General features: G+C 37.7%; 1 protein-coding gene and 2 long non-coding RNA genes across 5 annotated transcripts; 1 reads left to right on the top strand and 2 right to left on the bottom strand.

Annotated features, from left to right (window-relative positions):
• Window positions 1-37,562: 37,562 nt before the first annotated feature.
• On the bottom strand, window positions 37,563-51,495 carry TDRD15 (tudor domain containing 15). 3 transcript variants are annotated; one of them, XM_068678715.1, is made up of 4 exons: window positions 51,391-51,495; window positions 48,297-48,355; window positions 46,877-46,957; window positions 37,563-45,007 (listed from the first exon to the last, which is right to left on the bottom strand). In XM_068678715.1, the coding sequence occupies exon 4, from the start codon at window positions 45,000-45,002 to the stop codon at window positions 39,027-39,029; it is 5,976 nt and encodes a 1,991-aa protein (XP_068534816.1). In that variant the 5' UTR covers window positions 45,003-45,007; window positions 46,877-46,957; window positions 48,297-48,355; window positions 51,391-51,495; the 3' UTR covers window positions 37,563-39,026. The 3 variants fall into 3 exon arrangements, with proteins under 3 accessions (XP_068534816.1, XP_068534814.1, XP_068534815.1); XM_068678713.1 differs by lacking the exons at window positions 48,297-48,355; window positions 51,391-51,495 and adding an exon at window positions 47,585-47,699; XM_068678714.1 differs by lacking the exons at window positions 48,297-48,355; window positions 51,391-51,495 and adding an exon at window positions 47,527-47,633.
• Window positions 51,496-52,344: 849 nt separating this feature from the next.
• On the top strand, window positions 52,345-63,660 carry LOC137854823 (uncharacterized). The gene is made up of 4 exons (XR_011095412.1): window positions 52,345-54,473; window positions 59,810-59,867; window positions 60,726-60,811; window positions 63,529-63,660. It is a non-coding gene; the product is annotated as an uncharacterized lncRNA (long non-coding RNA).
• Window positions 63,661-64,278: 618 nt separating this feature from the next.
• Window positions 64,279-71,864, bottom strand: LOC137854822 (uncharacterized). Its single transcript, XR_011095411.1, has 3 exons — window positions 70,928-71,864; window positions 67,833-68,310; window positions 64,279-65,569 (listed from the first exon to the last, which is right to left on the bottom strand). It is a non-coding gene; the product is annotated as an uncharacterized lncRNA (long non-coding RNA).
• Between the last annotated feature and the right edge of the window lie 225 nt (window positions 71,865-72,089).

Raw genomic sequence — 72,089 nt, 5'->3', positions numbered from 1 at the left:
TGTTGGTTTACCAAGACCTTGCTGAAACAGAAATGATTTATTTGTGGCATGACCTTGACAAAAATACTCCCTTCTGCAAGGAGAAAATTGAAAAGTAATAGCTGCCAATGACACATTAGTATTGAAACTCAAATCTGTGTATGCAGATTCCTGTCGTTGCTTTTTTTTTTTTTTTTTTCTTCTCTGAAGTGGTAAGAGAATGTCTCTTGAATTTCATTCATTTAAGATTCAAACCTCTCAGGTACCGAGCAGTGCTGGAAGATGCTGAGTACTATGAATTTTTCCCACCATCACCACAATCATCCCCTTTGGGAGATAACGAAGCTTTGGCCCAGCTTCCTGCAAAATCACATCTTTAGTAATTAGTTACTTGATCCAGCTCACTATGAAGTCGATGCAAACCTTACTCTTGATTTCATTAGAATTGTACTGAGCTCTCAATAAGCTATGTGAGTTTCACCTGCATAAAGACTGTGGGGTTTGACTTTAGATTAATTCGCATCTTTTGAGGGGCCAGATTTTGCAAATTAAAAAAAATCTCTCAGTTTTGCTGAAATCAATGCAATTCAAAGGAGGTGCTAAGCTGTAAGTTCAACATCCCATCTGTACCCTGCCTTTTGCAGTAGCCATAAAATTATTCTAGGAGAATGGATTATGGCAGTCTTGTGCAAGCAGATATGCTTAATGACTCTTTTAGCTAATCTGCACAATTGCCTCAGTACGTAGGACATGGTTCTTAAAAATACTTGCCAGTGTGCACAGCAAATGCTTTAAAAGTTAAAAATCTCTAATTAAATACATGAAATAGGGCTTTGGGGGAAACAAAAAGCCCAGCATACAATTAGCATCCTGTAAAGTCTGAGGTAGAGCAAGATCATCATATTGTGCCCCCAGGTAGCTCACATATCTCTACCATTTTACACATCTCATATTAATAGGCCAACTGAGTGAGAAATGGAGTAACAGTAGCCAAATCACAGATAAAACTCCAGGAGAATTTCTGACAGATTGCAACATAATTCCACTCTTTTTGTTTATTTGTTTGTTTGTATTTTAGTTGCCAGACTCTTTCACAGATCCATTTTTTAATGCAGCAATTTATTATTTGTTCCTTTAATGGTTTCATAAAATATTTACAATGGTCTGTTTAAATAAAGGAATGACATCATGCATAAAAAATGAAAAATAATGCATCTGTAATAAGCCAGAGGTTACATTTAATGAAACAATGCCCATAAATGAAATCTCATTGTGAGTGCTGATGATGCTCATTTCAGATGAATGCACTTTGTATTTATTAGTTTTAAGCGTGTTCATCCTCAGCTTCTGTAATCAGAATTACAATATCCACTCAGATGAGAAAAGTAATTAAATCATTAAGACATTCTTTCTTAGGGCTGGGTGATTCTATGGATACGCAACAGTTGGTTGGCTCCAGCCCTAAGCCCCTAGTGCAATAGATTAATTGTTTTCTCATTATTTTCCAGGGGGTAACTATCCTCATAACAATATGCAAGTACAGTCTAAGTAAAGGCTATGAGCCTTGTGTGCACAGCAGCAACATGTGTATATATCCTTGGGCTATTGGCACAAAAGGCAGCAGATGTCATGTATGAAAAGCAATGGAAAATTACTTGCCACATCATGACTCACGAATGGCTAAGAGATGGCTATAGGACACCGTTAAGGTTTGGCAGATATTTGACCTTCACTCCATTTGTTTAACCTATATTCAGTAGATTAGATGCAATGTTGTACATATAGAATTCACTTGCATATATAAACTTTAATAGAACCCCTTCCACAGAAGAATAAAGTATGAAATCTCTTTTCAAATATTCAATTGTTGTGTCCTTATGTGTTGAAAGTTTCCCAGCAATGGTCATGGAAAAGCTAAGACTTACAGTCCATTTTGGTTAGTACAAATATTATAAATGCATCTAAGGTCACAACGGGCCTTCTGTGGAATGACCATGACTATTGAGAATATTCTGATGTGGCCCCCCCATGGCATCAGCCCAGTGCCACAATATAGGAAAGTTTCAAACTCCCCATTCTTCCCTGTCTCCTACATTTCAGTCCCATGTATTTTGCATTCCCAGTGTAGAAACTATAAAAATCACATTGCCAAGGTAGGAAGCGGATGATACTACCAGCATGGTGAGGTTATGGGAGCTGATGGAGGAGTTAAAAACTTTCTAGCATTATTTATAAGTCTACTCTTATTTTGGTGCTTCAATAAGTCTTGTAGAGAATGAATTTCCAGAAAACACACTCCCATAGTTAAGATCGTAAGTATTATTTCCAGATGTCCCTGATTCACTTACGGACTTGTAAAGCCCCTACCACTGGTGCCTATAGTCATGTCATTTTAGATGTATACAGTGAAGATATCTACATCTCAACCCCATGTTCTCTTTAGAGTTAATGAAAAGAAGTAACTCTTAGAGTAAGTCTTAGAGTTACACACTCCTAAAATAGGTCAATGCTCTATAGATGCCCATCTTGACAGATTAATCCTATTCTCAAGTATTATCATTTTCTCCTAAATGTATACTTACTCTCTATCGCAAAATAATAAATTTTCCAGTTGTGACTTCCACTGAAAATTAATTAGATTTATAACTCTAAGGTGCTTTAAACACTGCTGTTATACATAACCACAGAGACTAAAAAAAAAAAAATAAAAAGATAGTGTTAATATAATGGTAAGGTGCCAAAAATAACATTAATTCAGACATCATGAATATTCTGCAATTTTTCTTGTAAGGGCTCTGGTGCAAATCATTGTTTCCCACGGAATACTTTCATATTTTAAAATATTCCACCTTCATATGAGGACAATGTAAAATTACATGAGGAAGAGAGAAGAGAGAACAGGACTGGCATTCAAGCAAGACCAAGGATTAGGCCTTTACCTTAGATGAACACATTCCTATCCAAGCCAGTAGCCTGAATCAAGCACAGCGAAGACTTGAAAGTGCATCTTCTACAGGTGTCTGGGCTATCGACTATTCTGTGCACTCAGTCTCTCTTTTTGATGAGAGATTCCATTTTGAGCCCAAGAAACCATTTCCTAGTAAAAGATTAATCAAAGCCAACGTATTTCTGCCAAAACTTTCTGTTTCAACAAATTGACATATTTTACCAAGAAGCATTTTATCAGAAGATTCCCAAACAGCTTTACTTCTTACTTTTTGCAACTTAAAACAGTAATAATCTTCGTATTTCACTAGGAAAAAAAAAAAAAGAAAAAAAAAAAAGAAAAAAAAATAAGTTGGAACAGCTATTAGAAACTTCCTTTTGTGTCATATTTTGACATTTAAGTGGTAAGGAACTTAAAAGTTAATAGTAGCAGATTACTGAGTTTCTTGTTCCTCTGCTCAGAAAAAGAAAGGGGAAAGAGCCCTTGCATAATAAGTTGATTTTTAAATGTTCCATTTAGACTTTGAAGTTCCTCATTCACTGAGTTGAATGTTAGTGAGTACATTTACATTTTCTGTGAGCTTTGTGTTAAACTGGGTAAGTAAGAAAATGTTTTTTCAATCATGTATGATTCTTTATTTTTATTTTCCCTCAAACCAAGAAAAGCACTGAAAGAATCTATGTGTGAAGATATGAGTTTCAAGCTTCAAACATTTTGCTGCAGTTCTGTTCAAAATAATAATAAAAAAGTAGTTATATATATTTTTAAACAATAGAAAAAAGTGTTCTTTTGACATAAACCTATAACTCAGAAATAGCTAAAGGAATTGTATCTCCAATTGTATCAGCTCTTCAAATATACTATTTTCCCAGATACAGAGAAACATGAAAAATGTCAAGTTCCTAAATGAGTGTTTCAGAAAGATATCCAATTTTTAGGCCCTTAATTACTACATATATGACCGGTTGCTGCTATTAAAGAGCAAGTGTAAGCCACTGGTCAAAATAATTGCATTATAGGATACACCATATTTTTAGTCATCATTTTGACACCTGACAAAGCATTGAATTGACAGTGAAACTATAAATTCAGACTATTAGAACTTCATTTCTGACATTAAAACAGGAAAATCACATTGTTACAAGGACAGAACAAGTCCTCTGATCAATATGCACCCAGAAGATGTTATTCCACACATGAAAAATAATTTAAAAGCCATTTTGCTCAGATGTCTGTATGCTCCTTTGTCTTTATTAACTCACAAGTTTAGAGGATACTAAAATACTTGGAAGCATCCAGAGGAGGTCAACCAAGCTGATAAAAGGTCTGGAAGGCACATCTTGTGAAGAGAGACGAAGGACACTTGGGTTGTCTGGTTTGGAGAAAAGAAGATTGAGAGGTGACCTCAGAGCTCCCTGCAGCTTCCTGAGGAGGGGAAGTGGAGAGTGAGGTGCTGGTCTCTGCTCCCTGGTCACTGATGGCAGGGTCACACAGGAACGGCACAAAGTTGCACCAGCGGAGGTTCAGGCTGGACATTAGGAAAAAACTCTTCACCATGAGGGCAGTCAAACACTGGAACAGGTTCCCTAGGGAGGGGAGTCAGTGTTCAAGAGGCATTTGGATAATGCCCTCGATAACATGTTTTAACTTTTGTTTAGCCCTGATGTTATGAGGCAGTTGGACTCGATGATCTTTGTAGGTCCCTTCCAACTGAACTATTCCCTTCCCTTCCCTTCCCTTCCCTTCCCTTCCCTTCCCTTCCCTTCCCTTCCCTTCCCTTCCCTTCCCTTCCCTTCCCTTCCCTTCCCTTCCCTTCCCTTCCCTTCCCTTCCCTTCCCTTCCCTTCCCTTCCCTTCCCTTCCCTTCCCTTCCCTTCCCTTCCCTTCCCTTCCCTTCCCTTCCATCTTAATACGGAGATAATGTTAAGCTTTCTGTAACCTGCAAGCAGTTTGTCTCCCTGAGTTTTTAAAATCTACTAACCAAACAATACTATCTTCCATCAGGCATAGATCTAATTGACTCTTTCAATAATATATAAATTCTGATAAGGATATTTTTACATTCTTGGGGAGAGCTAATAACTTACAGTGCACAGACAAACAGTTTAAGATTGACCACTACTTTAAATGTTAGGTTATAGTGAAAATCCTTAATGATTTTTTGCAGTATATTTGAGCTGCTGTGGTGAAGCTGTTACCTTTGCAGGTAAAAAAAGCTGTAACAGGAACAAAAAAAAAAAATCTAGAGGGGATTAACTACAGAAATGTGCTGATCAAAAGCAATAACATAATCATGGATGGGTAAAGGGTTCAAAAGGAGAAACAACGGAGAAAAAAAAAAAAAAAAAACAAGGAGAAAAAAAAAAAAAGCATGTTGTTGAAGGCTTGCACAACAAAGAGGTTAACACAGCTAGAAAATCAAATAGGTATTAGGAAAATGGACCTGCATTCATCCTTCAGCCTGACTAAGGAGTTTTTATAGTGGACAGCTGTGACTGCAACAATAACAAAACAAGCAGGTTTGGAACTTGCCATTGGAAAAATTTTTGAACACTTTTCCTTTAGGAAAACCAAACTGATGGCTTCCCAGATGCTGTACTGGAAGGCTCTTGTCCGTTTCCCTTTCTCCCAGTTGACAAAATGCTTCTATGGCCATAGCTGGAAAGCTGAAAAATTCCACTGCAGTTTTCTCAAATGGAATTTTCCACCAAATCTTTGCCACAAAAATGCTGGGGGCTTGCCTTCTCATCTTGCTTATTTTTTTAAACATTTTTTTCAAGGGCTATAATTTCCATTTTCTCATCAGTCATCAGTTAATAATAAACATTCTGTCATTTAAAAATGGTTTCTGTTTCTTACAAATCTCTACAACATGAAAGTGAGCATTTTCAACAATCTTCGGATCTTTCTACTATGTAAGTACAAACAGAAACAGGGTAAAACTGAAAACACTCTCAGACCTTAACTGACAATGTTAAAGGCAACTACTCTGTTTGGTGTGAAAAAAAAATATGTTTTATATAATAGAGCTAGAACTTTCTCCTGTGTTTATGGGAACTATTCAGAGTTTCCTTTATAAGGCAGTACTTATATACGGTGTCAAGACTCCCCTTAAGTGCCATCTGAACTGCATCCAGATATACATGACAAGGTAACACAGTACTTTTATATTTTTCTTTAAATTTTAAAGAGAAACATTAAATTCATGTTTAAGTAGCAATAACTGAAATATTTGCTCTACAAATTCAAGGCTGAATTTATTAATTCAATAAATTTTGTCCTTTCTTCTACCTATGAAGTCACCAGAAAAATCAGATTACTTTATACGTACTTACTCAGCATACTGCTGAATGAGACCAAGCCCTAATGATTCTATATTAAGTATATATGTTTTTTTATAATTTTATAAAATATTGGTATTTGCAAAACAAACAAACAAAAAAGCAACACATTCTCCAGAATTGGGAAAATAATTTATTTGAAAATTTAAAGAAATTACTTCTAAAAGGTGTTCGAGCTATATATATTTGCAAATGTTGGCTATATCAGCCTTACAGCTACAAATTCCCTACTGCAGCTTCATGAACAGCTATCCAAATCATGCAATAAATAGCATTAGTTTCTTGACCATGTGACCTAACTGTGCTAAACCACTTTCCACATTGGCACAAATACAGCTTTGATTAAATAAACTTTCTGTATGAGTTTATAATTCACCAGCTCTAAACAAAGTTTTACTTGTACAAATGTTCACAGACAATAATGGGAGAACATGCTGAACTGAAATCTATTTGGACAACTTTTCAGCAGCAGATTTCCATACTACCCAGTCATCTCTGTTAGTTTGTGGCGCACAGTGTCTGACAACTGAAAAATATGTAAATTGCTCTATACTTGTTATGAACACTCCTCCAGATTTTGTTCAAAAGCTGTAACAGACTGGGCTGCTCAGCATAATTTTTTGAAGCATTTGCAAAGCTTGTACCAGATCCTGCCCTCTTTCCATATGTATACCCCTCATTTGATTTCCATGGCAGAAACGCCCATTTAGCTACATAAGGAAAGTCATTTAACCTCAACTCCATTTCCCTCAACTCTATTTTCCTCCCATTATACACACACACTACACAGAAATTTTCAGTCCTGGTTATTATTTATGGAGAGCTTTCAGGATTACCTTTTACAGCTGATTTATAAAAGTAATCACCTGCCTCAGACCAAAATGTAGCACTTGAACTTAAAATGCTTCTTCTGGTTTGAAAGATGTCATCTGCTTCAATAAAGTCCCTTGTAGGAAGTACGGATAACTTTTTCAGATAGAAAAAAAATCCAAAATTAATTTAAAAATTGAAATAATCCTTTTACTGAAACTACTTAAGTATGTATGCAGCTTGCATTGAACAAATATCTTATTTGCAATTAATTGTATAATGAGATATGTGTATTGTGAAAATATATACACATATTTCATTGACAGCCATTGAGCCTGTAATAGTTAGAGTTCGAAGTGAATTCTCTTCTTTACATATGTCTTTAAAAAAAGGCTTGATTCCACCTTAAAAGGACACATTATGCTAAATAAGACTGATTTGTGCAGTATCAAAACCACATTCAAAATCAGTCTCCCAGATATACAGACCATTTTTTGGATCCTGCACAGAGTCCTGCTCTAATGGTCTCCACTCCACAAAGGACCCTCTACAGCGTCTGTCAGCAAAAGGGACTGGCTGGTAGAAGGCAGAGGAAATTCCTGGGGGAATGAAAAAAACTTAGAAATGGGCAACTTTTAATACTCATTCCCAGCTTTTTACTTGGTACCTTGACCTGCTAAACCTCTGTGAACACTGTAGCAACCACACCGTAACTTCTACTTGACTTTGGCATCTGACAAACAGTATGTTTTGGCATCCAAACAGTAGAACAGACCCTTTTATCTTAAATAGCCGGTTCAATGGTACGGATATTACATTTGGTTTATTTTTCTTCTATATAATAAAGGAGGCTGCGTTTATTATATAACAGAAGGTGGCATTCCAGATTGTTTGCATGATGTAGACACAAGGGTTTCATTTTTAGCACACTTCGTAAGTATTTTGCATAGACAGATGAAGATGCACAACACACTGTAAGCAAAAGCAACATTTCATGCCTTCATTTCATAATTAGGCTTAGCTCTTAACAAGTCACATTCTAATTCCCACCAAGCAAGTATGAAGAGGGCATCTGATCTCAAATACCTTATTCATGCAAAGAATAGGTTCAGCTAAAGTGCAACAATGAATAAAATATGGGAAACGTATTTCTGAAAGGTTATTTTACTGTGTCACCAAGTTAATTCTGGCACAAGATGACTCAAACCATCTGCAGCTTGAACAAGAAGAATTAAACATTTTGACAGGTCTGAAACCTCATACTTTGATTTTCCATTTTTTAAAATCCCAGTTTAATTCCACCTCACTCCTCCCTTTTTTCTAATGCGCTCTTTGCCATTATCTCTCCATTAAATCCAAGTACTGAAAGCCCCCCACTGTTTGACACTCCTAACCATAGGTTGCAAAGGTTGAAATGAAGTGCATGTTAGTTCGAGAACAGTCACCTTGCTCAGAATGCAGACTCCAGAACTTTTTGCAAGGCTGACTTGAGCAACCTAAACATATTACCCACAGTTTGTGTGGGTTTGAAATGCAAATGTTTACTTTCTACTGTAACATAAACATGATTTGTTATGCAGGGCACTGACACTTCTTATCATACCTCTAAGAAATGGTATAACTGCCACCCTTAAACACATTTCTTAACTCCAGGATGCTTGAAATTTATACTTTGGATAACAACAATGTGTAACAGTGAATGCATAAACCAATATATACTGACCCTCATTTGAAAACTTAGGATCTAATTCAGGAAAAAATCTGTGGCATATTCTTCTGTTTAAGTAAGCATTTAAATATTGCTATGAGGATGGAATTCCTAATGTACTTATGATGTTATAGAGTTTCACTGTATCCCAGTCTTAAATATTTTTTCTTCCCTTGTCCCTTTTCCTTGCCATCTGCCTTTCAGTGTTAATTACATCTATCTGTCTAAAATTTTGCCACATGCTGCATTTTTTATTGAGCCAAATGATACAGTGCACATGCACTTTACTGGCGAATTTATGGCTAGAGGGCCCTCTTTTTTCTATCCTTTATGGGGAAGAACAGTTCTAGTTTTAATGCTTTGGCACATAAGCTTTAATAGCATCCATGCATCTGCTTCTGAGCTCCTCACTTAAGCTCCCTGTGCATCATCCAAGATGGAAGCTATAATGCAGAGAGAACATTTCCCATCACTTCATTTTTACACTTTTTTTTCAGTACTTTTTCATTACTGCTGAGTACATAATCTTAAAACCTGGAAGATAAGTGAAGAACATAAACCAAAGAAGGTGCCTCCCTCAAAAGGAAGCCTCCAGCTTTCCAGGAATGAAATTCAAGAATTTCAAGCTAGGAACACAGAGACCCAAACTTCATGTCTGTTCTAGGAGTCTGGGTCTTCCCTACTTCTGAGTTTCTGGACTCTGAATGGGTGACAGGATTTCTTTCTGCTACTGTATTTCCCATCTTTAAGTGCTGTAAAAACAAATATTAAAACAAAACAAAACAAACAAACAAACAAACAAAAATAATTTTAGCCAAGCAATTACGGGCAAATAATTTTGCTTTTCCATTAAAATCTGAATTACATATGTCTAGATTTTTTTTGTTGTTTTTAATGATTGTTGCTTAATTTGTAGCTGATAGCCCCAAAAAGTTTTTTTTCTTTTTTTAAATCCAAATTAGATGCAATTTCTACATGAAAGAAAAAGGCAGTACACAGTTTTAAGAACATTCCTTAAATGTATGGGCCAATCCAATAATCAGTTTTAAGGAATAAAGCTATTAACATTTTGTAATGTCAACCAATTCCTTTTTTGTAAACACATTATATACTTCTGTTTGAATTTAATCACTTCCTAAGCAGCTAAATAATTATTTCAAGCTAATGAGAATTAGTTTTGAAGTTGTTAGTAGAAATGAGAAATCACCATATCCATATTAGTGCTTCATAGTCCTAAATAATTGATACCTCAGTTCACATTACCGCTTGGAGGATACTAGCAGCAAACAAAATTATTAGTTTCATTTTGTCAGATAACTTGCAAAGAACAATTTCTTATGGTTTTTAAGAGCATGTATTTTGAAATGAAAATAAAACTACACTTCATTATGGAAAAAAAAAAAAAAAAAAAAAAAAAAACAGCCTCCAGATTTAGAAGCACAATGTTCTACATTTTGTTGTGAAGATGTAATAAAGAAGCAAGAACAGAATCATAAGAATTCAGTGGCAACATGGAGTACTGAGTACTCCAGACGTTTTTAGTTCCTTTTAGGAATAAGCCCTAGAGAACTTTTTTCTTTCTTGCATTCAAAATCTGCCTTATTTGCTTCCAAAGAGAGCTATGGCTGGTTTGCACCTCTCAAGACTGGGCTCATTGTTCCCAGTTTGCCGACACTTCAAGTGAGTTTCTCTTTTGTTGTCGTTGTGGAGTATGCTTTGTGGTCAAACAGCTTTCCCATTATGCTAACGGCAGTGATAGATGGCACTTCTTAGGCTGCCAAATATTTCACAATCCATAGTATCTTAAAATTCAGGAAAACATGAGCATGAATGTTTCCAGTCCAAAGTGTTACAAGGACAGCATGGGAACACAAGCAGCCAGCCAAGTTCTCCTCTGTTTATAAACCAACAGAATTCCCACTTCAAAAGAAATCTGTTGATTTACAACAGGTGAGAACTTCTGTAGAAGCAATATAATTAGCTTTTGATAACATACTATTTTTCTTTAATATTCCATGACTCAATGATGAATACACTCTTCTCTCTTCGTCTTCCTATGAAATCTGCAGTAGTTTATCCTTCATACTAATTGTCTCTCTCCGTACATACTAATATTAATAATCTTCTTGTGATCCAGATACCATGCTTGGGAGTAATAATCCCCTAGGTTTTATAACTTTCTGAGGTTCCGCTTATTCACCACTCTTCCTTTCTCACTTCTTCTTCAGAATGTACCATACTGACTGGCAGTTCCAGGCAAGTTTCTCAGGGCAGCCTTTCCCAGGCAGTAAGTCTTTAGTCCTTATTCAGTTTAGTTATACAAGTTGCCGGTGGCATGGCTTTCTCTGCTTTCCCTGAGAAATTATTCTGTGGTCTATTCAAACTCAATGTAAGATAGCTTTTTTTCTTTATTTTTTTTTCCATAAGGTCGATGTTTTTCTCAACTAACTCTATTGCCTTTGAAAAAAAAAAAATCTATTCTTTAAAATTCTTGATGCCTTTCCATGCATCATTCTACAACCCCCACTCCCACATAATCACAACTTCATGTAATTAGCACTTTCATCCACAATCACACTTCCTGTAGCCCCACAGCTATTATGTGCTTGTGATAAAAACACTTTCTACTGTGACATTCTTTGCCAGCATAAGTTCACTGTTCTACCTGAGCTGGTCTTGTTTCCCACATCACCGTCTGCTACCCAGCCATCTTACACCTACTTCTTTCTCTGGGTAGGCTCATAAAGAAAGATTTGTCTGAAACAGACAAAATCCCTACTTTTTAGCTTTCTAGTGCAGGATGCCATGGCCCTTTCTCCACTCATAAACTAACACATGACAATCCTCTTCATGCCCACGCTTGAACTCTTCAGCACATCGGCCACATCTACACTGCCAATAGGGAATGCTCCCTGGCACAAGCTTATTTCTGGAGCATGCACAGAACAGCTTGGGAGACTATGTTACCTCAGGCCAGAGGGATACCAAGAATCCTCAGGACCATACAACAGCCAAGTTACAATATCTGTGCCACTGACCTTGATTTCTTCAAGTATTTGGATAGACTTACTAGAAACCAAATAGGCCAAAATTATTTCATCAGAGTGAAAAGGTCTATCTTCTCTTCTGTTCGCAGGGGTCTCAAGAATTATAGACTTTCATTAAGAGAAATGTATAATAGGAAATGTCTATTCACATAAAATGTACCTGAACAAGGAATATAGATTACGGGAATTAGAGTCAGTGGGTAGTGGTTTATTTCACGCAAAGTCAGGGAGGGCCACATTCAGCATGATATCCTTGGTCTGGAGCCCATAAACAAATGTTGTTTTAGAAAATTTTTGAAACACAGCATGACTGTAAATTCCAAAAATCTAAACAAATTCTAAAAAGAAATAATTTAAATTACCTGCATTCCTCAGATCATGGTGAACTTAGTATTTCTATGCTTTAAAATCTCTTTTAAAAACACTCTGTTATGATCATGAGACATGCCGAATTAGATGAAGGGAATGATGTCTGTGGCTCAAATAGATGCCAAAACAGAATAAGAAAAAATGGAAGAAAGCTATTTTGATAGACTTTGTCCTTTTATATACTGTAACCTTGAGCTATGCTTCAAAATGCATCTTTCAGATCACTTTTATCAGTGGTGTACTGAGTGCTCTCATTGCCTATTTCTATGTCCAGTCTGTGTCTGAATCAAACACAATTCTGGTTTTGTTAATACTAAATAAAGATAATTATGGGTTGTCAAAAACACTCCCAATGAAAAGTATGTTTCCTTAGAAACATTTTTCAATAGAAAATTTTCAGTTCTTTCAAAATATTGGTTTTCAAGCAAAACTAAATGTTTCCTTTTATTTTGAGCAGTAATATTTAATTATTTCTGTGATTCTATGATTTCTATTTTTTTTCTTTCTCATTTAATCTTTCTGAGGCAAAACACATATTAACAAAATAAATTTTGGTGGAGATCTTGAACAAAAGAAATTATTTATCAATTTATTTTGATAATTTCATTTTTTTTTTCAATTCCTATCTCTTAATGTCTTCCTTTATCATTATAGTCCTTTACCATTATTTTAGATGACTCTTGCTGGGAAAATTCTTAGAGACTGTAGAGTCTTTGCACACTGTGATGTTTTTATTGGAAATGGATTATTATTTAGGAAAAAAAAAATGATTGAGAGGGCAGAGAACCTACATAGAAGAAATATTACAAGGAACTTCTATTCAAGTAGTTCTAAGAAAAGTTTTGCCTGATTATTGACTTCACATTTCAGCCAATTTTTAACAGGAATGTGGGACTAGAAGGGATCACCTGTGCTACTGAATGTTGTTTCTGCAATGGGACACCAGATGAAAGATCCATTGCACATTGATTTCACTTGTCCTTCCTTTGTGTGGTGCTTCACATAAAGCATCAGCAGTTCCTCTCGTACAACCTCAAAGAACCTTATGACCTACAGTAGAAAACTCAAAGCCTACAGTGAGCCTCTGAAGGGAATGTGAAGGGACTGAGCATGTTCCCAATGTCCTGCACCGTTTTTGTTTTTTGGTATTCAATAAACAAAGATTTACTGTGACGCAAGCTCAGTCTCTGCTATTTACCTACTCTCATCTAATTCATCATGCATAAGAACAGATGAATCTTATGAATCCAGAAAGCAGATCATACCCTACAGTGTAGAAAGAGTGGATGAAAACTAGTACCTGTCAATCTAAGCTGAAAACTCATACCATTGTGTCTTGAACATGCAATGGCTCCAGGGAAACCAGGACAGCCTATTTCTCCTCTTGCACAAAGGTCAAAGGAAAGCAACTCTCCTTGCACAGTCCCCAGAAGTTATCTGTGGATCATCAGGGAAAAATCCACCCTCCTTTAAGCAACCTCAACCCAAAAAGATATTAATATACAGTGTGGCCATGTGACTTGGTCTTGTTTTCAAAGACATCAAATCTCCAAGGACTTGTATCAAAAACTTCATTTCCAGGCTCCTTAAATTTTACTATTTTGATCTACAATTCCTTTCATTAGTTTACCAAGCATCATCTTAAAACAACGCTGATTCCTTCTCCAGTCTTCAATGTAGAAAACCATTCCAGCAACTCAATTTCTTTTTCATAGACTTACTGAAGATCGATTTTGATCTTGTATACATCTTATCTTTTAACTTCAAAACTTTTGTCCTATGTGATATTTGTTCTCTGAAAGTATTTGCAGAAAGTTACCTTATTCCTTTTGATACTTTTGTTTAGGTTAAAAAGGCTTTTTTTTTTTTTCAATCTGCCAAATAAGGTTTAACCAATGAATGCTATCTTAAAATGGAAAACACATGAAACCGAGTAAAGTCCTTCACAGTTCATAGCCATCTTCCAGCTAAGGAATGATCTTTTCTGTCTTCCAATTTAGAAATCCTCTATTTATAGCAGAAGTTTTTATTACTGGTTTCTGAGTGCCCAGTCATTTGAACCTCTAGAGTTTTATACTTCTTATTTCAGTTGCTTAAGTCATCTGATACTCCACTCACCTTTTTTTTTTTTTTTTTTTAATGGATGATTCCCACCCCACACCCTGTTTCAGCATTACCTCCCAGCTTTATACCCATTTATGAATTTCAGAAGCGCATATTTAGTTCCCTACATTTAGGTCATTAATGAATACATTAAACAGGATCTGTCATAGACTGATCCCTTGAGGATACTAGCAGTAGCCTTTCTCCATCCCAGTATCCCCTTTCTGCATATCCTCTTCTTTTAACAGCTCTTTAATCCACCCTACTTTCTCTACTAATTGTCGTCATCCCACCTACTGTACAAATTTCCTATGCAAGGTTGTAGCAAGTGCTTTTCTGAAATCTAAATAGATAAAGCCTTTGCATTACCCTGCACAGGAAGAAAAGAAATAGAAAAAATAAAGATAATAGGCTAATCTGACAAAAATTACCTTTGATAAAACTCTGCAGTAATTTATCTAGTTTTCCATTTGCCTTTATTCCCTAATTATCTTTTCTTTCAAACACTTTTCTAATTCTCTGCCTGGTAATAGGGCTGATTTTAGGTATAGACTGGGGTGGCAGCTGCCAAGGGGAGCCACTGTTTTGATGTCTGTTTACCTTGCCCCCCACGTCCTCTGTGTCTTGTCTCTGCTTCCCTGACAGCACTGGGAGCAGGAGGCAAGAACGGGTCATGTCTAGCTCCTGCTCTCAGTGATAGTGGAGAGATGGAGGTAGAGGAAGAAAGCAGAACGGGACCAGACTGAGCAAAGAATTAGAAAAAAATAATAAATGAAAAGAGCTCCTGGTCATAAGGGAAAGAATACGAGGGTGGTTTCAGAGGAAGTGGGAGACTGTGTCCTGTGCTGTTATAGACTGGAGAAGCAGAAACTCAGCCAGAAGAAGGAAATCCTAAAAAAATAAATCTTATCCTGGAGAAAGTGAAGGGAGAGGAAGGAATATATAAAGGGATGGTGACACAGGAGTAAATTTTGTATGAATGGGATAAATGAAAAAAAGAGATGAGTCTCTGGGGAGGTGAAAAGCCTAGTTCTGACTATTCATAGACTTGGTAAAGGAGGCAATGTCCTCAGCACATAGTCCATGCTGAGCCTGCACCAGTATCTTTTCTGTGGGGTGAAGGGAAAAAACAGAGATTTGATTGGAAGGGTAGTGAAAGAGGAAAACCACCTCAGTCAGACCTACGGCACTCAAAATCTCCCTTATCTCTTTCAGTTGTCTCTATTTCAAATGAAAATTGAAAAAACTCTTCCACCCCATTATTGTCTACTCTGACCTCCCAAAACCCTCCTTCGCGTGATCACAAAACTGAAATATCCCTACAAGCAAAGAGGACATAATAAATTTCCCTGATCCTCACCCATTGCAGTGGCAAACCTCAGTTTTGCTCACAATTAAGAAGCCCTGAGATGGCTCTGGACAGAAGTACGAAAACAGTATATGGTGGGGGATGATAGAGACTAATTTTGAAAAGACTGGTATTCTCTAATCATAGGATCATACTGCACCCAAAACATTAATTAAAATCCTTGCTGCTGGACTTGTTATTTCCTGCACCAATTCCTTCAGTAATCTAGAATGGAGATTATCTGGATTTTGTCACGCTGAGCAACCTAAGCTTTGCTTTTTAGAGCTAAGTTTTGTTTCTTCTGCTTCGCTTAGAGCTACTGCATGTAGTGCAGTTACAATGACTGACTTATAATTGTGTGTCAGAGATAGTATACAATATACAAAACAAAGGGTTAACACACTAATCTTCTTGCATTCAAACAGAAACACCCCAGTGGAGCCAGTCACTGAGATAATGAAATTATAGCTCAACAGGAAGATCCTGAGAAAGCAGTGTAATGGTTTTAATAAACAACGATTGCTGATGTTGGGGAGGGAGCCTTTCTAGAGGCTTAATTAATCAAAACAGCTAGGGAACACCTAAGCAACTGCTATAAATATTCCAAGTAATTGTTCTTTATGCAAGTACTTTACCGAGCCAGGATATAACTTCCTAATTTAGCTGAGGCACGAGACAGTATACACTGTCCATACATTCATAAAGCCATAGATATGTTTTAAATTGTTTAATAAAATTATTACTCTGTTGATTGGCTAGGAAATATGGTTAGGAAAGTAAAGTCTATCATCTAAAATGAGATGTTATTTGTATTATTTCCCTGCAAGAGAATTTACAATAAGAAATTGTATCTGGAGGTTGCATGCCAAGGCACTTGTAATAGCTCGGACAATGTTTTCAATGGCGTCTTTTCTTTAATAACAAGTGATTATTCTATCCTATAGGAGGAAGGAGTCATTCAGGCAAATACCTGGTTCACAGCAGTATTTCTTCCATGTACCCATGCACTCTCCATGAGAAATGTATCACTCTAACAACACTTTTTATGACATCCAGGCGTCAGCAGAACCAGCTGTCGAGGCTAATGGAAGTACACAATCTTCCTGATGAATTCTGGAATAATCCAAAGGAGAAGATGATGACAATTACCTTTGAGACACCTGCCTCTAAAATGGCACATGCTCATTTTAAACAGCCTGTAATCTCACCTTGAGTGACTGCCAGGCTTCATTTGGATCCTTCATGTTTAATATATTATTTAGATTGCATGGTTTTAGGCCTGAAAGGAAGCAATTTAGATTGAAATTAGCAATAGAGTGTGGAATTATACTGACAGGCGGTGGAAGTTTATATAGTTATTTCAAAAATATCACTCTCTGCTCTATACGTGCCTCTATGGTACTAAAAATGTTTAGAGTGTTAAGACATCACAATTAAATGCTCAGAAGTAACAATTCTTAAGTTAAGATGTCAGGCACTGTTTTAGTTCCTTTAGTTCCCTTCCTTGTTTTTAGGTGCACTGGAATATCTCAAGCACCTCTGGCCCATGATCAAACAGAGAAATGCAGGGAGGGCCTGTAAGGCTGGCCAACAGAGAGAAGGAGATAGATTATGAGAGGTTAAGCAATTGCCCACCTCTAGGTACACCTCTAGAAGGTGGCTCAGTTAGTCTAGGAAATGAAACTTAAGTGGAAAGATAAAGCTAATTAGAAATTAGAAATTAAAGGGGAAAATGGTGAAAGCCAAAGATTAATGTTGGTAAGAGAAAAAAAAGTGCAAATCCGCCATGAATACCTTGATGCTAGAGACTGGAAGGAATGTCCTCACTCAGAACAGCCTCTTGATGAAAGTCACAACAGCAGAAACCTGCCAAAATTTTAACTCTCTTATTGCAGCAATTATAACTGTAACACTGCAACAGTGGCACGTTTCTCACTTTAGATAACGTGGAATGCCGCCCTAAGTCCTTTAAGTTTTGATTTTGGAAGAGTTTTGATAATTATTGTCTAACTTTTCCAGCAGACAAATGGGTCTGGACACTTTTAGACAAACTGGTGAAAGTTTCTCAGTAGAAGGTAGTATCAGGAGCACTTTGACATCCAGAAACATACCTGTTAATGGTGTTCACTATGTGTCATGATATATGGAATTGCCATTCATCTTAAATAGCAGGCAGTTACTCAAGGAAACTACAATTTGCAGACACTGACAAGCTCTCATGCATGAGTTCCAGCTTCATTCCTTTTGCTTGCTGGAGACCACATAGCAAAAGCAGACCCCGATAAATCAGTTACATTAGTATAATCTGGAGGTGACACAGGCATGGGCACGCGTGATGAGGTATCTACAGAAAAGAAGCAGGCAGACTTTCTAGTCAACATCAGTTTTAATTACTTCTCTTAGTCTAGCCACACTAAGTCTGTTTTATTAAAATGCAGCTAGATGGCATTTATCGTTTAACCATCCATCCATTCTTTTTTAAATGGTGCTCACATTACTATCTATGCACTAATCTTAGTTATAACTCCCATCTGCGACTTTATACTATATATTTAAGTTCTATAGAGAGTAGAGATTTTTTTCACTTAAAACGTCTTCTGATTTACTATTTTTTAACATGCAGCAGCTTCTACAGTTTTTTTTATTTGAGACATTTCTTTTCAATCCAGCCAACCTTCAGTGGCAGTGTGTATTTTAGGAAGCTGTACAGCCATCTGGAAAAGCTTCTTTTTTTTTTTTTTTGGTTATGTTTATCCTTTGCACTTTTCAGATTTCTGTCAACGTCCATGGTAACAGCTGCTATAATACTCTCCACCCTTGTGTGGTTTGAGAGCTGCACAATCCAATGTGGTTTGCAGTCTAGACTTCAAGCAACCACCAATTTGTAAAACCAGTAGTTATTTTTTTGCCTTTGGAGACTATTATATAGGTGTCATTTCTGTCTCTTTTGCTTGTGGTTTATTTCAAGGTTGGTTGATCAGAAGACTTTATGCATTGTTTTTTCATGCACATATGCATATATATATATATTACATATATATAAAAAATCCTCAAGATGTTTTGCATTACTTTTTTTTTCTTTCTAGCTGCTATCGCCTAGCTCATAAATGAAATTATTTTCCTTGTTTGGAGAGCAGAAACTCTGAAGGGTGTTGCAATTCATGTATACCTGTATTTTATTTTTCATGAATTGTTATAATGTGCATAGGAATAGCATGATTCACCCCCCACAGAATTTAGAATAAAATGAAAAATTGTATCACCTCCAGGTAGAAGCATAAAAACTTTTTTAACAGATAAGATCAGTAAATGAAGCGATTTTTTTTAAAAAAGCAGCTGAATATGAGACATTTGTGATGGTGAATTGTATTAATCAAAGCTGAAATTTGGGAATGCACTGTCTATTGAAAGTGCAAAAAAAATACCTAATGGCTACAAAATATTTTGAATCAAGCTTCATAAAGAGTTCACGTAATTACTGGAAGGAAAAAGGTTCCAATAATTTGCTAACCTGGGAGTCTAGCATGTGATCTATATTCACAGATGAACTTGCCTGACTTTTAAGGACCTTTGCTCCAGAAAACATCAATAGCTTGGAGAAGGGTGTCAGAGTATTCATAGCTGAGCAAAGAGCTACCTGCATAACCAACAGCAAATACCAAGGTGGGATTTGTGCCTGAAATCATGTCTCTTGGAGGCTTAGTTGTTTTATACCTGGGTTTACCTCATGGATCTTTTGAGGCATGCAAGGCAGGTGCCTAGTCTAATCTGAAAGCTGACGTTCCCTTCATAGTCACTGGAGAACATGCAGAGTGATTCATCCCACCCTAAGGCCTAAGCAAGCATTTAAGGAAACTTCACTGGCAAAACTCTGTACAGCTGGAGGATTATACAGAGATTTTAATGACTGTATACTTGGAATTCAATGTTTAATTTCAATCTGCTAAAAAACAACTTCTGCAACTACGTCTGTGAGCTAGGACACAGAGTCTCAGAACCCTATCTGTCCAACAAGGATACCATTGTCCCTTTCTACAGCAAAGTTTATGTGGATAAATATATTTCTGTGAGTTATTCAGATTTTGCAGAAATGTACATGAACCACAGAGAGATTTTATATCAAAGGAAAAATTGAGATTCTTACTTGGAATTTGCCTTCCAGCTAGCTAGGCATTTTAATTCACCAGTGAGGACCTGCCTCTTCCTTTCCACTTGCTAAACAGAAAAGCCAAATTGTGGCCAGTAAATATTTATGACCTTATTCTACCTCTGTATCAAACTATCATGTCAGCGGCTCTAAAAAATATTAGCATGGATGTATTAGGCAAAAGCCTCCTCAAAATATTTAATTTCTCCAAAATTTGACCAGCTGTAAGAAATATCACAGGAAGAAAAAAAAAAAACAAAACTTCACGAATTGCTACCCAGTATAGCACGTTGAACTGTAGGCCCAAAAACGTCAGCATATCAAGGAAAATAGCTCTAGGGAACTCCAAACATCATCCAACAGACAGAAATTTTGTATACAATGTAAATATTGGACTGCCTGTCTTTTTATATTGTTATTGCTAAGCTCTTTACTGTTTAACCTATGTGGTACTGTACCTGTCAGTCTCTGTTGTACCTGAAAGTTTCTGTAAACAAACAGCATTATGATAAATCTCTTGAGTCTCCCTGAGGCATTTTTTCTGCTGCTGGAAGCCTGAGGTCACTGTGCAGTCAGTCCTGCAAATGTCCCCCTTGACTATCAACTAAGAGGGCACGAGTCTGGATGCTGTGACTCTGGAATGCTTTAATAAAAAACTCACAATACAGAGCTTTGGGAATCAGCATCTTTAGCAAGTTTGTAAAATCCTTTCATTTCTTCTAAGTATCAAGGAAAAAAAAATCATGTGTCAAGCTGTCAGTGTGTAAAAGAAATTGTCCCTGAGCACACACTGCTGAAGAACGGGTATGTAGCAGGAGTCACACTGCTTTATCTGCTGACAATTCATGTGAAGGTGCATGCCTCCTCCAAGACTGAAGCTAGAGGGAAACAAATTACCAGTTTGAAACAGATAAATAAAATCGGGCATTGTTTTTTCACTGATAGACTGGAGGTCAGATCCAAACAACCAAATGAGCAGTAGAACCTAAACATAAGATGTTGAGATCTTTCATAGTGATTCAGAGAGTATGAGTTAGTCATCTTAGTCTCTTAATGTACTACTAGCACTACACCTAAAGAACAACCCTTATAGAGCTATGCTACACACTGATGTGGAGCCCTCCAGAGCCAGACTCCTTGTGCTAGAGGTAGGATACATCTCCCTAACTTCTGGCATCTTAAAGTCAGTTGTCTGTCTACAGGTTACCTTTACAATCCACATAGAAAAGCAGGATGTTTTTTTACCTTTTGTTACCTGAAGTGTTTTCCTAGATGTGCCTATTTGTATTTGTCTCCACTGACTTAGGCTTGCATGGGTAACTTTCAGATGTGCACATTTCAGGGAGATGAAAGGGAGCTTAACCCATTTTCCATCAAGTTACATAGCTGCATATATACACATAGTACTAAGATGTCACTTTTTTTTTTTTTTTTTTTGTGTATGTGTGTATGTGTCTGGTATTTATTTATTTTTAACATGGACCAAAAAAGGCAACTTCTGCTTTTCTCATTTGTCAATGAAGTTCTTCTGTATTCCTCAATGTATGTCACTCTAAGAGAATTCCTGGTATTCCTGACATTGTAACTCGTGAGAACTATCTGATTTGAGCAGGCAATAATAAGTTTTGCATATTTCGAGCAGATGACTTTATCGCAGAGGAAAGTTTAAGTCAACAACTGCAGTGGTTTCACCTGATGGGCAACTAACCACCATGCCGCTCTCACTCCCCCTCAAAAGAAGAGAATATGATGGAAAAAGAGTCTCACAGGTTGTGATAAGGACAGTTTAATTAAAGGCAAAGAGACTAAACCAAGCAAAAGACACATGGAAGCAAAGGGAGAAAACATTTATTCTCTACTTCCCCTCAGCAAGCAATGTCTGGCCACGTCTTGGGAAGCAGGCCTCAGTATGTGTAGCTGTTGCTCATGAAGACCGTTTTCCTAATGAGAGCCCCCCCTCTCCTTCCCATCAGCTTTTATTGCCAAACATGCTGTATGGAAGATCCCTTTTGGCTGTTTTAGGTTGGTGGTCCTAGTGATGTGACTGCTGGCCTTTCGGTGAAGGCGCACAAAGGGGCAGCCTCCATGCATGGCCCAGCAACAGCCAAAGCACTGGTGTGATACTGACACTGTTCTAGCTACAAGCACAGAACACAGCACTATAGGGGCAGATGAGGGAACACTAGTGTCATCCCAAACAAACCAGCACAACATTTGAATGGCTACGCCACAGATCTGCCCCCTTCCTCCCCTCCGTCCCCACCCAGACTGAGATGTTAATGGGAGGTCAGAACCCCGTCCTGCAGCTTAGTTTTCAGAACTACCTCGTGTCACAAAATGACTTGACCTTCCTATTTTACAATTTGTGTGCGGGACAAGTTATATTATAGCCTACATCATGACACGTACAGGAACATGAATAAGTTCTACTTAACAATCTTAACCACGAGACACGAAAATGCCAGTATCCCAGGTTCTGTTTTGAGACAAAGAATAGAGAAACCATTACCCCATTACCCTATTTAGACAGGTGTGCAAAGGAAATAATATTGTTAGACTTGCAGAAAATCCCTGAAAAGTTTCCACGGACCTAAAAAAAGGTCTTGCTGTGTAACTGAAGTTACATCAGAGCTTATGGGAACTAGAAGAGAAGACATTGCTTGTAACACTAGGAGGACATCAGCAAGATCAGTATAAAACCATTGCCATTTTTTTGGATGACTTGAAACAGCCAAAAAACAAATTTGATGATCAAGGAAGGCTCATTCAGCCCATGTTTCCAAGCTAGCCAGGCATACACTGAAATATGGGATCTGTTCTGACACTCTGAAATCTCCCCAAGTCAATCTGGGAGGATTTGCAACATTCCATCACCCCTCTATCTCTGTGTCCTTGCCCCACGCACAAGGCCTCCACAGGCAACTACCTGAGAAGCAATGTAGAGACCTATATAAAAAACGGGTATATAGCCAACATTTTTATTACCTCTCCTAACAAAAATTGACATAGTGCAATCTCTTCTCCTATCCTTGTATTTTCCATGACTGCTCACTGCAGACCCCGTAGGATACATTTACTCTGAACAAGCTAGTACATTATCACAAGCTGTATGAAATCTGAAACCCCCTAAGATCTGTTCCAAAATGGCCATAGTGTCCTTATAAACAGTACATATTCACAGTCACTCAGGAAGCCCAAACAGGCAACAGAAGATCTGAGTGCTTGCAGGAACCCCTGTACATCTTTGCTGCTACAAGATGGAGCAATCAAAAACATTTTTAATATGCTCTAAGTATCCCTGACACAGATATGTGCACAATGCAAGCACCTACCATTCTTACCATTCTCCTTCTCCCTGCTACTGCTTTACCCTAAGGCACTTCCACCCAATGTAGATGCACAACTCTTACAAACCAAATGCTTCCCTCTCAGCCAAGTGGGCTGCAATCCTCTCCAGCCAAACCCAAGAAATGCCTTGCACCCATTCAGGAAGAACAAACTCATTTACAAAACACCCTTTGTCTGCATAGATGGTGCTGTTTGCAACATCTCATGCCTAATAACAAGGTTTATCCTGCTCTTTACAATCCAAGGAGACAAAAAAAGTATATATATTCATGCAGATAAATGAAGCATATACATGTGTCTTTATAGATCTGAATATCCCTCTTGTGCAAGTCATTTTGTCCTTTAATATAGGAAATAAGAGCCTTCACAGAAAATGGTGTCATGCAGATTTCTGATATTTATTATTCCAAGTGAGATTATGAAGTTACTTTTCTTTTCCATACAAAAGTGGGTGCAGTGAAAATTGTGTGCGAGTTGCCAGCACATTTGTGTTTTGAAGGGTTATTGATGTGAATAGCAGGTGAAGTGTAAAGAAAAGGCTCCAGCTGTTTCTTGTTTTGAATTCTTCTTTGGTGCAAGCACCGAGAGTAAATACTGAATAGGAAAAGTTAAACTCGTAAGTGTCCCAGTTACGCTCAGAGAGAAAAGAATTAAAACCCTTTTTTGCTGGTGTGCTATGCAGTTCTGCAACATTGATTTTATTCACACATAGTGCACAGCTGTTTATTGAGTCTGACCCTTGAGGGGACGCCAAAGAAACACTGGAAATGAAACCACTCAGAAAAGACAGTTTTCCTTTCCTGTTTACTTGATAGATGTTTCATATTAAAAAACAACAACAAAATCAGAAAATGAAGGAAACATTTCTTATATAACAGTGACTTGCAAATCATTGTTTCAAGCAGTAGCATAATTATTTCAATACTTCTGATGTTCTTCCCATCTTATTCTCCAGTTGCTTTGACTAAAAATGAAAATAGTGGAGAAGCTACTGTTGTTACTGTTCAGGAGACTGTAAAATAGAACTAAGCAACGCTGTCCTTTATTAGAATGATTTAGTAACCGGACCATCTCACTTTTTTCTACTGCCTTAAACATTACTATAACCAGCCTTAAATATGTCATTGCCATTCTGTTCGATTGTTTTGTCAGAATAAGAAATATAAAATACATAATGGATTCAAATAAAGACAGATTGAAATGCGGTGAGCACATTCAAATCCCTGCAGATCCAATTTTGTGGGTAGGGAAGATGACTGTGAAGTGTTGCCTGAGTATTTTTAACTACAGACTCCTGTGGACCCACCTTACTTAATACAGTCCTTCTTGAAACAAATAGTCCCATTATTGGGATATAAAAATTTAAATAAAAATGGGACCCATCATTTTGCAATTGAAATTTTTAATTAATAAGAGTGAAGATAATAAATGTCCTGAAAATTATGCCTTTGACACCTCACCCCTTTCTGCTTTGGTGGCCTCTAGCCACCAATGACAATGTCTGCACAGGTGAAAGCAATTTCCACAGCCACCAATTCTTCATTTGGTATCAGACAATTCATTAAAACAAGAGAGATGTTATCTATTTTAAGTGGTAGGCTGCTATACTTCAAGACTTTTGAGGTAATTCAGATTTAAGATTTCCTTTTCCTATAGCTTATATTACTATTGACTAAGATCTAGTATATGTGTCAAAAAATCAAATTTTAAGTCTTTGAATAAAGAGAGAGGAGTGGTCAAGTGAATGGAGGAAAGAGAAATGTTCTTCTCCTAAAGGACAGCAGGATAAAATCATCAACTACTGTGAGGAAGCTGCAGCAGAAACAGTGTTTGAACCTCCAAAAGGTTTAAAGAGCCAGGTCAAGGGGACTTGCTGGAACACAAAATCCAAGTTACAACCAGAGACAGAGCTGTCAAGAGCTGTGATGACAGTTCAAACTCAAAGTTGCTTAAAGAGCAAGCTAGTGCAAGGACTGAATGATGAAACAACTTGGAAAAGCAATTTGTAGATCTTTGAATTAAGAAAGATGAATACATGCAAAATATTATTATTTTCCAATAGGATGGTCAGTTGGCCATTACAGCACTGGTATGAGAAATGCAGATTTTAATTAAAAAATAATTGGCATATCCAGTTCAGAGTTAGTGAGAAATGTTTCTCAATGTGTTAACTTTCAGATTACTGCAAGAAGACAAATGGGTACAGGTTTTTCTTCTTCCTTTTTAAGCCATCTAAGCTGGAGGTCAAATGTTTGGATAAAAGTAAGTCTATGCAAATTTGTCTTTTGTTGTACATTGACTATCTTTTCCTATTATAATATTTCTGAATTTTATGTTAAAAGTTATAATGCTCTTAATCTTCTCCTCTGTGATATCTACAGCAACAAGGACAATGGTGGAAACCTTCAGCCTGAATAGTTCAGCAGCTTAGGCCAGCATATGCATTCATCAAATGCAAATAATGTCAATGACAGTCTGTGTTATTCTGATTTATTTCAACAAATCTCAAAAGCTATATTTAAAAAAAAAATAATCTCAATAAGTAGTTTAATATTTTGCTGCAATTAATGCTCTTCTTTGGCTTAAGCACACTGTCCAATCATTAAATAAGCTCTTCCAATCTCACTGCCCTTTACGGAATCCGTTGAAAGTCTTTTCCTCTGAAATACAGAGAAGCAAATAGTGAGAATTTAAAAAGAGGGGGAAACAGTAAGACAGCCAATTCAACCTGCAGATTATGTAACTGTCTCCTTTTATAAATGAAATCTCAGTTTTTAAGAGAATCTTTGAATCATAGAATATCCTGAGTTGGAAGGGGCCCACAAGGATCATGGTGCCCAACTCCTGTTTCTGCACAGGACCACCCAAAATCAGACCATATGTCTGAGAGCATTATCCAAACACTTGAACTCCAGCAGGCTCGGTGCTATGTCCACTGCCCTGGGGAGCCAGTCCCAGTACCCGACCACCCTCTTGCTAAAGAACATTTTTGTAACATCCAAACCTGAATTTACCTAAGAGTAAAAATCTCACCTTGATGAACTGTGAATTGCACCACCACTGAAAGTTTCTTAAAGCTAAAATTGGTTAAGAGAATGAACCCTATAGTCGTGAGCACTGGCTTTCCCTCACTTAAAATTTCACACCAACACTGGCACCAAAGGAATTGCTTTTCAGACACAACATTATGAGGGAAACCAGGCCATTTTCAGACCTTTATTTTTAAGGACTAGATTCTCCTCCTGCTAACCATGTTGAATTGTCTTACTGCGCAAGTGACCCACTCTAAGATACTGATAAAGAATAATAAAACCAGGAGAACCTCCCCTTAGAGTGTTATGTATCATTCATGTACAAACAGTACATTGTTTTATCATTAACTACACAGCTCTGCATTTATTTTAAGTCTTTGGTTATTTTTCTAAGCATTCACAATTCACAATTAAGTGCTTAGAAAGCCAAACTGCAAAGCACCAAGTGGTTGGAAGCTTAAAAAAATAAAAAATAATTCATAATAAAAATAAAAGCATACCTTTCTAATGGCAGATGGCCAACTAACTACACTGAATGATGTCATCCGACAACTGCATGGAATACCTTTCAAAAGTTGTTCTGAATTTTCTCAAGAGAAGATTATGAGATTGATGTGGATAACAAGAAAAAAAAAGTCCTTAGTGTTGTACAGCACAAAATGCTGAAAACTGGAAGCCCATCCAGACCCACCTGCCTAAAGGCACTCCAATTCTTGTCAACAGCACACAAGGGACAACTGCGACGTAGCATCACGTTTAAATCTAGTAGCAACCCTACAGCAGAACCTACCAGGTACATGTTCACAATTTTAAAATAATTGCAGTTTTCATACCCCATTAAGAGATGCTTAAAATCTGCAGCAAATTCCTTAACTTCCCAGCAACCACATACCAGAAATCAAACCAGTTGATCATAAAAGTCCTCTGGGATCTTCAAAACCGGATTTCTAATATTTGTGGACTTCACTTTCATTTTTCCTTCTTTTGAAACAGTGAGGTAAATCCATGCTTGTTGTCTTTATATGTAGCTGCAAATAATACTTTAACCAAGGACGGAGTTAGATGTAGTGTAGCAGCATTCCTGAGAAGATGGTTAGGGAAGAATGGAAGACATTTTCCCTACAACCAACAACAGGCAGCAAGAACCTCCTTTGCATCATCTTTTTATTTCCAGAGCGCATCCTTCCATTCCACGACTCCCTCCCTCTGCTAAAGCCAAACATCTGTCTTATCCCCAGGCCCAAAGCAGATGTCACTGGCCGAGTCTTGAGCCTTAACTCCACTTACTCTTTCTTTTGAATGAACAGTTTTTAGAAGTATCTTCTACTGAGATGTGCCACAAGAACTAGTGGGAGTAAGAAGCGATGCCAAGCCTAAATTCCTTCAGGATGAAAAGCTGGGAATAAAAAAAAAAACACACATTGACATGTAATAGCCACGCAGAGCTGTAACCCCAAAGAGATCCCTCTGCTTTCCATTCTCACTAGAGCCTCATTCCTCACCCGCCTGTAGTTTTCACTGCTTTTTCACATCACTCTTTCCTATGCACCCATTTATACCAGGTCTATACAGTTTTGTTTTTTTTTTTTTAAATCCAAGATCACCTCATCTTCATTTTTCTGACTAATCTTCAGCACAAACTAAGTCATCTGATTCAGTTTTATCCTTCGTCCCCTTCATTCATTTCCACTCAGCATCCACATTTACTCACTTCTCATCCCTTTGCAACTTACCAGTCTGTAGCTGAAAAATGGTATTATTTGCCGTGAGGGCCAACCATACCCTGGGATACATCAAGCACAGCATCGCTAGGCGGTCGAGGGAGGTGATTGTCCCGTTCTGCTCTGCGCTGGTGTGGCCTCACCTCGAGAACTGTGTGCAGTTCTGGGCACCACAGTACAAGAAGGACATTAAACTGTTGGAGAGTGTCCAGAGGAGGGCAATGGAAGACGGTGAAGGGCCTACAGGGGAAGACTATGAGGAGCGGCTGAGGGCACTGGGCCTGTTCAGCCTGGAGGAGAGGAGGCTGAGGGGGGACCTCATCGCAGTCTACAACTTCCTCGCGAGGGGGAGTGGGGAGGCAGATGACCTGTTCACTGTAAACACCAGTGACAGGACCCGCGGGAATAGTGTTAAATTGAGGCAGTGGAAGTTTAGGCTGGACATTAGGAAGAGGTTCTTCAGCGAGACGGTGGTTGCACACTGGAACAGGCTCCCCAGTGAAGCAGTCACTACACCAAGCCTGTCTGTATTTACAAAGCGATTGCACTGTGCACTTAGTCACATGGTCTAAACCTTTGGGCAGACCTGTGCGGTGCCAGGAGTTGGACTTGATGATCCTAATGGGTCCCTTCCAACTCGGGATATTCTGTGATTCTATTACTGCTGATTGGACAGGAACAGAGCAGTTTTATCTTCCTGCCCCATTGCTGAAAGTCCACAGACAGATTAGTTACAGGGCAACAAGTCCTATTCATTGCATAAAAATAGAAAGAAAAATGGTGGAATTCCAATTTATTATTATTCTCCTCCATATTAATACATAAATAGCTTGGAAAACCAATTTCCTCCATAAATTTGCAGATTGTTATAGATGATGCTGCCTATTAGTATGTGCATTTAAGGACTTCCACTTACAGAAAAGCATGCAATTATGTCTTTGCTATTAACTATGTTACACGAAGATAAATGTTATTTAAACCTGCTGCAAATTCCAAAGGCCAAAGAGTTTTCATAACTAGGTCATTTTAAATGAAAATAATTCAAGATTGGTCAATTCCCTGCCACTTAAAGAGCAAAATCAGGCAGATGGAACATATTTAATTTTAGCAAATTCCATCACTTCATAAAACAATTCAGCATTATGTTGCTACATCTGACACTATATGCTTCTTTTTTTCCCCACAGAATTAAGACTTCGCCTCCTCAGATCAGCTTGGGAAACTTTTCACTGCAAGAATTATCTATAAGAAGAACTGAAAAATAAATGGGATTATTTTATTTTTGTGCAAATGGCTTCTTATGCTGATAACTTCTTTTGTCTTTTGTATCTTCAGTTCAGGAATAGTTAATGAAAAGTCTCCACCTGGTGGCCAACCGTATTTTGGTGAAATAGGAACACTGCTACCTGTCCAGCATACTTTTTTAGTATCTTACTGACTTGAGTCATTCTTTCAACTTTTTTTCCGATAAAATAAGGCCAATAATGGCTTGTGGATACAATATCATCTGTAGCCTACAGTGGTATTCACAGGTGCCTCCTGCGATTATAATTTTGCAGTCATTCTGATCAGTACACTATTTTATCTGTCTTGTTACTCGGTTTTATATGCACAGTCCTCAAGGAACCCAAGCAGGCAGAGAAAAAAGGGTGGTACATAATACAAACTGAAAAACTCTAGAGATATCTCCTGAGAGAAACTGAAAATTTCACAGCACATTTGGAGGTAAGAAATGGAATCCCCTCTAAAATAAAGGAAAACAATAAAACAGTATTTAGAGGGAGAAGATAGTTGGTCAAAGAAAGCTCTCAAAGTTCATCTATTAGCATCAATGAAAGTGATAAAATCTAATTGTGATTGTAAAGAAATTTGTTTGTGGACTGCAATTTGCCATGTGGGAATGGTCACTTCAGAGTGCCACAGCAGATGACAATATACCATCTGGTGAGGAAGATAACTTTGTATTACAGGACTAAGTTTAATAATTATTGGCAAAAATAAAAAAAAAATCCATGTAAGAATTTAAAAAACATTGACATCATCTAAACATACTAAAAACCACAGTTTACTCTTGTTGAAAGCATTACAACTATTTTGTAAACTTGATGAAAACACTAGAAAACTTTATTTTCAACAACTTAATTTCCCCCGTCTTTAAATCTTCTTTGAAACACTCTTGTGCCTGATCCAGCTCTTCATTAACCTCGTATTTTCAGCATCTCTGCTCAGCTAAGTCCATTACTTGTACAACTGCTCATTGATTTTGACAGGAACAAAAATAATAGCATGCCATAATCACCAGGACAGCTTTGGACTTGATGATCCAAAATTAAACAAATGTCTACACTCCCTTTGGCATCAGCTATCAAATCATAACTTGGAGCAGATACTGTGGATTCACATTGGACTACCACAAATTTATAGCCTATGGGTCTTTTAGTAAGTTTGAGAGTTTATACTCCAACTTGGAAAAAAAGATAGAATGCTGTAAAAAGCATTAAACATTTTTATTTAATACAAAATCTTTTCTAAAGCCACTCTAGAAGAAACTGTTTCTTTTCTAATGTTTATTTCCATAAACATTACAGATAAAGAAAGTGCAGTTCACACATGCCTTATAAGCTTTCTATGGAAACTAATGTAGGGATCAATTAAAAAAAAAAAAAAAAAGGTACTGTAGAGCTTTCATGTGAATGGGACAGAGAAATTCTGTGTAACTGTAGAATGTTGCTCTTCCCAGAACAGCAGGTGAGAAGACCAAAGTGCCATCTCAGGCAGTCACTGATGCATGTGAAACCGCTTCCTGCACATTGCTGGGTGGTTCTTGGCCTGCAGGAATGTCGCTTGCTTTGCCAGGGCTTGCAAAAGTGGAAGAACATACTGTCTAATTGATTTTTAAATTAATTTGTTGTCAAATCTAGCAGCACAGTTTAGATTTGGACTGCTGCTAGTAGGACAAGAAGGATAAGGTGTCTAATCAAGATTAGATCATTTATGTTGCAGTCATCGCAAACACCATAAGCTCCCCTGACAGACAACGGAGAGAAATGTGTGCTTTTGGGGAGCAATTCACCCAACCTACTTCAGACATCTACTTCGGAGTGAGATGCATCGCATAACACAAAAGTCTGTTTCTTTCCATTTTATTAAAAAAGCCTGTGGTGATTTCAAATTCAGATGTTTGCATTCCAGCTTAAGTCTTTCACATCCATTTCATAAAGTATGAAGCTCCATTTCATGGGAGTAGCCAAACACAGAGATGACTGTCAAGCCAGGCTCGGTTTATAGAAGGGAAATTTGGAAGAGCTGCGGTTTCTGCTCTAGGAAACACCTCAAATATTTATTTAGACTAAGGCTTATTACTGCTGAGATGAGCTTTCTGAACACTGTTACAGATGTCTTCTGAGGTGGGTCTCCTATATCCTTTTGTTTTGGGGCTGTTCCACTTCCTATGAAGTACATATATAGCCATTGAGGCAGAGAACAACAAACTCAACAAATATATGTGGATTTTTACAGCACAGCTTCAAAATTAACCTTCAGGCTCCCCTGTGTACCCATCCAAACCATGAACCAAGTATTATAAAAAAGGGGAGCACCTACAAAATATTCACATATAAGAATGAACAGGACTTTCCCAGATGGACCACATCACAGAGTAAAGTATTTCAGAAGCAAAATATGCCTCTGAGGTCACCTCCTTCAGCCTCACAGGAAACAAACTAAGCTTGTTCCTTTCAGGCAATTCATCTAATCTAGTTTTAAATAAGCCATATAATGAGGCTTCTACAGCTTCCCCTGGGAACTTATTCTACAGTCTAATAGAACTCATTTTCAGGAAGTTTAAATTATTTTTAATTTCCTCCCATTACTTCTAGTTATATGTATTATATTATACTTTATAGAGTAAACTTTTGAAATACAGTAAATAGCCTTTTTTAAAAAACAAAAACACAGCTAACCCTCACCATCATTTATCTGATGGATTTCAAAGTTTTCTTTTACAAATGAATTTCATTCTGATGAAATGTTCCAAACTAAAAACCGAGCAAAATGTTTTCTATTTATATCTATATAACAGATAATATTGTAATGTTCTACAAATGTAACCCACTCCAAAATTAGAGTTATTAGCACTAAAGAAATATATCAGGTATGTCTATTCCCGTAAATTGAAAACCCTGCTTGTTGAAAAAGATTCAGAGTACAGAACATCTTGAAAAGCGGAAAGGGACGGAAATTTGCAATAAGATTCTTACTGCCTGGATGGAATAAACAGTCATTGACAAAAACTCCTGGTTTATTAATAAACCCTACTTAGCTCAGCCAAATGTACCTTCCTAAGCACATATACCTGTATAAAGCACCTGCTGGGAAAAAAAGCCATGATAGAAAAAGACAAAATTTAAGGAAATAAAGCTGGAAAAGTGGTTTTGGGTATTGTAGTATATTGTCTGTCATCATTAAATCACATTATGATGGTACCCTAGAGCTGATAGCCCTTGTAAATTGAATTGTTCCTACAGAACAGCATGGAGATAAGTTAGGTGTGCCTATACTCCATCTCCACTATGTCATCAAGCAGGTATGTGCATTGCTATACATTACCCAAACTGAATGCAGTACAAAGTCTGGTATGGAGCACTAACACCACTGCCCAGGCTGGAGCAAGCTCTCCACAATGAAACCATCCCTCCCCAAACTTATCACCTGAACTAGTTCAGGTATGTCTATTACACACTGTGCATGATCCAAGAAAATAATTGTTATGAGTAGCTAAGGTTGGAACAGATTTGTCTGACCCCCCACTTAGTGAAGGACTAGCTTCAGAGTGAGGGCAGGTTGTCCAGGGCCTCGTTCAGTCAAGGCTTGAGATCTCTAAGGAACAGAAAATACAGAGCCTCTCCAGGCAAACTGCCAGTCTTGTTGGAAATCCTTTGTTTTTTTCTTGTATCTGACTGGCATTTCCCTTGCCGCAATTTGCGTACATCATTCCTCAACCTTCTTCTGTAAAATGCTGTGGCCTATGAAGAGCTTGTTTTCTTTCTAAGTTCAGTTTAGGTCTTTGAAGAGTGATCTAGCCCTATAGCGAGGCAGACTTCACCTCACCGCGCAGCCACACTGCTCACTCATATTGAGCCTGTTGTCCATCAGAAACCCAAACACCTGATACTGGATACACCCCACTTGTTTTTTTTTTTGTTTTGTTTTTTGTTTTTTGCAGAGCTGCATTCTAGACAGTTGGTCCCCAGCTTGTACTGTTATACAAGGTAGTTCCACCAGAAAGCATCAACTTTTGGTGGAAACAAACAAAAAAGTGAGCAATAGGTTTAACTTTTACAATACACCAGAATATTTCTGACAAAAACTAACAGCATGAATTAGGGTGCATGGACTAATTTTAATAAATTCTGACAGCGGGCATTAGGCAGAATGGTAGTGTCCGGGTTCAGACTTGTTATTTAAAAAACCCTTGTTCAGCAGCTGCTGTACCTGCAGGCCCCTGCAGTCACAAGCTGCCTTCCTGTCTGATATCCCAACTCCCCAGGCACCTGGAGCTATGCTACTAAGCCTGTCCTGAACTATTTCAATCTCAGCACCTCAGTGCTTATCTCCCATATACACCCAGCTGGAATCCAACTCAGGGCCTTTTCCAGCTTACATCCCTTAGAAGCCATGCACTCAAAACAGGTGTTCTTTCTTACCTTCTAGCTCTTAGGGGTCCACACTTAGAATAAAGGTACTCTGAGAGAACACCCCATATAAACAGCATGGGACAGTGCTTTTTAACTTTTTTTTTTTTTCCTCCAAAAGTTGCTAGAGAACACAGTAGCAAATGCAAAAAGAACAGCTTAATTGTTAAATCATCCAACCAGGAAATGTGAGACACTTTCAATTTGAGGGCGTCCAAAACCATACCTTCCATCACCAAGCTATAACAATAAGGTTATTTTTCATTCCTTCCTCTCAAAACTGTTTCATTGTGGATAAATTAGTGAATGCATCACAGAAGCAATGCTTTAGAGTACCTATCTTAACCCCTGTATTTCTGTGCCCTAGCAGCTAAGCTGTAAGACCATGCCTTCTCCCTTCTGTCTGTCCCAAGTACCTTGCCACACTGCTACGCAGCTTCAGTAAGAAAGGAAAATGCTTTTTTTCAAAATGCCATACAATGTGCAGGAACTTTTACTTGTGGCTGTGGTTTATGAGGAATTTGTTCTTGGAACTCCTAACATCAAAGCAAGTGTTGTAAACAGTGCACATTAGAGGAAAAATGAGCATTATCTTATCTGTTTTATGAATGACTGCTCACTATGTTGAGTAAGATATCTGTAGACGTAGCTCAGGAAAATACACTGCATCGAGAGAAGTGCCCACTTAGATGTCACACCAAGACAACTTCAGACAGCCGGCTGTCAGAGCAGACTCCACAGCCCGCACCATGACAAGACGCAGATGTTCCAGGACACGCTCCAAATGACTCGTGAGTCTGAAGGGAGAACTGCCTAAAGCAGCCAACCTGAAACACCGAGCACACAGGCACCCGAGATGCCACCCCTTCCTCAGCCACCTTATGCTGCAGGTAGGTGGCTCTTCCATCCTCTAGCTCCTCATGAAATTAGAAGCCTAATTTGTCTCATAGTGAAGTTTCACCTTTTAAAGCATATAAGGAGAATAAACTGAGTAGGCTGGTACATTCAATCCAACTGGAGAAAATACAAAGTTTATTCTCTGTATCAGACCAAAGTTGATTTTTTTTCCCTCAATTCTTTTGGGTGTGTGCTTTAGTCCCAGAGCTATCAGACATTCAAGTTCTCTTGCTGGAGGTACTCTGCTTTGCAGAAAGAATGCAAAATTAATTAGGGAAAATAAAGGGTGGAAAACACAGGGAACATGACCGGATTACGGAAGTCGTAGTGTCTGCTCCCCTAGCTGCTTCATCAAGGAGTGTTTTACATACAAATGCCTAAGAATTCATTCGAGCAGAAATTGGAGCACAGGTTTCCCCCTGCCCGAAGGATTGTCTAGCTCCTAGACTTGACTCCTGTGGCTGGAGAAAAAGAGACGTATCACAGCTCTTTAATACTTTTTGTACAGTAAAACAGCTTCAAGGGGGGGAATAGCATGCTTATCGCCTGAAGGTGGGAAATGAGGGTCTGAACCCCTGGAAGTGAAAGGGGGAATACTGGCTTAATGCAAAAGTAAGTGAAATTCCATATAACATGGAATGTCAGATTAGAGGAGATCAGTGGTTCCATGGCTTTAAACAAAACGAACATAATTAAAAAGCTTGATCATATATTTTGTGTTAAGTTCAAACTTCTATGAAATCAGGGTGATTAAACACTAAAGAATTAATCAGAATCAAAGTCTGTCATATAGTGTTTTTGCTCTCACCACCTTGGTATTCCTTTAAAGTAGAAAAAAATATTAAACTCATTTAAACCCCACTTTTACTCCATTTCCTTTTATTTGCAGCATAATAATTTCACAGAACTAGGTCTGGTTATACTCGAGGGTCACCCAGTTGGATTCCTGATGTTTACTGCTCACTAAAAATTACACTGCAGTCACAATTTTAATTCCTTCATTATGCAGATCTAGGCATGGTAGTCCTAAAAACCTTCTTATTAAATCTGCAGGAATCAAGATGGCTCTCCCTAAAGTCACTGTAGAGCTGGATAAGTTTTTTCATGATTTTGGTTTCACAATGTTTATTATTCTAAAAAAAATAAATCTTCCTTAGAGACAAATCAATGAGGTTTTCAAATGTGTCTAAACAATTAAGAAATGGAAATGTACTGGGCATTAATGGGAACAAGCATTTCTAAGTTCTTTTTCATACCCAGTCTGCAAATAAAGTATCTATATATCTAGAGAACCCATTTGGCAAACATTCTTATATCAGACCTCCCTTAAAATAACTTTTTTTTTTCCTTCTCTGCTTCATCTAACCTTTCACTTTTTCTCTGAACACATAACAGTAAGATCATCGCTTGAAAGAAACGTATGTAATAAACACCTTGAAAATGCCTACCAGGAACCATGCACAGAGCCACAAGATGTCAGTGCAGCTCAAACATGGTTAATCAGGATCAAGCAGCCTCCTCAGCCTCTGAAACATGCTTAGCAGAATTTGTCTTTGAGAGACACCGTCACCATACAAACATCTCCTAAATAAATCTGAAGAGGAATTAAGCTAAAAATCACAAACTCTTTTCACGTCAAGTGAAAATGACTATTTCTGTCATTACTGGGTTTGTCAAAGAAAATGTCACAATACAAAACAGATTTTTATATTCACAAAGTTGCTCAGCAAAGTAGTATGGTTGTTAGCATATTTGGCAGTTTAAACATCTTCCCCAGCTCCACACCCGTGAGTCTGACTGCACCCTCAGTTTTCTGTCATGTTTGAATTAAAGGAAGCATCGGCTGACTCCATACTACATGGTGCATGGTGCTTTCCCTGAGGTAAAGAAGCAAAACTTGTTCCTCCTCTCACTAGCATTAACAAGATGCAATGTCATTAAGTCCTCCTTTCTAACCAAGACAGCTGAAATTGGTCAGTAGAATCGCAACTTGTGAATGCTGGAGTAAGAGCAGTGAGCATCAGAGAAAACTAACAGCCTGCAAAACTAAGATTTTGTTCATTAGAAGATCAGTCTATAAAAGAACAACTGTGCGTTGAAATGTTAGAAAACATTAAGGTAACTAGAGAACAGACTATTTCTTAAATACCTTAAAACAACATTGAATGTGACACTAAAAATTGGAATGCACAAATGGTCTACAAGAAATTAAATAACCCAAATATAGCGTACACAATTAAGAAAAACACTGTCTTTTTAAGTTTATGATGTCTTACCTTTTCAGCATAATTTTGGGCAACAGCTGAAATCAGCTATCAAGTTGATTTCCAGTTTGACTCAACTTTAAATACAAATACATAAAAAGATAACTGTATATAAGAAACAAGATGATCCCATTTCAAAATCAGCAAGAGGTAGTCTTACTCTAGGGAGTAGTGCTGCATAGTAAGTTCTTCAAACTCAGATGTATCTCACTGTATGGTTATAACATCTTACAGCTACATTAAGACATAAATAAATAAAAACAAGAAAAAGATACCCACTCTCAGAAATCCCAGGTAGGCTTTAGGGGACACTGAAAAATGTCAGAGCATTTGAAAAACATCACAATCTTTTTAACAGAGTTCAGATGTTCATCAATACACAATGTACATCTTTAAAAATAATGCAAAATGTTTCCCAAAGTAATTGCAAGTTACTTTGCAAGTAATAGGATATAAATCATGCCTACCTATCTGCCACAAGAGGTCTGGCTAACTTTAAGGTGTGAGTTAAAAGTACAAGAGCAGCACAGAGCAGATGCAGGGTGAGCAGGGCATGCATCTCATGCTAGCAAGCTTACAAGTGAGCCCACAAAAAGTCTGTGCCATTTGTACAGCATTCAGAAGCAAACCTTGATTCAGCAAACTACAATCTGCTCCACAGCTGCTGGATTAAATGGCAAGGACTGCTCCGTGGCACCATCCCACAAAGGAAGTAGAGATGTAGCTTCGAATTCTAATTCGAATGCATTCACCAACCACAGAGGTCACAGAAAGTTTGAAAACATTCAGAATGATTTAGGCAAGGCATGTTACACACAGAAGACAAGCATTTTATTGTTCATGACAAAGAGGCAAAATAGTGAATACATCATTTTTAATTCCAAATGCAACTGGTTCTTTATCACTGTTACATATTTAAAAAAAATCAAAGTAATCAATGACATGTATAAACAAATGCATAATTTACAGAAAAATATTTAGGAAATACAACCAAATGATAAGCAATAGCTTCCAATTAAATTTTACCAAATCAAAGCATTATTATTATATACTCAGAATTATGCCTGCCCAAAGACAAATAGCGTAAGTAATCTAAACTCTCAAATCCTCTGACAATTTCTCTCAACTAGGTCACATGCACAGCCTCTTCTACTGCTTGGAAGGAGGATGCTGTTATGGCTGAGGCTGGGGATAGGGGAAGTACACACCAAAGAAAGAAGACTGGGAATAAAATCTTAGCAAGACATCCCAGCAACTTCATTTAACAATTGTAACATAACCCTAAAATGCCTTTCTGAAAATTCATACAAGCAATGACTGAAGCTGTTATCTTTATTTTCATTTACAGTATAATCCTGAAAATACTTTCCCATTATCTAGTTTCTACCTTAAGGAGTTTGGTCATCAGACCTTCGGAAAAGAAACGATAATTTCAAGCTAGATTCATTACGTGTTGAAAATAAGAAGTCTTTCAAAAAGCTAATGTGCGATTAGCAGAACATCAAAATCATACTCTTAACAGCTCTTTGTTTTTTCTTTTTAAACCACCTGTAATTATTAGGATCCATTTTGTAACATTAAGTATTGTACAACCGCCTAAGTTAAGACAGTCTATTTTACATTAGCAAAAATCAAATTTAAAAATGTTAGTTGCACATTAATATTACACAAATAGAACTGCCATTTAAGGTATTCAGACGATCTTTTTAAAAAAAAAAAAAAAAAAAAACAGACACTCAAGATGTGCTGTTAGAACCAGATGATAGCCAGAAGTTAGAACCACAGTTAATTAAACCTTAAAACTTTTATGCAGAGGCACTTAAAACTAAGTATTACTTGGCACTACAAAGAATATAACCCCATGAAGTAAATATAGAGTTATCAATATGAGTTGAGTGAGCTTTTTCATACAGTAAAGTACTTTTTCTTAATCTGGAGCCTAATCATTATTCAAATAAATGTTTTGATGGTATCTTCACACTGTCTTTAGAGACTGGGGTTCATCAGAATGACAAGTTTCAACCAGTACTTCTGATAGTAGATTTACTCTGTGTGAAATCAATTTTTATTTTTTGTATCATCACAGTGCTGAAAGACTTCATAGTTTTCTCTCCCCCCCCCTCCCCCCCCCCCAGTGTTATAAGAACTAAGATACTTTATTAGCGATGTAGCACTCTCTTTCCAGACACCTTTTTTGGAACTTTTATCACAAGCAGTCCTATCCTATTTCTTTGCTTCACGTCTATCAAAGAAAAAAAAAGGTTTATTTTTGTTTAGTTATGATCTGGTTCACAAAGAAAACCACCACAATTAGAATTTGGATAATTAGGCTGCAAGCATGTTGATTCAACTTCATCAACTGGAATGGGACAGCACCTACCTGCAGAGTAGACTGCATGGCCAGCAGCAACTAAGGCACAACCTAGATTATTCTCCTCATACAAAATATCAACCTCTAACCTCATTCCAGAGCCATAGTGTTTAAAATGGAATATGAGATTTGGTTTACTAAGAAGCTTTTGAAACAGAAATTTGGCTTCATCACTCCAGTATTCCCCTGTGGCAGGAACTATACCATGTAAAGAGCAAGAGTAAGCCAAGTGTGGTAAGACAGACAGACTTTCTGGAATAACTTTAAGTCTATGGATTTCCGAGCAGGGGATGCTTTTCAGAAAGCCATAATCAATAAATGTAATAAGAACAGACTGACTTGTCACTTCACTAATTTGTACTCTGTTCCACTGTGCTTCCAGTCCAAACTGGATCAAGCAGCTGTTACCAGGAAACACAAGTTCTTCTGGCAAAGCTGGCAAGTCATCAGGAACATCAGAGAGCAGCAAAGATAAGGTTTTCATGGAATCAAATAAGTCTTCAAACTGGACGCTGAAGTTTGAAGGATCAGTAACTGCAGTTGCAAACCCAGAATACTTTCTGCCACTCTGCAGCAGCGTCCATGTGATTGAATTCATCCCGAATGACTTCTGAAACTCCTCCATACAGTCTGTATTAATGGATTTTTCCGGTTCAACAACAGTTGTTAAGAGCTGATTCAAGTATTTCTGAAGCAGAACTTTCCCTACTAAGATATCTACTTCCCAGATATGAGAAGATTCCAAGTATCTCAGAAACAAGATCCTTATTCCACCATTTAGGAGTGTATTTACTACATGGACAAATGGAACTTTACTCATTTTTTTTAACCAAACCCATTCACAAAGCACAGCTTGTTTAGGAATGCTTTTAATCTCATCACTGAGAATCTTTGCATTATTTAAGGACACCATCTCATAGATGCCATAATCTATAAAAAAAACTAGCATTAACCTCTCCCTGATAAACATCTTTATCACTTTCGATCGATACCACTTTAAGTTCCTTTCAGATTTTACCATGCACTCCAACCCTTCTTCAATGTTATCTGCCACAAGTAAACCACTTCTTTGTGCTTCTTTGACAAGCATGACATTTAAATCATTTAATATCTGCAGATTTTTAAGTAACTGTACATGAAATTCTCCACCCACTGAAGCATTAATTATTTCTGCTCTTTCTATTTGTTCAGTATTTAGATCCTGAGGAGGTACATTTAAGCACATTTTAGAATTATTTTCCATCCTAGCAGTCTGATTTTTCCTTTGACCACCTAAGTCACTCACAGACTTTCCATCTTGAGGATTACCATTTGTAAGCAGAATTTGCTTTGACACCTGTTCCCAACTCTGCATTGGTTTGTTTTGCAAACTTGTCCTGCCACTTTTCTGCTGAAAGCCATCAGAGATAGAATTTCCATCACAAATTATATCTACTTTCCATTGCTCTCCATCTTGCTCTAAGAATTTGCAAGTGACTAATTTATTATTTGTTTTGTTTACAAAATAGGAAGTACTTTCGTTAGTCCAGCTTTCATCAGGAGCACTGTTCACTGTGCTAAGGAAACAATGAATACTGAGCCTCGGCAAAGTTAACAACTTTTTCTGAATCCTGCAGATTTTGGAAAGGCTTACAACTGCTGTATTGCCATAGTCAATAAACTCTACCTCAAAGGAGTTTCCTGATTTCAGAGTTTTAATAACTGCCCTATAGTAAAAACAGTCAATGGCAAACTCTGCTAAAATGAGATCCCCTACCATGAGCTCACCTAAGCCATTTTCATGACCTATATTCACCATGCTTTCATTTAATTCTTCTGCTAGTTGAATTATTAAGTTTTCATCCTCTGCAAACTGAATATAGAAACTCGATGGACTATTTATATGAGAAATATACCCTGCTACTTCAGAATTCACCTGAATATCACGTTGAGGAAGACTGATTAATTTTGGAATATTTTCATTATCCCTTTCCTGCTGACCTGTATAATTTAGTTGTTCAGTACAAGATTCAGAGAGAACATTTACAGTTATTTCCTTTAAACTTAAAGAAGGATGACACAGTGATTGAGAAGCAGACTTTCCATCCAGAGATTTCTCTCTGTGTTCTGTAGCAGCACTGTAAGGTTTTAGAAAACCTTGTTCTTCACTGCCCTCTGAAGTTACCGGCTTTGAAGACCCACAACACTGGTTTTGTGTTCTACGTGTAATTTGCTCTTCATCTCCAAAATTCTCTCCATTATCTGCCTGGTAATACTCATTGTCTACTTGAAATTCCAGTTTATTTTTCAATTGAATCCTTTCAGGACTTTCAAAACTTACTTCACCGTTATTTTCTACATAGTGTATCACTTCATAACTTCCAACAAATTGTTCTGTATAATTTGTCACGTAAGCCAATTCTTCCAATAGTTTTTCTTCAACTTTCTGACCTACGTGGAGCTGTCCATCATACAACTCAACAACAATCTGGCCATCTGATTCTCTGGATACAATTATAGCTTTCAGCAACTTACCAAGGAAAGTTTCCTCAAACCATCTAATAACTCTTGCTGGAAATTTTGTGTCCTTAAGATCGGACAGACAGCATTTAATGGCTTGCATGGGTGTGAGTATTAGGTCAGTGGCAGAGTCTGGAATAGGCATCAATTGGTCTCTCTCTACCATATGCTTATTTCCAAAATCCACAAAGTCAGCACATAGATAGGATGTTGATCCCACAGGAGAAACCAAAGCTCTATAAAACTGACCATCTTCAAAATATCTGGCTATACATAATCGCGTACTGATGGTATCATATTTTGCATGATTTGCCATCTTACTGATTTCAGTCACATTTCGTGACAATGCCTCTATAGTTGCACTGTTTCGATTAAGCTGGCAATAGAATTTTGAAGGGCTATGTATGTGAGTTATATAAACCTCCTCCTCACTCCCAATTTCTACATTAAAAGATGAGTAATAAAAACTGTACATGGAACCCAAAGGTGCAAGTCTTTGCAATCCAATACATTCAGACTGGTTGAGTCCACATTCCCTGAGAAAGTCCTCCGGACTAATAAACGGAGTCTGTAAGTCAACTATATTGCATAAACAGTTTGGACGTAAAAGAATTAGAGCATAGACAGTGCAAGTCAGTGGTCCTCCAGCAGCAGAAATGAAGTCGTTAAAAAGTCTACACTTTTCTTCAGACCAATTAAGTGCATCAGTTTGTAAGGGTACATTTTTAAGTGCGCACTGAAAGGCTTGACTTTCAAGAGTTAGGAAATCTGGAAGGACAGCTTGAAGATCATTAAGTAGAACTCTTTCCCGATAGCCATAGTCTACAAAAACCACATCAACTTCATTTGTGGACACTTGCTGCAAAACACTTGCTCTGTACCACTTCCCATCTTTGGGACATTTAACAACACAGGCAACCTGTCCGTTTTTGTAAGGAATAGTATGCTCTTTATAGTAAGTCTGGATTTGCTTCATTAAGGTATTTAGCTCTGGCAGTTTACTCTGCAACTGGCATGAAAACTCTGTTGGGGAAACACTGTAAGAACACACCACTTCAAAAACAGTTCCTGGTTTAAACACAAGCTCTTTATAAAGTATTTTTTTTTCAGGTACTGTGACCTGGGAAAATGACTGAGACCTGACCTGATGACTTTCAGAGAGAGCATCTTTTCCAAAAGAGGACGGCATCACTGATTTTCTCAGCCTAGAAGATGTGCTTACTGTTTTTTCCTGTTGAAATACCTGTCTATTTTGTGATACATTATTTTTATAAATATCAGAGGTGCACCGTGCATTTACATAATTTCGCTTTAACTGGAGGGAATTCTGGGCTTGGTGGTTTTTTGACAGATTTTGAGCAGAAACTGGTCTTCTTTCCCGGTATTCTGCATATCCAGCCTGAGCCATAAATGCGGCAACATTAATTTCCTGCAAAGCATTCCTACACCGTGCATTAACAATGTATTTGTTGTTTTGCTCTCCAATGACCTGAAATAGCAGCAGTTTGTTAAATACAATTTGTTTGAAGAAATCAGTTTCCTTTTTAACCCACACATCTTCAATAGGAGAAGTGCAAGCAAGTTCACAACACACAGCTAAAGCCGGCAAAGCAGCAAACTCCGGAAGCAATGTTTTCACATCGTAACCAGGTACTGTATCTGTATTCCCAAAATCTAAAAAGTAGACAGCAATGCTTACATGAAGCACTTCAGTGACAACACCCCGATAATAATGCTTATCTTTGCTATACCTGGCACAGCACAGTAATCCAGGTTCCGGGTTTTCAAGGACCCAGTCATCAGCTCCACAGTGGTTATATGCATCTGCAATACTATTCATCAGGGCTTGAAATTCTTTCTGATATGCACATGTCTGAATCCAGAAGTTGGACGGATTTATGACATATACCACAGAAGCAATATAGTAAGTATTCATCTGCATTTTTACTCTTTTGCAATGCCTTGATAAAGACCTATCCCATTCAGGTAAGCAGTTCTTTGTCTGTTTATTTCCAGTGCGATTTTTAGACGAACTCCAGACACTTGCTTTGTAGCTTACACCGATGCTAGAGATTTTTGTTTCCAAAGGTGGGACAAGTGATGCAGCTGCCTCATTCAAGTTCTCTGGATGCTTAGCATTAATTCCAAAATTTTGATTTTTCAGCGTAATATAATATAAGTGTTTACTGGCATTGAATAAATCAACACAGACACACACAGAAGTCTGTCCTGTCAAGGCCTGTATAAATGTTTTCAGCTGAAGATTTATTACTGCTTCATCCTGACTCCCAAAACAAGACAGTGCACATGGAAATGAAATCATAGGCAGTGACATGAACTCTACTGTAAGTTTCTGAACACAACTAGATGGCACAGTTTCGATATTACCTAAATCCATAAACCAGACTTCCACACAGTTGGGCAGAAGCTGTTTTATCACTCCTCTATGCCATTGTCCGTTTTGCCTTTTAGCAGCACAAAGTAGTCCTAAACTATCAAAAGATGTATTATTCTCTGTACTGATAGCTTCATAGTACAAAGACATAGCTTCTGTCAAATTTTCCAGCTCTTTCTGTCGTTCCTGTATCTGACAGTAAAATTTACTCAGGCTTATTGCAACAGTTATTTTTACATTTACTTTACTACCAGCTGGTAGATGTGGAAAGAGATCTGGAACTGGCCAAAAGTCTGATGGTTTCTCTGAATTAGTAAAAGTAAGCAATTCCTGGACTGGACGTTTCTGTTGCAACAACTGTGGCACTCTCCTAAATGTTTCTGGTGGAAACACTTTCAACATTTCTACAATAAGACAAAAGGAATCTCCATCAATAAGTTTTCCTAACTGCAGTTCAAGAATATCACTAATGACCTTTGGTACTTCCAGAATAAACAGCTGGTACGATGTAACAGATTTCACGTGACCTGTAATCTGCAGTCCTACCAGTGATGAAAAATAGTTTATGGCTTTTGGACTCCATTTTTCTCCAAGAGGAAGTATGTTAGCAAAAATCCCACAAACTACTTTTGGAGGCAGCTGAAAAAAATCATCACCGGCAGAAGCAATATGTATTTCCTCAACCACTAGCACCTGTCCAGTGTCTATAAGAAAGGCTTTACAGATGTTCTCTTTCTTTTCCAAAACTTTTCCTCTATGCCATTTTCCATCCGCATCTTCCACCAAACAAGATCCACCAATGTCAACATTATCTTTCACTTTGAATACACGTTGCATTTCATTTTGCAGTATGTAGTAGTCAAGTTCACACCCCACCTTGCATTGACCCTTGAATACTATGACCACGCATTCTGGATGGCACTCTATATGACTGATCTTCAGATTCATATCAACTACATTTGGTGAAGGAGTCAGAGATTTCATTCTGTCTGCAAAAAGAAGGAGCAAGATCAGCCTGACAATTTTTCCTATTTCCTTATTAACTAATTCCTTATATGAAAGTTGTTTTTAAAATGTTTTAACAGTATATTTTTACAGTTCTGGCTAGAACATATACCGAACATGTAACTGTCACGTTTTATGCTATTGTGATTGTACTTGGCACAATTCTCTTTTCACAAAGATACTCAGATAATAACTGAAAAAAGTACCTCTAGAGCTGCTCTCATTGCTGCAGTCTACATTTCTCACTTGAGCATAATTTATCATCAGAAAGTGGTTCCCAAAATGATAAAGAGAACTAAAGATACCAGATACCTTGGTAAGGGGAATCACAAACGTAGGAAGGGAAGGGGGCAGATAAGACCAGGAAAATACCTATTTCTTTTTGGAAAAGTATTTCTGCTCAAAAGAAGTGGAAGGCAATTCATGTCCTTTATAAGTATCTGGTGATCTGATCTATATCTAATAAATTCAACCACAGTGCTCTCCAAAGGAGATTCAGAGTATCACTGTACTAGACCTGCAGTTTATTAAATTTACCTGCAAAAGTGTTTCTAGTGTATTTCTTTCTTTTTAATATAGGAATTACCAAGGATGACTTCTCACACTGTGTTCTTTTTATGCAGCTTTTCATGTGAATTATTTCTTCAAACCAATGACATCTAATGCTCTGATTTACCTTTTACTTCATCTTTTGAATTATATTCATTACACTATCACATATAGCTTTAGCTTATTTTATGTTTTCTTAATTGCAAGGACATACAGAACACATTATCTATGTCTAACATTTTTGCCATGCCCATCAACAATCAGGTCAAATATGTTTTGTACTGTCTTAACTTGTACTGCTCTGTAACATCTGGTTCTGACAGTTTAAATACCCTCAAACCATTCAAACTATGCCCTAACCTTCATCTATAATTTGGTCTTCAAGATCAGTTTCCATTTTCATCCAAATTTGGACATTTCAATGGATCTGCAATTCCACATTGTTTAAAAAGGCAATACATGCCTATAATTTAACCAAGAAACTCTATGAACTAAGCCACTGTTCTAACCAAGTTAATTATGGCAGTCAACATCTGTCAAATGCAAAGACAGCTCATAAACACACAAACTGGGCAAAACATGCTTGATCTATGACTTTTTACATAATGTTAAAAGTGAAGCTTTCCATTTGAACTACAAATTATTAGCACAAGACCTTCCTCATCTTGCAAAAGATTTTTCAACAGAATTGGAATAGAAGCTCTTATCGCAAGCATATATGAAGCAACTAATGATCATACATCTTCAGAAGAAATACTGCTCCCTGTCATTCTTTGCTCCATTGTAAAGCTTACCATCATAGAATGGTTTGTATTGGAAGGGACCTTAAAGAGCATCTAATTCCAATCCCCCTGCCATAAGCAAGGACATCTTCAGCTGAAGGAGGATGAGATGACACTGTAAATACTTTTCAGAAAATAACAAATAAACAAACACAACCAAAAGACAAAACTAACCAAAAAAAACAACGTTCTCAGTAAAAGCAGTACCAAATCCAGATCCGACTACACCTTCTTTAAGCAACACCCATGCTTTGCACTTTTCCCAGTAAAAAAAATAAAATAAAATAAAACGGTCTTTTCTACCTGCCAGAAACACCTGATCATAACAGAGAGAATCAAATCATAGAAGGTGCCATATCCGCTGCTTTGCGAACCTCATTACTTCCACTGTTTTCATTTGTTATGTGTTACAATTTAGGCATTTATGGTTTTTTTGCCAGTTATCATAACCCAAACAGCAGCATCACACTGAAACAATCAGATTCTTAACGTTCACAAAGTAACTTCTTGCTCTTTACTCACCTTCTATACCAGGTATGGCTTATGCTTTCAGAACGTACTTCTTAGAAGCCTCAGGCCTTATAATAGCAGCTCTGCACCTCTCTAGAAGATAATAATAAATTCATCAGAAAGTAGAACTCTTGTTCTCCTCTGAACACTCCTCCTCCCCGAAACATCCTTAAGAAATTCCTTATGCCCAGTTTAATTAAAACGTTAACGTTTCAAAAAACAGAATTACAAGACTGAACCCACCTTCCTAAAACCACAAAAGACCTTTCTTCATTGGAAGTTGGAAAGAAAAAAAGGGGAAAAACAAACAAACAAAAAAAAAGAAAACAACAAAAAACAGAGCCAGAACACTACAAATACTTGCTAAGCAAGGCTGGTCACACAGCTACTCGTTTGCTGAGCTTCAGCCAGCCAAAAATCTATTATCTATTACACATCGCTACAATGCGGATTTAAAAAATGTTAAAGTAACTTCTAAAGCACAACCGAAGGTAGGACAGGAGTGATAATCTAAGGGAACTGCACATTCACAACAGCAGCAGCTCTGCACAGGGCTAGTTGACACCCTGACATAAGCAGAACGTGAAGCAGGGCTCAAACCCACAACACACACAACACTCAGACGACTGCCACCCCCGATCAGCAGCATCTTTAACGCTCACAAGCACGAAAGGGACGTGGGAGAGCCGTAACCACCACAGCACGACCATTTCCCACCACCTTAACACCGGAGCGACGAGCGATACCCCGCTGCCACCGCTCTTCCCACACCGACAAAATGGCGGCGCACCCACGGCCTCACAGACATATACACGCTCTTCGGGGCCGGGGGCGGGACTCAGAGTTGATTGACAGGAGCGCTTTAAAGGCTCCCAGCCAATCAGCACAGCGCATCGCTGAGGTGCAGCCTCCATCTTGTGCTGAGTGGGGAGGGGGGAAGGAGGTGGATGAGGTTTGGTTTGTTGTTCAGGGTCACGTTGTTGGTTTGTATTGTTCGTTTTTCTTATGCTTGCTTTTTGCATCTGTCTATCATAACGGTCTTTAACCTTTTTTAAAGATGTCTGTGAATTGTGGGTCATCAAATCTTCAGGAAATACCTTAAGAGGCTTTGAGAGCTTTCAGTCTTTCCCATCATCAAGAATTTCTCCAGAATAGAACTGAGTGCATCTTAATAGGAAGTTTAAATGTCCTGCATCAGCAGGATCTGGTGCGTGGAACCTGGGTAGGGCCTCTACAAGAAAGCTGAGCTTTTATTTATTTGTTCATTTGCTTATTTATTTAAAGTTTCTTATTCAGAAAACAAGTTTACTGAGGTGGTCACAACAAGAAACTTGGTATGCAGAACAGTCTTGCAAGTATCAACAGATGTACAGTACTTCTCCCTCACAGTTTGAATGAATTTGTACATGTATAATAGTTTCTAAGGGCTTACCTTCACTTTTTACAGCTTTTTGCCACAGGTCAGGGTTCTTGCGTTGTAGCTTATATTTTCTAAAATGGCAGGAGAGAAAAGATGCTTTTACAGTAATCTAGATACAGTAATCTCCAAGTACAGTTTACAGTGAAGTCTGGATTATATATATTTAATGTGTTATACCTACTTGAATTAGCCCTAAAACTGAGAGTAGTTCTCAATTCAATTTTGCAGGTAAGTGCTCGTGGCCGTGAAATTCTATCTTTTTTTGTAAGGTTTACTCAGAATAAAGAACTTACAGGTCTATCATTGCTACACCTTTATCTTTATAAACCTGGAGAGAATGCCTAGTGTATTCTTGAATTATTATGTTCCCCCCACAGTATGTCATTAATGGCAGACTGCTTTGGAAGAAGCAGTCATTGCTTCGGTCACTGCACATGAATTTTGTGCAGTTTGTTTTGTTCCTTGATAGAAAATAAGGGTATATGTGTTCATTCTAAAATGTAAGGTTGTGTACTGTCTTAAGTAATGCAGTGCAGAAATGCCCTATGTACTCTCTCTGTACTCCAGTCTTCCCATTTCGGCTTTTTTCAGCTACAGAACCTGTTGCTGTTAAGCTGGCCTTGGGAATCTGAGGTAGCAGCAGGGTTTCACATCCATACTTGTCTTCAGGTAGTTTCTCGTGAAGGCTTTCCTGCAGGAGGCATCTCACCCTCCCTGAACACCTCTAACAGGAGGTGCAAACTTAAGGAAACTTCTCAAATCTTGCAAATAAATGAGTCTGTAGCTCAAGAAATCTGGAACAGTAATTTTAACCGCTAAGTACATACTGCACTTTTTTCATATAAATCTGTTAATTTGAAAATACTGTTTTATCTGCTGATGTGCAGGTACTGCATTTTGCATTGATGTACTGACAAGGGTTTTGGGGTGTTCTTTTAAGAGTAGTCTGTTTCTTGAATATACATCTTATACTAAAGATTATCATATGTTTAGCTGTTTTAGAGATGGATGTCCAGTGTATTTCTAAAGGTAGAATACTACTATATTTAGCATAGTAATAGATGAATTAAAGACTCGCAGTACTGAAATTTTCCCTTTTCTAAGGTGTTTGGAAGCAGTTTAACTAGATAAATGTAAGTATTTTACTTGGTGTTAGATTATCAGATTTCACATCCATCACATTGGTCTAATTAGGCTGAGTTAGGTAAGAATGGAGTTCATTAGTATCATGTTTATAGGGAGCAAAGGTAAGACTGAAACTTATAAATAATTTATATTATTGCAAGACTATAGACCTCAGACTGAAATTTACAATCCAAGGTAGCATCTAGTCATCCTCTTCAGTGCAAAGGGAGAGTGCTGCCTCCGTATGGCAATAGGAAAGGAGCAATCTTGAGTTTATGAATACTAAATGTTACAAAGAGATGTGAGGTGGTGCTACGCTTTTATCTGTAATTTAAACTGAAGTCAGTGTTGTTCTCATATTACAATCCAAAATTCACTCCTAAAGGCATAGCACTATCACAATTTTTTATTTTGTAAAGGCAGCAATATCTACACCCTTTCTTACTTAAATTACAGTGGCGATGGCAGCTGTAATATAATAATCTTAGGGCTAGAACAGTCAGAAATGGATTCTTTCAGCATGACTGAGCTTAAAAACTGTGCCACTTCCCTGCAGAGTGCCTTAACCATGTGCAGTTATGCATGGTGGAATGCAGTTTGTCCCTCCTTTTTGAAGTTGTGCCACTGTGGCTGGGAGGAAAGGAAAAGAGAAGATGACTGGACAATCTGTCAGGGCAGATTAGATGATGTAGCTTTCTCACCTTTATTCTGGGAAGGAAGAACAGCTATTTATGCCTTTGTTACAGAACTTCTTTGGAATTTTACGTTACTTCAACCAGTGAAGGAATTGTCTTTTCTGATATAGGGTGGCATTTTTTGATAGCTCTTTGGTTTGCTTTGGTATAATTTTTTTTTTTCCTATACTTGGTATCTACATTGAAAAGTGTCAGGTGTACATAAAACATTTCAAAATCTCAAAAATTAGCTCCTCCAATAACATTTCTGAGATGTGAAGTGTCACTAGAGGCCTTTGTAAGCATTCAGAAAGCATATAATGGCCAAAAGCAGAAATAACAGTATTTATACAACCCGTAACATCCCTACAGTGAACTTTGAAAAACTTGCAAAATCTACTGAATTTTTACATTTGAGTAGTGAATGTTTTAAAATACTGCTGAAACTGCATGTCAGTTGGTAGTAAATCTGAAGCTCTAAGTTTTCAGTTCTTCCTCTGTTGATCTTTACAAATGCTGTATTGCTGTTATTCCCACAAAAAGCTATGCTTTCCTTCCTCATTGTTATTGTGAGGTAACCATATTTTTGCTGTTTTATCCAGTATGGAAAGTTAACAAATTCTGGCGAGCTTATTTATATCATATTGACAGAAATAAAAGTAAAATGATACAATGTCAAATAATATGAAAGAAGAATTAACGTTATCTTTTATTTGTGAGGCTTTTCTTTCTTAACAAGTATTGAATAAAAAATGTCTGTAAGATGAAACCCCTGATGTGAGCCTCACGTATTTTGTATATATCAAAGTAATTAACAAGGAAGCACTTCATGTAAGGCCAGAGTATTTGTCTTCTCTTCAGGAAATTTTTGCTGTTACTGTTACATAGGCGCTAAAAACAGTTAAAAAAAAATAGAACTTTTCACTAGAAAAGCTTTTTGTGCTCATGGTATGAGATGGCTGTATGTACTCTTTTTTTAATTCTGTAAGAGATGACAATCTGACTGTTTTACTGTGTTCCGTATGCTTTCATGTTGGGTTTCTTGTGAAGAACTGGATATTAGTTTTCCTTGTGGATGGATGGAAGTGTGCTATAAAGAAAGCAAACCTGTTCTTCCTGCTACATGTTAGCACAATATCATAAATGAAGTTCTACTGCCAGCTGTCTGCCAAGAGAGAGAACAATGTCGGGGCGTGAGCAACAGCTGAAAATATTCTACTGTTCAGAACTCTCTCTCCCTGGAGGGGACAGAACATAAAACAATGTTATCCTTTATTAAAAAAATAACACGGATGCTGAAACATTACCCAAAGGATGCCTTGTGGATGGCATAGACGTTCATCTCCCAGTCTGAACACCAACAGTAGTCTCAGTAGTCTGCAGCCTTCCTAAAGCACCCTTGGTGGGTAGTAAATGTGGATTTGATTTGATTTGATCTGAGCAGTTGGAAAAATCCTGGAGATACATTGCCATCAGGAGGATACCACATAAGAAGAGGTGAGGAATTGTCAGCTTCTCTTCTGTAAGAGTTTTAAAATAAGAGTGAACCTCACTGAATTCCTTGGAGGAAGGGGGGGTGGGGGGGGGGGGAGAGCTGGTTAACCACCTACCTCTGTGGAAGGCAGGAGTTATTCCCCTCTTCTTGTAAACCATAATATGTCCACAGCTGAACGGAAAAAATGTTTTAAGACTTCATCCTATACTTAACATTTCCTTCTGGATGATGATTCTGTAAATGACATGCTGACTGGACTGAATCTCATTCTGAAGCACCTAATATTCAGCAAGAATTACGTAAAAATCATAACTGCTTTGATTCCACTGGGGGAGAGGAGGAGAATTAGACAATACACATCCTAGTTTTAATCTGTTTTCTGGAACCCGTCCTTTATTGTTATGATTATTTCTGAATAATAATATCATAGAACTTACTAGAATATATGACTGTTACACTTTTTCATTTTTAGGGACAGTTTGCTGTAACAAAGCACTTTGAAATTGTCTTCTATAGAATTTGTTTACTGAGTTTACATACTAAAGTTTATGGGTGGAGGAACTTGTTCTGCATGGTTTGATTCCAGCCTTCTGATTTCAGAGACTCATGAAAACTTGAAAATAAAACAGCGTTTATAATAAAATAAATGCAATAGCCATTGATGTCTGTTTATTGTATGTAAAAAAAAAAAAAAAAAAAAAAAAAAAAGCTTTTCAAAAGCCTTTTGAAAATAACATATATATTTTCAAAATAACATTCCTGTTAATAGCATTTGTGATTGTCTTTTATGAAAGTGTCTTTGAAAGGGAATATGTAGGTGACAGACAGGTAGTGGCAACAGCAGAAATACAAGATACTACAAAATTCTGAAAATGAAGAAAGACCCTTTATTTTTTTATTTAAGATAAATCGCACAGTAGATGGAGCACTGTTTCCAGCTTAGGTACACCCAGGATTATTGTTTTAAATTATGAAATTTACATTAGAAACAGGTAATCACATCATTCTGTTAGCTTTTCCAGAAAAGGTGAGGTTGTTGTTGAGAACCTTCAATACTGCAAGATCAGTATACAACTGTTTGTTCTTTCTTTGTCTCTGAAATCAATCCAGAAGTTTTTATGGTTTTGTTTTGTTTTTGCAGTAGTGAGCAGACTTTTTAAGCAGGACTCTAAATGGTCATCTAAAAACAAAAGTTTGTGCGCTTTTTTTCTATTTTCTTCTTAAAGTGTATCCTCAATGGGTCCTTTTTATGTTTTTGTTAACTCGAGTGATATCCACTAGGTGGCAGGAGCAACCACAAGTTTAGCAGAATGCTTGAAAATATGCTTGTGTTAGTTCAGTAGAGGAAGGAGCACAAGAGTGATTAATTCAGCCTGATCTATAATGAACTATGAGAGTGCATGTTCTTCAGAGTTTCACTCGAAGGGTCATCACGTTAATTGCACGATTTGAAACCACTTGAAATATTTTCAGGCAACCTGGACTAACTCTGAAATATATTTAATTTGCTATACCTATTTACCTAGTACACAGTCAGACTTTCATTTCAATTATTTTAGTAAATGACATGTCAATCACACATCATACTTTTTCTTTATTGTTATTAATGTATTTTTAATATTTACTGCTACAAAGATAGTCATTAACTTAGTTTACATATCAAAAAGCAGAGCATGGAGACAGCTTTCATGAAATACAGCAGTAGGTAGTAGTTACTGCTTCTTAAAATACACATTCTACTTTCAGTGGCAATGACTCTTAGAGAAAGGAGGAAATATGCCCATTGTATCAGACCATACAACCATTTTACAGTTGAAAGAGCAAATTGAGACTTGTTCTTGAACAATGGAACAAAGCATAAAGTAGAATTTCTGTTAATTGGGGCCACCCAAAGCAGATGAGTTTTGTTGTACTAACTACACCATACCAGTACAGCTATGTAGATAAAGTCCCAGTAGTAGTGGTTAGGATGAGTTTCTCTCCTGTGCAATTTCTATGGTGCTGTGTAGTAAGGCCATGCCACTATATCGTCTTCCATGTCAGTTAGACATAATGTAGAGCTGTGTATAAGTATCAGAATAGTTTGGGTTGGAAGGGACCTTTACAGATCAAGGTCAACCCCCCTGCCACAAGTGGGGACTTCTTTCACTAGACCAAGTTGCTCTAAGCCTCTTTCAAGCTGGCCTTGGACTCTTCCAGGGATGAGGCATCCACAGCTTCTCTGGGCAACCTGTGCCAGTGCCTCACTACCCTCAGAGTGAAGAATTTCTTCCTTATATTTAATGCAAATCTATATCAGTTTAAAACCATTGCCCCTTGTCCTATCACTACATGCTCTTGTGAAAAGTCCCTCTCCATCTTTCTTACAAGCCCCCTTTAAATATTGAAAAACATCAATGAGGTCTCACTGGAGCGTTCTCTTCTCCAGGCTGAATTCCCCAGCTATATCAGCCTGTCTTCACAGGAGAAGTGCTCCAGCCCTCTGATCATCCTTGTGGCCCTCCTCTGGATCTGCTCTAGCAGGTCCTCATCTTTCTTGGGCTGGGGGGCCCAGACCTGGATGCAGTACTGCAGGTGGGATCTCACAGGAGAATCACATAACCTCATTAACTTAATCTGCTGTGCGGGTTGAGAGAATTTCAGTCTCCATCTACATTAGCAATTCCTGTGGTATGCTCAGAGTAGATCTATGAAGAGAGGTGATTGGTGCTGATGACCCAGTATCCACATCAAGTAGATTTAAAAGCCAGGGGAATTACTTAAGGTAAGCCCTAGTGTGGTCACATAGACTGGATGCCCACTAGAATTTTGAAAAGAATTTTTTGAGTTAGTTTCATTCCAAAGCATTCAAATTTGCACACACTGAGACAGGTCTGCAGTGCTGATAAAACTGAGGTAAGTGGGGATGGAGATTCACCTCCTGTTCTAAACTGAATTTAATGTAGAAGCACCCACAGGGAATCTACATTTAGCTTCCAGTGGGTAAATTCCCAGTTCTTCATCATGGCAGTGGAAGAGAAAGGCTAATGGAGAGGCTGAATATCACTACAGGAAGAGGAGTAATCACCTTCAAAATAGAACTTTAATGATTTTAGTTCTTCAGATTCAAAAGTTCTATTTCTCATAGTAACTTCTGTATTTCTAAAACATGTAGATCTGGGATTTTTTATATACTGAGATCAGTTTTCTCTGAGGGAAAAATGACTTTGCATGTGTGATGGCAATTCTCTTATTATTGAATAATATTTTAATACTGAAATGCATCAGAAATATTGAGTAATAATAATAACTCTGATGCAATCAGAACGATCTATTGCATGTAGTGATGGTGAGTGAATTGTGAGTCGTGGGATCACAAGAGCTATAAGGTAGAAAAGAACCCTCTCAATTGTCTAGTTTTCTCTAAAAAGACAAACTGAATGATCTAACAGGTTTTTAACATTATTCATTTTTATGGTCCATATCGATTAACTAATTCTGGCTCTAGCCCTACAAGCTGGATACAAAGAAGGAAGTTGAGCCTCTTGCAGAATTTAATGAACACCGTGGGGTGTCTGAAGAGGTACATGTTTTGGGTTATGCAGGTCTGACGACACTTGTATGGTCTTAATTCATGCTCACTTAAAATTTGAGCAGACCTGTGTGTGAATTTTACACATTCAAGTTAAAATCAAACTTTCCACAGTATTAACCAAATAATTGTTTTGGCTCAGACCCTGTCTATGAGGATGGCAGTTTTACCTGTAATCTCTGCACACACTTTTCATTAAAACATGAAAAAATAAAATAAAATAAATATTAAAGGAAAAGACTTTGATTATTTAAATTTCCTCATCTCATTGGTTCAGGTCTATAATCTGTAAAAGGCCTTTTTATTCAGGAATGTTGATCATCTCTAATTCCTGCTGTAGCAGTGCTCAGCATCTTTTCTCAGTGCTGAGATCTATGGTTTTAAGCTAGTTCCATGTTTGTTCTTTTTTCTTAAAGGCCTTGCAGTGTTAGACTTCAATGTTAATCATTATATCCATCTTGTTAAATATTTTCTATCTTGTCTCTGTTTACAAACAGAATGAATTCCCTAAAGGTGTTTTCTGGCATTTGTCATCAGTCATTTACATGAAATTTGCAGTCAAAGTGCAAACAATGGCAGTGGTCATTACAACATGTGCTTGCTTTTTATATTTTCTGCACAACCTGTTCTCTCATACTAGAACCAGGATGTTCACATGTATGTGTGTGGCCTTTAATACCAGTTCTGTTTTTAGTGAGTGGCCAAATCTTACCTCTGGATAGGTGCAGGAAGCGTACTGTTCCCTGAAATGTCTGCATACATTATTTTACCCACTGAGATTAGTTTAGACATAGATTTTAAAACATTTTTTGTTCTTTAATTATTCTCTGGTAAATTTTAGTTATAAAGCATAAAGCAAAATATATCTCTGCATGATGATGGGTCTTTCAGACAATACTGGAAAAGGATGATATACTACATCAGTTTTAATTGCTGCAGGGTGCTGATCCATCCTTGGAATTCAACTACAGGATTTTGTCATCACAAGTATTAAAGGGGCAAAGACAGGCTGAAAATCACAACAGCACCGGGGGAAAATTTTGTCCTTATTGAAGCCAATGGCAAAAGTCCCATTGGCTTCACTGGGGCCAGGATTTCACTCCATATATTTAAGGAACAACAAAAAAGTATTACATGTGTTACTAATACTGTGTGGAAAGTGAAATATATTCTTTTTTTTTTTTTTTTTTTTTTTGGTATCTGATTGGCTTTTCATTGTTTTTGTTACAGATTAATTTTGAATTTCTTGTCCCCTAAAGCACAAAAAATATATATGAAGTTAACACTTCAATGTCTGATTACACAGTCAGACTTGCACAGATGGATGAATCTCATTGAATTTTTCATCTGCAAATTTGAATATAGGATCAAGACTCAAAAGATGACAGTAACATTATTGAAAGATAGAATGTACTCAGTAGCATGATTTTTTTATGAGAAATTCACTCACTCTTGACCCAGAGTTTGGCCACTTTCAGGAAATTATGTAAGTCTCACCTCCCAGTCCAGACTTTGTGCTAAGCTCTTTTCCCAGCATCCAGTCTACTCTTAAGTTTTCCCATCTCTGTCATGTAAAGTGGTATTTCTGGGCAGGTGGAGATTTCTGCTTCATATACTTTACTTTTACATGCAATCTAAGCCATGTAAAACACATTCAGGCCATGTACATGCTAGGTTTTTAGTACCAGCTCAATGGCCTCAGTGCAAAACCTGGTCCCATTATGCTCTCCACAGATGTGCTGTGAGGTTTACCAGTGCATTGTACCTTGGTTTCAAAACAGCAACAACTAAAACAGTGGCTAAAAAGGCTGAATAAACATGGTTTCAGTACTACCCCGTGGATTTTCATATAAATTCTTACAATAGTACTTTTTTTCTATATCGATTTCTTAGTTTAGAACATTCCCTGTTACCTTATTAAGAAATCATAAGGCACTACTGGATATCATTAACAAAGTGTTTCACTTCTATGTTAAGAATGGGTTCCAAATACAGAGAGAGCCAGTCATCTTCAAAATGACCACATTTCCAAGGGAAAGTTGTGCATAGTTCATGTACAGGCCATATGTGCACAAAATTATTTTTTCTTTAATTCCCACATACTGCAAAACATCAATATCACTAAAGTGCTTTTACTTGCATTTGATGTAATCCACGATCATACCTTGACATACTTAATGTAGCAAGGCCACTACATGGTTCTATCCATTCAGTGGATGGAGCTTTGACAATTAAAAGCAAGAATCACAGAATCATCTAGGTTGGAAGAGACCTCCAAGATCATGGAGTCCAACCTCTGACCTAACACTAACAAGTCCTCCACTAAACCATATCACTAAGCTCTACATCTAAATGTCTTTTGGGATGCTTCATTACCTGTGTTATGTTTGAAATATTAAGATGTTATCTCAAGGTTATATTTAGAGAATATTTTCTGAAATGTGTACATGTTAATTTCAGTAGGCAGAGAAAAAAATACCCTAATGGAAATCAGTGACAGATTCATCTGTCATTAAATGATTAAATTCATTAAATGATTAAATTAATTATATTCAGAAAGGTCCAAATTTTATATCACAGGTCTGACTATTTTTTGATGATTCTTACGTGTGGAGTAGTCCTTTGTCATGGGTCAACAAACACTCTTTCAAAAAAGTCCTGGGCACGATCATAGACTTGTCTTGGGACTATTTTGCAACAGATTTGGATGGACATCAGCCTGGTTTAGAGACTGAGGAAGTTTCAGTAATGAGGGTACAACTGAATTACAGCAACTGGGTTTAGGGACAGAGAATAATCTCAGGTCCTGCTTGACATGCTTGGTGCACAGTAGACTCTCTGTGCAGATATCTAAGGACATAATTTCATTCCCACACGAAAAGGTACACAGTGACTTTTCTAGGTATTTCATTGTCAAACTGCACTGTCACCACCCTGACTAACGTAAAAGAAGGGCAGCCAAGTGGGCAAACTGCATTTTGGGTTGTATTAAACCACAGCATGGCCACCTGGTCAAACGAGGTGTTTCTCCCAGTGTATTTAGTGCTGGTGGGACCTCACTTTGAATATTGGTTGCAGTTCTGTTCTCTTCAGTTTAAAAGGGCTGTTAAGGTACTTGGAAGTGGCCAGAGGAGGGCAACAAAGCTGGTATTGAGAGCTGGAATGCATGTCCTAAGAGGAGAGGCCAAGGACACATGAGTTGTGTGGTTTGGAGAAAAGGAGGCTGAGAGGTTACCTCAGTGCTCTCTGCAGCTTACCAAGGAGGGGAAGCAGAGATTGAGGTGCTGGTCTCTGTTCCTCCGTAGCTGATGACTGCAGATGAGGGAACAGCACAAAGCTCTGCCAGAAGTTCAGTCTGGACATTAGGAAAAATGTCTTTACTGTGAGGGTGGTCAAACACTGGAACAAGCTTCCTGGGGAGGTGGTTGGTACCCCATGGCTGTCAGTGTTCAAGAAGCATTTGGATAATCCCCTCAGTAATATGCTTTTTTTTCTTTTAGCCCTGGAGTGGTTGGGCAGTTGGACTCAATATTTGTAGGTCCCCAATTTCCCTTGTGTCTGAAGAAAATTGCTTTGAAGCTTAACTGACAGGTTGTTTACTGCAGTTTTCTGTGTTACATGGGATAATGCAAGGGACTGGGAAAGGTAGGGGGAGCTTGAGGTCACATTCATACAAATGGTCATAGTGGTCCATGGAAAATATTTTCTTTCATGTGTTCTGTGTCAGGATGATCTTTCAGTTGAACGGGTCAGTGTGGTCTGCAGTTGAGCATTATCAGTTGATCTGAGCCCTAAAGTGTTTGCTTTGAATAATTCTTATCATTTTTCCCCCCCAAAGAATTACACAACATGCAATACCTCTAAAAAGTCTTATCAGGAATCTTTTGAAGTAAATAAAATATATTTTTGCCATTTAAGGCTTGACTAAGCAATTGATAAAATATGAAATTATTTGAGAACTGTATGCCAATGGAAGCACATATCCAGCAAGACAAAAATCAGAATGTAAATGTGTATTGAATAGAAGCACATCTGTAAACATAGTAGCTTTAAACGTGATAACATGGGTAAACAGTAGGAAGGATAGAATTGCACAGACTTCATTATGGATTGTGCAATCACGTTGGGGACCTTAGGCATGTACTTCAGTTGCTAGCCTGCTCTGACACCCGCAGTCTCCAAATAGTGTATTTGGTGCTTGCTTAAACCATTCTCCACTGCAGTCATACCTTCAGTTGCAGTGTCAGCATACATGAGAGAAAAGCTGCTGTAACTTCCCACAAAATAGATAGACTGAAAATCAGATTATGTACTGGGTTCTTTGAGTTATAGATTCATAAATGGGTAAAAAATAATAATTGGAGCAAAAGATTTTCTGTGAAAAAAACAATTGAAGGTTCATATTTTTCTCAAATTAATATTTTTGCTGTTTTCTGTAGAAAACACAAATACATATTTGGGAGCAATTAAAACATTAAAAATTGAAAATCAGACAAAAGTATGAAAAAGCAATTACTTTCTTTACAATCCAGAAGAATGCTAAGAGTTTTGAGAGACTGGGGAGATTTTGAGCTAAGTGAAGGAAAAAGAGCCTTAGTAGGATTTTTGTTCCAGTTTTATATTTCTATGAAGACTAATTGATATGTTTCTGTCCCCTTAGCTGTGAGACTGATTCAGAACTCTGACCTGATCTGCCTTTGTCCTTAGCTTTGATAGAGGTGAGTGCAACCAGGAAATTTCAGCACTGAAAATGTACATAATGCACTGATACAGATTTTGAAGCTACATCAAACTTCACAGCTTAATTTTTTTTTGAGGCTGTGTAGAATTCCTAGATTTCTCTTAGACAAAGCCTTTCTAGTTTGCATTTTAAATGCCGAACTGTCTTCCTGGTATCATGTCCCCATCTTGAACCTTCACAGTTCTTTTCAAGCAGACTAACATTTTTTTTTCTTTAGTGCTGCCACATCAAACTTATTTACCACATTATGTGCCTTAGATTAACAGTGGTCCCATAAATACCTTTGAAAGCACAAGTGTGTAGACACCCAGTTATGATAAAGTTATTTTTACTTATAGCTTTCAATATATATTAAATACCTCTAGTTATAGTTTGGAGTTTAATCAGAAAGTTTGACACCCAAATCAAGTGCTAAGGGCTCGGACACAGTGGTGGAATACCAGTGGTTCTCAAAGATCAATTCAACACACATCCACCTGGACGAACTGAGTTAAAGTTTTGTCTTGAAAACTTTTTTTTTTTTTCAGCCTGGGCAGGAAAAATTCTTATAGAATTAGCCACTAGTGATACTTAGTAACATGTAAAGTGACTGTCATTTTCTTCAAACTAAGAGCAACTTGCAACAAGAAAATCCTACTCTACATTTTTATTTCCAGCTGTTTCAAAATTTAGAAACTTGATAATTAGCATATCTTAAGTATGCCTGCTGTAGGAAAGATTCAATATTAAAGAAATTCCTATGTGCTTTTGAAATGTATATTTACCTAATTATTTTATTTTCCCTCTTACGAAATGATGAAACATAAATATGTGCTAATTAAGTCTGTTTGTCCAGATGGATTGAGGCCAAATTTCAAGACTGGTTTAACACCTGATAAAACAGTGACTTGAGAAAAGGATCCTTGCAAACAAGCCTAAAAGGTATGGATGATTTGATAATTTTCAAGACAAAAAAACAAGCGTCTTATACATTTTGCAAACAAACTTCACAAACAGGTCTGCAGAAATATAGGCTAAGGTGTAATTATGCTAGTCTATGTGACTGTTCTCACATGAACCTTTCCTTGGAATCAATAAAGTCAGTCATGCTTATTTCAGGGAGTGAATCATTGAAGATAAGATGTATAACTAATCAAATGATATAACAATGTTACATTGAAAAAATTTAGATTAATATAAAAACCTTTTCTTTACATCTGTGGGTACTCCTCATCCCTCTAGTTTATCTATGAATCAATCTCAGGATCAGACGTACCACGAACACGAAAAACATCTAGCAAGTTTTGGAGTGCTTCTCGGAAACAGCAGATTTTTGCAATGAAGTGCACTGCATGTTGACTGTATGCATGTTGACAGGCATATATTCATTGCCTATAGGCCTATATCAGAAAAGTAACGTAGATAGTGACTGGAAGTAGAAGGCTTCCATGAGATCAAATTAAAATTTGGGTAAAAACAGGGATCAGTCTGCATGAATTGATGACAGCATTTTGTTCCTTGCCTTCAGTTTCTAGTTTCTCACTAATCATTATCTCACTAATCATAATCAATATCTCACTAATCATTAGACTACCTACATGCCTGTCACATGACTGGAAAGAGGACTTCATCCACCTCCAATAAACAGCACATAAAAGCTAGCAGCACATCCAGCCTGCTACTTCTGTGAGGCCTGACAGAAATGGAGGCACTAAAAGAAGCACAGATAGTCACATAAGACTGTTAGAGCCCATTCTCCTCACACTAAGCTCTTTTCATCTAAGCATGGCAGTGACTGTAGCTGTCTTAAACAAAACTTCTACTGTCAGTGGAGTTTAAAAGAATAACACTATTTTATATTAAGAGGAGAGCAAGTTGCACCTTTATGGAGATTTCAATATGAGCAAAACAACGGAGACATAATTTTTCCAGTAACATCTTAAAATTAGAGAACAATCATGAGCCAATTACTTTTAAATGCACATAGGAGAGCATTAGTAGTATATTTTCATAGCATACTAGATTCTGGAAAACCACAATGCAGACAGTCACACAGGATTGAAAATACAACAGGAACAAATACAGTGGGAGCTAATAATCAAAAAATGAAGTGACAGCAATGGCTGAGACAGAGAAATTAGAAAGTAAAGAAAAGTCATAGGGAAAGCAAAAAGATAAAGAGAAAAACATGTTTGGGAGACACAATTTTAGAAGTTTTAAACAACAAACATGGTCAGTGAAGATATGCTGTAAATAACAATGGAGAATACGCAGAAGTTTTAAAGAAATATTTTATTTTCACATTGGGAAAGTATGCTAGGTGACTATAATAAGGTCATGCTCGAGTATTTTCCACTCTAACAGCCACTAATGAAGATATTAAATGTCAGCTATTACAATGCATACTTTCAAATAAGCACATAGGGATGTGCTTGCATCCAAACATTATTTTTTTTTAAAGCTGCTTGAGGAGGTCTCTGTGTTTTTAACGCTGATTTTTATAAGTCTTCAGTCACTTCTTAAGGATTGGAAGAAAGTTAGCATAGTGTCAAGAAGTGGCTATTTTTTTATTTAGACTGTAGCAAGGTTTTAAAATAATGTTCCATAGCAACTTGAGACACAATTGGGGTGGTGTGTTCTTGGTGTGTTCATTGTAACCTTGGCTAGACTGTAAGGCTTCAGAGAGTAGTTAGTATACAATATAGTCCACTATTGGTGGTTGGTTACTAGTGGTTTTCCCTGGGGCTCAGTACCAGTCCTGAAACTATTCAGCACTGCCAGAGTCCAATACTCACTGAAACTCATTTGGATATTCTATTCATGGGGGTTGTAACATTTAATATCATATTTACTTCTTGAAAGATACTTGATTGTTCACAAGATTTTGATTTAGAAATGCAATAAATGTACTGAAATCTCTGTACAAGCAATTGCAGTGTGCAGTTGGATCACAGTACATTACATTACAAATGTAATTCCCATTATCAGTCTCTATGCTCAACTGTCACAATGCTGGAAATCCCCAGTCACTGGGAACAAACTGGGTTGAAGTCTGCTCAAGCCTGTTGCTGTCTTCAAAGTTATTTTGCTAGTTTTTTAGATTTTATACTCTTCTGTTGAGCCAGCTATTCACTCCCCACATGCTAGTCTGGTTAACACAGAGATGCATTCACACATTCTTAATGAACTCAGGGAGAAACATTTACACCATTAGTTTATCCATTCAACTGTCAATAGCTGTTTATCTAAAACAAGGGCCACCCTCTGGTCTGTTGGTGTTGAGGTACTCAGCTTCTTTGCAACAGCTGTGGTTAGCCCCATCCAATATTACTCTCTAAGCTTAATAGGCTGTGCCCATCTCTACTTTCATTTTAGGAGTTTTTTCAGTGAGTCAATTCTACATCTAGGGTTTTAGTCAGTCACGAGCATCTCCATTAACAACCTAGAGGATGGAACAGAATTCACTCTTAGCAGTGTGGGTGACAGCAAATGGAGGGGGGGATTGACAGGCTGCAGGTCAGGGTTGCTACTGAGAAGGCCTTGGACAAAGTAGAGATGTGGGCTGACAGGACCGTTGTGAAGTTCAGCAAAGGTAATTACAGAGCCTTGTATTTGAGTGGAATGAGACTAACAGAACATTCTGGGATCTCACTTGACAGAAACCAGCACTGCAGGAGAGGAACTGGTAGAAAAGTTGAACATAAGCCAGCACTGTGCCCCTCCAGCTATGACGGCCTGCCTTATAAGAGGCTGTTTTAGAAAGAGAGCAGCCATCTGTGGTGCTGTGTCCTCTTTGATGAACTCATCCTTGAGATAAATCATAGAATCATAGAATATCCCGAGTTGGAAGGGACCCATAAGGATCATCAAGTCCAACTCCTGGCACCGCACAGGTCTGCCCAAAGGTTTAGACCATGTGACTAAGTGCACAGTCTAATCGCTTTGTAAATACAGACAGGCTTGGTGCAGTGACTACTTCACTGGGGAGCCTGGTCCAGTGTGCAACAACCATCTCGCTGAAGAACCTCTTCCTAATGTCCAGCCTAAACTTGCCCTGCCTCAATTTAACACCATTCCCGTGGGTCCTATCACTGGTGTTTACAGTGAACAGGTCATCTGCCTCCCCACTCCCCCTCGCGAGGAAGTTGTAGACCGCAATGAGGTCCCCCCTCAGCCTCCTCTTCTCCAGGCTGAACAGGCCCAGTGCCCTCAGCCGCTCCTCATATGTCTTCCCCTCTAGGCCCTTCACCATCTTCATTGCCCTCCTCTGGACACTCTCCAACAGTTTGATGCCCTTCTTGTACTGTGGTGCCCAGAACTGCACACAGTTCTCGAGGTGAGGCCGCACCAGCGCAGAGTAGAGCGGGACAATCACCTCCCTCGACTGACCAGCGATGCTGTGCTTGATGCATCCCACGATACGGTTGGCCTTCATGGCTGCCAGAGCACCCTGCTGGCTCATATTCAACATGCTGTCAAACACAACCCCCAGATCCCTCTCTGCAGGGCTGCTCTCCAGCGTCTCATTGTCCAGTCTGTACGTATAGCCAGGGTTGCCCTGTCCCAGGCGCAGGACCCGGCACTTGCTTTTGTTAAACTTCATGTGGTTGGTGATCACCCAGCTCTCCATATAACATATAACATATATGTTATAACATATAAATGGAGCTATGCTCTTCTCAGGAATGACCAGTGGAAAGCTGAGGGAAACAAAACACAACAAGGGATATTCCAGAGATATAAAGAACAATACGGAATTTGAACAAATAATAGGACAGATCTCCCAGGGAGATTGCAGAATCGCCATTCTTGAAGATAATTCAAGTCAGCTTGCCCTAAGCAACCTGCTCTAACTTTGAAGTCACCTCTGCTTTGAGAAGTGATTGGACCAGGTGACCTTCTGAGATCCCTGTCAACCTAATTTACCCTATAATTCTGTGATCTGACCAGAAAAGGGGATCAACCATTCAGTGCTCCACTTCCTGTCATAGTTGATGGACTTTCTTATACACAGTTTGACTGCTAGGATTCTGTTACTGCCAGAAATCAAGATGGAAGAAGGCAGATAAGATATCTACCTAAAATTGTCAAAATCGTTAAACTTTTCTGCAAGAGAACTTGTATGAAAAAAAACAACAACTAAGAACTCAACTACACAAACACTACAGAAACCCTCAAAATTATGAAGGAAATGTAGAGGTACTGGCACAAATTTACATAATATTTGACCTAAGATCGTATAGAATATAAGATCTAAGAAAAATCTTGTCTTTGGATACTCCAAATGTGAAAGATGCAGCTTTTGAAAACACTTTTCATCTGTCTCAGTCAATGTTTTTAAATGCCCATAATGTCATAGAAATGCCTCTGTGTTCTGAACTCATCTTCAAAATGTTTCATTTTCAGAACAAAAGAACTAATATAGTCTTGAAAATACCTTCTCACCTTAAGTTTTAGTTACTATAGTGTTACTAAGAACATTGTCATTCATGTTTATTTTTAATTAAAATATTCAATGTAACATTCAAAGAGTGTCTTCACTAAAATCCTAAATGATTCATATGTCATTTTTTGTTAACTATTGGTATAAATGGTAAATAACTGATTTTACTATTATTTGGAAGAAGGAGGACTTCGTTACCACTTACCTATAGAGTATAGCGGTTCTAGGATCAATTAGCTAGCATCACAGTGACAGTTCTGAAAATTGAAAATGGACACAATAATGATGAGATTTTGAATAAATCGCTACTGTTTCCTGGTAACACTCAGACTTTATCTGGGAGTGGAACAGAAGTCAGTTGTTTTCTTTACAGTCTTAGTCAGACGCATGAGTATTAAAACAACTGTCGATGACTGTATACTTGTTCACTTACTGTCTCGCTTTCCTGATTAAATTAATAATTCCTCCTCTGTATTTTTCCTTTACATAGTCTAATCAACCAGTGAAGAATGAAGTAATAGGAATACTTATGGTCTCTAGTTAGTGGTAGAACAATTAAACTGTCCTAGATATGATGCTCCAGATTCGTTTTTATTAAAGAGACTACAACTCTATCTGCTTGTATTTCCTGTAGACTTTATGGACTTGGAGGAGCTAAGATAGGACAGGCTCTGTAGATGAAGTACACTGTAGTTGGTTCTTAGCCAAAAACAACTTTTGACAAGCACTCTTGTGAATTTTTTCAACTGCAAAACCTGTGCAGTATTTGTACAGAGAGCAAGTAGTCTTATCAATAGTGCTGACTCTACCAGTGTTTATCAGTATTGTGCATGTAGGTTAAAACTAGTGTCAGTAAGTGAATGAACTCAGGCCTGAAACCAGCGTCTGCCTGTACCTCCTGTTTATCCCAGTCCTTATCAGAGAGGTTATAAAGAAGCTGTTTTTTCTGAGCCCATTTGGATTATAAAGAAGCAGCAAGAAACACCATGCTTTTATTACTAGGATCCTAGATACCTGGACTTTGTACGTAACAAATCTCTGTTGGCTGCAACCTTTGCACAGCATAATAAATACGTTTGCTGCGTGGCAATGAGCTCATAGAATTAGTAGCAGAAAAACAAAGAAATGTTTTGAAGTTAGTCATGTAAAACTACTCTTAAATACAGAAGGAACTGCTGCTTTATAGCCAGTGTATGCTCTAATTGATTTGAATAACAAAACTATCTTAATAGAGGAAAAAAATCTTTGTCTTTCAGTACTGTTAATTAATTGTGGTTTTATAGGAGTGTTTCAATTTCAAACTCAAACACAGAAGTTGTATATAAGCAAAAAAACGTACCTTTTAACTAGAAAAACAACTTAATACATGGCAACTGTAATGTCAGGTGTACTTTGAAATACTTTTTGGAAAACCAAAATCTGATAAAATAATTCAAATTGTATTGCATTTGTTTTTACCTAAACGTTTTTGTTTGTTTGTTTGTTTGTTTGTTTTCCCTAAGAAAAACAGAAAATATACACAAGATTTTCATAAATTTCCCCTTGGAAATTGTTGGTCAAATAAACATTTCCTGTTCCTATGGTATTAGCAGTCAGAATTTTTAAGGGAACGGGCCTGGAAAAGAATTTCTTAAAGCATCCAGGAAGCTAAGTAGAAGTGGCATACATGTAATCACATAAACTAGTGACATAAATGGAAGACATTGGGTGCGTTTTTTCATCACAAGATAATTAAATGCTTTTGAAAAGCTGTCTCTAGGCTTTAATCTATTTTCATAAAATCATAGAATAAGAGAACAGCTTGGATTGGAAGAGACCTCAAAGATCATCCAGTTCCAACCCCCTTGCCGTGGGCAGGGATGCCACCCACTGGATCAGGTTTCCCAGGGCCTCATCCAACCTGGCCTTGAACACCTCCAGGGATGGGGCATCCACAGCTTCTCTGGGCAACCTGTGTCAGTGCCTCACCACCCTCTGTGTGAAGAATTTCCTCCTAACTCTAAATCTCTTCTAGTTTAAAACCATTCCTCCTCGTCCTGTCAATATCTGATTTTGGAAAGAGTTGCTCTCCATCTATTATATAAGTCCTTTTTAAGTACTGAAAAGCTGAAATGAGGTCACCCCAGAATCTTTTGTTTAGGCTGAACATCCCCAGCTCTCTCAGCCTTTCTTTGCAGGAGAGGTGCTCCAATCCTGTGATCGTGGCCCTCCCCTGGACCTCTCTAACAGCCCCACATTCTTCTTGTGCTGGAGGCCCCAGACCTGGGCGCAGTGCTCCAAGTGGGGCCTCACAAGGGTAGAGCAGAGGGGGACAGTCACCTCCCTCCACCTGCTGGCCACTCCTCTGCTGATGCAGCCCAGGATGACGTTGGCCTTCTGGGCTGCAAGCACGAACTGCTGGTTCATGTCAAGCTTTTCATCCACCAGAACCCCCAAGTCCTTCTTCCCGGGGCTGCTCTCAATGAGTTCTTCACCGAGTCTGTCCTCAAGTCTGGAATTGCCCTGACTCAGGTGTAGTACCTTGTACTTCGTCTTGTTGAACCTCATTAGGTTTCTGTGGGCCCTCTTCTCAAGCTTGTCCAGGTCCCTTTGGATGCCATCCCTTCCTTCTTTTGTATCAACTGCACCACTCATCTTGGTGTCATCTGCAAAGTTGCTGAGGGTGCACTTGATCCCATTGTCTATGTTGCTGATAAACATATAAAGCAGCACTGGTCCCAGGACAGGCCCCTGCGGGACACTGCTCATCACCGGCCTCCACCTGGACATAGAGCCATTGACCACCACTCTCTAGGTGCGACCTTCAAGACAACTCCTTGTCTATTGAATGATCTGCCCATCAAATCCATACCTCTCTAATATGGAGATCTGGATGTTATGTGGGCCTTACAGAAGTCCAGGTAGATGACATTGGTTGCTCATCCATTGTCAGCTGATGGAGTCACTCCATCACAGAATGCCACCAGATTGGTCAGGCATGATTTTCACTGTTTTTCATCTGTTTTAGAATAGAAACAAATGCAAGATATTAGAAAATTACTCTTTTTTTTTTTTTTTTTTTTTTTTTTTTTTTTACAAAAGCAGTCCAGGTGTGGATTTCAGAAATATATTTTATTGCCAGAATTCAAACTAGCCTAGTTATTTTTAATACATATTATATAGGGAGGTAGAGGTAGTGCAAAACACTGCACATAGAAGTGGGTTGGACTAAAACAAAGCCTGAATTTCATCCATTTGCACTCAAAGGGCAAGGTAGAAGAAAAAAAAAAAAGAAAAAAAAAAGACCTTCAGGCATATGAAGCACAATGCAGTTGGGATTTTAGGTAACTAAGTTCATCAGAGTGTTTCATATAAATCTTATTTGGGCACCTGAGATTTTGTGGGTGCTTATTGTTTTAGTGAAAACTTACTGTGGTGCTGAAAATGTTACATGTTCCCTGAAGCATCACCACCTTGGCTTTCCAGTGCCTGTCTCTCCTGTAAGACTGTTTATGATTTACAAACAAGGCATGTCTATTTCAGCTCCTCTGGGAGGCCAATTCATTCAGTACTCTTTCAGCACCCCTAACACACATGGACAGCATTTATTTCATCACACAGTACAGCAGTCACAGATAGTTTCACCTGAAACAGCTGGACAGCTGGAGTAAGCATCAGACTTTTGTATAGCAGTCTAGAGAGTTAAAGCAATTGTCCAGGAAATGGAAGTCAGGGTTTCCAGACTACTTTGTTCAGGCATGTTTCATCTAATTTGCTTAGCTTTCAGGTGACTGCTCTAACCATTAGCTGATAGATAAAAATGCAATGGGAACCAGTCACCACCCCTTGTACTAGATAATTACCTAAGTTAATTTGAAGAACCTCCTATTTTTACTTCTGCTCAGCTGTTCTGTGGGCATAGCCCTACATTTCATGCTCAGTTAAAATTCCTTCCTAGATAAGAAGTCCTGAGCAAGCAAAGAATACCAGGCTAAGATCTGTCCTTAAAATGGTAATTAACAGGCTAATACTGTCTTTTAACAATAGCGATAATTATAATAATAGTGATAACACACTGATTCCTTGAATTAAAATCAGCTTTAAATGCATTTCAGAGAAATTACCTTGAATTTTATGTGTTCTTTGATGGAGGACACATTGTAAATTTTGTGCTTTCCAAAATTCACAAAATAAAAGCAAAGAAAGAAATGGAAAATAAATAAATAAATAAATAAATAAATAAATAACAGCAACCAAATCACTCAACAGAGTCAAGGAAGCAGAGAAGCAGCTAAACTTACCCAATGTTACCCAGCTGACCCAGCTGACAGTGTTGCAAGGGTAAGAAGAGATACAAGACACACCTTTAAGTTATTATTCTAGCTATTTCTATTATGAGGAAGAGACACAGGAATAAGAATACAGTAGAGATGCAGGTAGTTACTCATACTACCCAACCTCAGGAGCCTTATCTAGCTATTTTGTCTCCATTTTCAGATGTTTAGCAGTGAAAGATGAGAGCCTCAAAAACATTGTATGTTTTCAGATGACCGGAAGATGCAACTGCATTAATTATTTAGCCTCAATCCAACATGTGCTTCTGAAGCAAACCCTTACTCTGCTTTGATTCATATTTTCATACTGTCTCAAAAAATACAAACTGGACTAATTTCAAATGAAATTAAAGCAGGGATGCACCGTAAGCTATTCAGTCCTAGTTTATATTCAGTCTCTGGGGGCAAATTGAAATTAATCTGAAGTCCACAAAAATGTGTGTGCTCTGGCTATTAGGTCCTCAACATAAATAATTTTGTTCTGTGTGTCCACTCCTTTTGATCTGCAGTACATGCTAATGAAAGAATATCTTGATTCACCCCCATCTTTCTACTGACTATAGGTGAAGCTAGAAAGATTTTTCATGTCTGAGAATAAGTGGCTGAATAATCCCAGTCTCATTTTTTCTTGTTTACTCATTAGCCACCAAAGAAGTCTTCAGCTGCTTATTGTCAATGTGTGACAAAGTTTAGTTCCACAAAAGTTCTACCTTTGAAAATCAGACATATTTCTGCAATCAAAGTACCCTGTATCTTAGAAAAAGAAAGCTAAAATAATCTCAAATAGACAGAGTTTTGGACTATACTGGTGGCCAGAAATGACTAAAACATTACAGCTTTGAGAAGCAGTAGATATGAAGTACAGATGGATCATAAGGATTGTAACCATGTTGGTCCATTTTGGAAATCTCTGACTAGCTGGGAACCCCAAATACTATACTTAACTAAAATTAAATAGAAAATAAATATTGGTGTTCAACCTTCAACTCAAATATACGCTCAATTTATTCTGGCTTAATTTATTTTGAAATAATTTATTTCATATCAGATAATCTGATCTAGCTGTCAGCATACATATGCTTAACCCTAAGGAAACATGGACTTAACCTGACATTAGGTTTCATTTGCTGCAAGCTAGGAGTGAGCACATGGAGAACTACTCTGGTAGTTGTCTGTTGACTAAACTTGTCTGTTTGACTAAGCCTTTAGTCTGTTCCTAGTGGATAAGCATTCAACCATGAGAAGAAAAAAAAAAAAAAAAAAAGGTCATTCAACCATGAGAAAAAAAATATAGCCACTTACCTTACATGTTATTACTTCTTTTCTTTAGGGTAACGGGGATTGATATGTTTTATAATTCACTATAGAGTAGCAGGAAGAATGGTTCATGGCTTAAATTATACTGAGCTGCAAAACCCAAGATTTTGAACCATCAAAAATAGTTCTGCAATTTATCTTTAAGAAACAAGACTACCATACACCTCTTTGTAAATGAATATTGTGACTTGTGCTTGCATTCAGAGAAACAAAGGGTTACTGGTGAGGATAGCAAAACAATCATTGTAGAAACAGTGGTCACCAAATAAATGTTTAACTAAAATAAATTTGCCCTAGATTTCTTTGGCAGAATAACCAGGACACTGAAAAGTACACAGTGGTCTTCCCAGCACTTTTTAGTCCCCCTTTTTTTTAGAAATTGGAGGTTTAAAGAGCTCAATTTTCTAAATATTTTCACTTTTTTTTTTAGAACTTGTTCATGAGAAATTCTTCTTAGATCTGTGGAGGGTTTTCTAGTAAAATTTTTCTGCTTTTGTGAAAGACTTTTAGAAACTTACAAAATATGTGATGAATCTCAGTCTGAAAGATCCAGCTTTGGAGTGGATTTTTGTTTGTTTGTTTGTTTTATGCTGCATCTTATCTATAAATCTTAGTGGCTTCAACATACTGCTGGAGGGAGCAGAAATGCAAACACACCGCTGGAAGGGTTCATGGCAACATGGTACATGACTGCTTTTAGCAAAAGAGATCTGGCAGATCTGTGAACCCAATAGACCCTGAATGTAACTTTGGGCCAAAATCTTTATATTTCAGTAGCCTTTACATGCTGTCATGTGTTCTGTGAGTAATTTGAGAGTCTTAGTCCTAGCATGTTCTGTGCTAGAGCCAGTCCAACTTGGAGATCTATGAGATTGTTGACAATATAAAGCCAGACCCACCATTATTATTATTATTATTATTATTGTTATTATTATTATTATTATTATTATTATTATTACCTTAACCTCTTCCCCTAGATTTTATTTTATTTATTTTTTTAATGGATGAGTAATGAAGGCTTACAGGACTGAAAGATTTTTGAAGAGCTTCTCTTTGTGAACAAAAACTCAAAAGGGTGAAATCCTAACACTCTTGTAGTTGATGGCAATTCTCCCATTGACTTCAATGCGGATAGGATTTCTTCCAA

This window comes from Anas acuta, chromosome 3 (assembly GCF_963932015.1).
Source record: "Anas acuta chromosome 3, bAnaAcu1.1, whole genome shotgun sequence".
NCBI classification, from domain to species: Eukaryota; Metazoa; Chordata; class Aves; order Anseriformes; family Anatidae; genus Anas; species Anas acuta.
The sequence above is the reverse complement of the archived record's forward strand: the minus strand, read 5'-3'. Positions and strand labels throughout refer to the sequence as shown.

What these genes read in the sequence shown, in the direction of transcription:
- TDRD15 (XM_068678715.1), bottom strand. Translation starts at nt 45,002, where the DNA reads ATGAAATCTCTGACTCCTTCACCAAATGTAGTTGATATGAATCTGAAG.